A 60,948-nucleotide genomic window follows, 5' to 3' on the forward strand; every position below is an offset into this window, starting at 1 on the left:
TCACTGTGTACATACATTACATTACTTATCCTGTACTGATCCTGAGTTACATCCTGTATTATACTGCAGAGCTGCGCTCACTATTCTGCTGGTACAGTCACTGTGTACATACATTACATTACTTATCCTGTACTGATCCTGAGTTACATCCTGTATTATACTCCAGAGCTGCGCACACTATTCTGCTGGTACAGTCACTGTGTACATACATTACATTACTTATCCTGTACTGATCCTGAGTTACATCCTGTATTATACTGCAGAGCTGCGCTCACTATTCTGCTGGTACAGTCACTGTGTACATACATTACATTACTTATCCTGTACTGATCCTGAGTTACATCCTGTATTATACTCCAGAGCTGCGCACACTATTCTGCTGGTACAGTCACTGTGTACATACATTACATTACTTATCCTGTACTGATCCTGAGTTACATCCTGTATTATACTCCAGAGCTGCGCTCACTATTCTGCTGGTACAGTCACTGTGTACAGACATTACATTACTTATCCTGTACTGATCCTGAGTTACATCCTGTATTATACTCCAGAGCAGCGCTCACTATTCTGCTGGTGCAGTCACTGTGTACATACATTACATTACTTATCCTGTACTGATCCTGAGTTACATCCTGTATTATACTCCAGAGCTGCACTCACTATTCTGCTGGTGCAGTCACTGTGTACATACATTACATTACTTATCCTGTATTATACTCCAGAGCTGTGCCCAATACGTACAATTCTCTGCTCTTTGTAGACACTGAACACGCAGGGAATACTGGAAGATTTGAGCTTAGTTATAGGACTGTTTTAAAGGACTAGTCCACCCAGAGCTATAATTATATAGTTACCTTTTACCCCATATAGGTGGTATAATGGGGGCGCTGTTATATCCAGAGGCACCCAATCTTGTATAACTTTTGATTTTGACTTCCATGTCCATACAGATTTCTGTATTTTTTTTTTTAGGTAAATGTCCTGCAGATCTGTGTCCGGTGGAGAAATTTGGTTTTCCCACTATGACGTGCTGCGGATACATCCCCCAGGTGAGCACCCGGCAGACATATCAGGAGTGGGGTATATATGTGTTATTTCAGTTCCTCCCCAATTAAAACATTTCTGCTTGAGGCAGAAAACCCTCTGCACCTCACAGCTGAGGTTTTGTTACAATATATCCGCTGGAAAGCTCCTTGTTAGATGAATATCAAGAAGTTGGCCCCATAGAAGACAATAAAGTCTTCATCATACGATGATGTCACGGGTGCTATCATGATGTCATGGTTGTGTCTTCAGGACAACGAGTGGCAGGACGACTGGGTGACCTTCTTTGCATCTCAGCGCCTGCAGCCACAAATCAGGCTGATCGAGAGGGACTACGGCGACCGAACACTTTTGGGACTGTGGTCTGAGCTGCAGGTAGGAGATTATGTCAGATAGATGTATATAGCTATAATAAAGGGGGTGTCTGGATTAGAAAACATGTTATCAAGTATCTACTAGTTGGGGGCCACCACTCGGCATGTCCATGTATTACATAGACAGTCCCTTCATTTCATTGGACATCTTGTAATACGTAATTTGACCTGCAGTGGCGCTGTAGGAGAAACTAATCACGTCTTACCAGATCCTCTATGTATTATATCTGATCGCTGGAGATCTCAGCAGGGGACACCCCATGGTTGGTTTTGCCTCGAAGTTCCCAATACACGGTGCTATGAAAATGCAACTTCAAGCCTCCCGAAGGGAATACTGAATGCAGATGTGAACCGGGCCTAAGTGTTATCATAGGACCATGTAATATTTATACATTTGTCCTCCATTCTCCTCAGATGAAGGTCCAGAATGCCTTCAGAGATACTGTGATCGTTCCATCCCTCTTACATGGAGATCTATGGGAAGGCAACACTGCAGAGGACGACCATGGACCTGTTCTCTTTGACCCTGGCTCATTCTACGGCCACTCAGAGTATGAATTATCCATCGGTGACATGTTTGGAGATCATTGTGGAGAATTTTATCAGGCCTACCACAGGAAAATCCCCAAATCCTCTGGTTTTGAACTCCGACAACCCCTCTACCAGCTGTTCCACTCCTTAAATAACTGGAACCACTTTGGCGAGATGTTCAGAGGCAGCACCTTGAACCTCATGAGATACCTGCTCCAGATCCTGTGACAGATGAGGACCTGCTCAGAAGATCACACATGGATCTAGAACCTTCTTCTTTGCCTTAGGTTGTAGGACACATGAACATGAAACCATTTGTAACAAATTTCTGGATTATCGGGTGTTGGACTGAAGAAATTTTCTAATATTTCTTAGAGACACTTTAACCTATCTATGTATAGTAGTGGCCCTCAAAGTCATGGGGTCCTTTTATATTGAATAAGAGTGTGTAAGGGGTATGTGGTATTACCTGGGGAGGGGGTTATTAGGGGATATCGGTGCTCAATACATTATATTTCCATCCTGTAATCAATATGATGTGTGCCCCCTAGAGACTGTAACCAGTATGGTGTGTGCCCCCACACAGACTGTAACCAGTATGGTGTGTCCCCCACAGAGACTGTAACCAGTATGATGTGTGCCCCCTAGAGACTGTAACCAGTATGATGTGTGCCCCCTAGAGACTGTAACCAGTATGATGTGTGCCCCCTAGAGACTGTGACCAGTATGATGTGTGCCCCCTAGAGACTGTAACCAGTATGGTGTGTGCCCCCCAGAGACTGTAACCAGTATGGTGTGTGCCCCCCAGAGACTGTAACCAGTATGGTGTGTGCCCCCTAGAGACTGTAACCAGTATGGTGTGTGCCCCCTAGAGACTGTAACCAGTATGATGTGTGCCCCCCAGAGACTGTAACCAGTATGATGTGTGCCCCCCAGAGACTGTAACCAGTATGGTGTGTGCCCCCTAGAGACTGTAACCAGTATGGTGTGTGCCCCCTAGAGACTGTAACCAGTATGGTGTGTGCCCCCCAGAGACTGTAACCAGTATGGTGTGTGCCCCCTAGAGACTGTAACCAGTATGGTGTGTGCCCCCTAGAGACTGTAACCAGTATGGTGTGTGCCCCCCAGAGACTGTAACCAGTATGATGTGTGCCACCTAGAGACTGTAACCAGTATGATGTGTGCCACCTAGAGACTGTAACCAGTATGGTGTGTGCCCCCCAGAGACTGTAACCAGTATGATGCGTGCCCCCTAGAGACTGTGACCAGTATGATGTGTGCCCCCCAGAGACTGTAACCAGTATGGTGTGTGCCCCCCAGAGACTGTAACCAGTATGATGCGTGCCCCCTAGAGACTGTGACCAGTATGATGTGTGCCCCCTAGAGACTGTGACCAGTATGATGTGTGCCCCCTAGAGACTGTAACCAGTATGGTGTGTGCCCCCTAGAGACTGTAACCAGTATGGTGTGTGCCCCCTAGAGACTGTGACCAGTATGATGTGTGCCCCCTAGAGACTGTAACCAGTATGGTGTGTGCCCCCTAGAGACTGTAACCAGTATGGTGTGTGCCCCCTAGAGACTGTAACCAGTATGGTGTGTGCCCCCCAGAGACTGTAACCAGTATGGTGTGTGCCCCCTAGAGACTGTAACCAGTATGATGTGTGCCCCCCAGAGACTGTAACCAGTATGATGTGTGCCACCTAGAGACTGTAACCAGTATGGTGTGTGCCCCCTAATGACTGTAACCAGTATGATGTGTGCCCCCTAGAGACTGTAACCAGTATGGTGTGTGCCCCCTAATGACTGTAACCAGTATGATGTGTGCCCCCTAATGACTGTAACCAGTATGATGTGTGCCCCCCAGAGACTGTAACCAGTATGATGTGTGCCACCTAGAGACTGTAACCAGTATGATGTGTGCCACCTAGAGACTGTAACCAGTATGATGTGTGCCCCCCAGAGACTGTAACCAGTATGATGCGTGCCCCCTAGAGACTGTGACCAGTATGATGTGTATGACCAGTATGACCTTTGTCAGCTCCTTGCTTCAGCCACATATGTGTCAGCGAGAGAGGCGCGCAGAGAGCGGCGCGCAGAGAGCGGCGAGGGAGCAGAGGAGAAGGTAAATATAATGTGGAGGTGGAACGTGAAACTGGGGGCAGATGAAGGAGAGGACGGCATGACACTGGGGGCAGAGATGGGGGGGACATGAATCTGGGGGCAGAGATGGGGGGGACATGAATCTGGGGGCAGAGATGGAGGGGACATGAATCTGGGGCAGAGATGGAGGGGACATGAATCTGGGGGCAGAGATGGGGGGGACATGAATCTGGGGGCAGAGATGGGAGGGACATGAATCTGGGGGCAGATGAAGGGTGTATATGAAACTGGGGGAGAGATAGAGGGGGGACATATAATTTACGGGTGACTGTAGGAGGATTATACTGTGTGCGGGCACATGAAAAATTAACGAGTGGGCGGAGTCAACACAAAAGTGGGCGGGGCTAAATTTGCCGCACATTTTGTCCCTCTTTCGGTTCTTCAAAAGTTGGGAGGTATGGATAATGGCCGTGCTTGTTATTGTAGCTCATCCCATTCACTTGAATGAGACTGAGCTGCGACCAGGCCATGTGATCAATGAACAGGGAGCGCTTCAACCAGTTGATCCATGGGATTCCCGGATGTCTGTCGGACCCCCACGGATCTTAAATTAGAAAAACAATCCTATTAGATATTGTAATACAATTATCTGCACTAAGTATGTCAGCCACTAGATGGCAGAAGAGACATAATAAGAAGTAATGGCAGAAATCCCAGTTGGCTGCTTGCTGATGGCATCCCCTATACTATCAGACATGGGCACAACCTGCCAAGAAGAGGAGGATAGTCTGGTCCTATGAGTTGTATCTTATGTGGCATGCAGATTTTTGGGTCTTATTATCCCCTGAGCTACAGCGCCCACAATAAAGGGGCTGTGGGGATCCTGTGTTTGTTATGACCCCTTCATTGTTTTCATAGGCACAGCTACTGCAGCCCTTCTCGGTCACTTATGCTGGTCAGCAGGGGCCCTGAAGGGCCTTGAAGATCAGATACCCACCATTACAATGTCAAAAAGATAGGCCATCAATGCTAAAAGTCCTGGAGAATCCCTTTAAAATGGTGAACTTCAGATGCCCCATTAGCACACTAGATGCCCCCGCAGTGGTTGTCAGAGATGGCGGGTGGCGTGCAAGCAAGACCTTGAACATCCCCTATATGAAAATAATAGGTATACCATGTTCAGGACCCCTATGAATGAGATTTTCAGATATCTCAGGTTAGGGTCACATCTGTGTCTGTCTCTCCGTCATTCGGGACCGCGAATAACGGCGAGCCAAACCAATAAATAACGTTACCTGCAGACCCTATAGACTAATGGGATACACAGGTTGTCCGTTGTTTTCATACTGAAAGCGGTGAAGAGAAAAGTCGTCTGTGCAGGACTCAGCCTGACATTGCAGCAAACCCTCAGCTGTGATAAGTGGAGCTTAATTTAATAAAAGTGGCAATCTGTATATTGGTCTTAATCCATTCCCCCGCTGAATTCTGAAGAGGGTCCGGCCTCGCCCATGTGCCAGAATGGAAACCTATGCCAGTCAGCAATTTCCTATATACCACATGCCAGTTTTTTGCAGTGAGGTTTAGTAAACTTGTTGGATGTGTTAGAGAATTGGAGAAGTTTCCCTTTCAGCCTGTGGGGGCGCTGTGTCCGTGGTGGGACCCCTGGTGTACGAGATAAGATACCCGTGGATATTTCTGCACATTCCTTGTGCTATTCCAGGAGCTAATTGTAGACAATTCTGTATATAGTGACAACAACTGCGTCTCCAAATATTCCTGGGAATTATGTGCGGACTCTTCACCGGAGCCTCCAGGAATGTCACAGCTGACGGGCACCTTGTCTGAGGACCCGAGACACCGATACCCCAGGGGCCCGACACCTAAATATATGTATACCAGAAAATGCTGATATGGGCAAGTCATCATCTCTAGGGACAATGTATCTAATGATCCTGATCAGTGTATCTAAGCCCATCATAAGTGATCCAGATCAGTGTATCTAAGGCTAGGTTCACAAGCAGGACTTTTCTCTCTGTATTTTTCAGGCTGACCCCATTACCCCAATGCAGGAGTGAACCTAGCGTGTCTATCATGTGTGATCCTGATCAGTGTATCTAAGCCTGTCTGGTGAGATACTGTCTGCTAGGCTGCTGTATCTAATGCTATCATGTATGATGCTAGGTACACACTAGCGGTCAAGTCTCTGTACAAGACTCCATCCCACATTCCACTTAAAGTAGTCGGAGAGAAAAAGTCTTGCAAGGAGGATTATTCTCTCTGCCGGCAGAAACCAGGCGGACCCCATTATAGTCTGGGGGTATTTGGGGCCCACGGATTTCCGCATGTAACCGCTTTTGAAGCAGATAGGGTCCGAAGGGCAGAAACCCAAACACTAGTGTCAAAATCTGTCTACTGAGCTGTGTATCTAAGCTTACCATGTGTGATACTGTGCTGAGCAGTGTATCTAAGCTTACCATGTGTGATACTGTGCTGAGCTGTGTATCTAAGCTTACCATGTGTGATACTGTGCTGAGCTGTGTATCTAAGCTTACCATGTGTGATACTGTGCTGAGCTGTGTATCTAATCCTATCATGTGTGATACTGTCTGCTGAGGTGTGTATCTAATCCTACCATGTGTGATACTGTCTGCTGAGGTGTGTATCTAATCCTACCATGTGTGATACTGTCTGCTGAGGTGTGTATCTAAGCTTACCATGTGTGATACTGTGCTGAGGTGTGTATCTAATCCTATCATGTGTGATACTGTCTGCTGAGCTGTGTATCTAATCCTATCCTGTGTGATACTGCCTGCTGAGCTGTGTATCTAATCCTATCATGTGTGATACTGTCTGCTGAGCTGTGTATCTAATCCTTTGTGTGATACTGTCTGCTGAGCGATATATCTAATCCCATCATGTGTGATACTGTCTGCTGAGCTGTGTATCTAATCCTATCCTGTGTGATACTGTCTGCTGAGCTGTGTATCTAATCCTTTGTGTGATACTGTCTGCTGAGCGATGTATCTAATCCTATCATGTGTGATACTGTCTGCTGAGCTGTGTATCTAATCCTATCATGTGTGATACTGTCTGCTGAGCTGTGTATCTAATCCTATCATGTGTGATACTGTCTGCTGAGCTGTGTATCACTTTGTGGCGTCCTCACCCATACTATAGAGCGGTATACAGCCCACCACACACACCGCAGCGATGTCACATGTACTGAGTGGAATGAGGTCAGACTTTATGGGGGTCACTGAGGTCGCCTATAATGTTCTATCCTCAGATTGCCCATAACCTTGATCATTGTGAGTGACACGATCATGTGATGGATTTAAAGGAGCAGCGTCCTAAAATAAGCCTTGCGCTGGCACCATGAGTTTGCTCACCCACTTATATAGTAATGTGCCCCCTTCACCTGTTCTGCCAGCTGGGCCCTGAGGGCAGTGACTCCAATCTGCAAACAAAAATATTTGTCTGCCCTTGTGGATTCCAGACTGAGATTCGGCAGTATGGGGGGCTGAAAATATCTGGATGAGCAGAGGGTCTCCCGAAGCGGATCTGGATGTGACCACAGAACACACGTCTGACTCCTGAGTAATCGCCACTTCTCGTCAGGCGGCCATTTACTGAGGCCTGGAAATAATACTGACAGGTTATTTGTGGAACAATGTGGGATAATTTGGGATGAGACCCCCCCCCCCCCCCCATTCTCCCAAATATCAGTAACATCAAAAGACATCGGTAAGAAATTCCAATAATCTGACACCTGCCAGTGATCCTAGGAGATTACAGGAGATATATATAGTGCAGGGATCAAGGGTACAAGAAACCTATACAGCACAGGGATCAGAGGATAAAGGTGACATATACAGTATAGGGATCAGCGGTACAGAAGATATATATATAGCAGAAGGATATTGGAGATGTGAATATAGTGGGGGGATCAGGGGTTATAAGAGATATATATATAGTGGAGCAAATGGGCAAAAAAAAACATATATTGCTGGGATCAGTGGGTACAGGAGACATAGTGGAGGGATCAGCGGGTACAGGAGACAATAGTGGAGGGATCAGGGGGTACAGGAGACAATAGTGGAGGGATCAGGGGGTACAGGAGACATAGTGGAGGGATCAGCAGGTACAGGAGACAATAGTGGAGGGATCAGTGGGTACAGGAGATAATAGTTGAGGGATCAGCGGGTACAGGAGACATAGTGGAGGGATCAGGGGTTACAGGAGACATAGTGGAGGGATCAGTGGGTACAGGAGACATAGTGGAGGGATCAGTGGGTACAGGAGATAATAGTGGAGGGATCAGCAGGTACAGGAGACAATAGTGGAGGGATCAGCGGGTACAGGAGACAATAGTGGAGGGATCAGCAGGTACAGGAGACAATAGTGGAGGGATCAGTGGGTACAGGAGACATAGTGGAGGGATCAGGGGATACAGGAGACATAGTGGAGGGATCAGGGGGTACAGGAGATAATAGTGGAGGGATCAGCAGGTACAGGAGACAATAGTGGAGGGATCAGCGGGTACAGGAGACAATAGTGGAGGGATCAGCAGGTACAGGAGACAATAGTGGAGGGATCAGTGGGTACAGGAGACATAGTGGAGGGATCAGGGGATACAGGAGACATAGTGGAGTGATCGGGGGTACAGGAGACATAGTAGAGGGATCAGTGGGTACAGGAGACATAGTGGAGGGATCAGGGGGTACAGGAGACATAGTGGAGGGATCAGGAGGTGCAGGAGATAATAGTGCTGGGATCAGCAGGTACAGGAGACATAGTGGAGAGATCAGCAGGTACAGGAGACAGCAGTGGAGGGATCAGCGGGTACAGGAGACATAGTGGAGGGATCAGGGGGTACAGGAAACATAGTGGAGGGATCAGGGGGTACAGGAGACATAGTGGAGGGATCAGCAGGTACAGGAGACAATAGTGGAGGGATCAGGGAGTACAGGAGACATAGTAGAGGGATCAGTGGGTACAGGAGACAATAGTGGAGGGTTCAGCGGGTACAGGAGACATAGTGGAGGGATCAGGGGGTACAGGAAACATAGTGGAGGGATCAGGGGGTACAGGAGACAATAGTGGAGGGATCAGCGGGTACAGGAGACAATAGTGGAGGGATCAGGGAGTACAGGAGATATACAGTGGCTTGCAAAGTATTCACACCCCTTGAACATTTTCACATTTTGTCACCTTACAACCACAAATTTAAATGTATTTTATTGAGATTTTAGTGTTAACAACACAAATTAGTGGATAATTGTGAAGTGAAATGAAAATGATTCCTGGTTTTCAACATTTTAATTAAATAAAAATTTGACAAGTGTGATATGTAAAAAGTCTTCAGCCCCCTGTACTCTGATACCCCTAAATAAACTACAGTGCACACAATTGTCTTCAGAAGTCACTTAATGAGTTAATAGTATGTATGTTATGTTGTCTCAGTATAAATCCACCTGTTCTGTGAAGGCCTCAGTGGTTTGTTAGAGAACGTTAGTGAACAAACAGCATCATGAAAACCAAGGAAGTTGTGCAAATCTGGTAGAAACAGAGCGAAAAAGGTGTCTGTACAAAGTATTGATATAGGGAGGCTGAAGACTTTTGCACATCACACCTTTCAGATTTTTATTTCATTACAATTTTGGAAAACATATCATTTTCCTTCCATAATTATTAGTTACATACTTAAGTTATATACTTAACAAAAAAGTGTGAAACAACTGAAAATCTGTTTTATATTCTCGGTTCTTCACAGTAGCCACCTTTTGCTTTGATTCCTGCTTTGCACACTCCTGGCATTCTCTTGATGAGCTTCATGAGGTAGTCACCGGAAATGGTTTTCACTTCACAGGTGTGCCCTGTCAGGTTTAATAAGTGGGATTTCTTGCCTTATAAATGGGGTTGGGACCATCAGTTGTGTTGTGCAGAAGTCAGGTGGATACACAGCTGATAGTCCTACTGAACAGACTGTTAGAATTTGTATTATGGCAAGAAAAAAGCAGCTAAGTAAAGAAAAACGAGTGGCCATCATTACTTTAAGAACTGAAGGTCAGTCAGTCTGAAAAATTGGGAAAACTTTGAAAGTGTCCCAAGTGCAGTTGCAAAACCATCAAGTGCTACAAAGAAACTGGTTCACATGAGGAAGGAAGACCAAGAGTCACCTCTGCTGCAGAAGTTCATCCGAGTCACCAGCCTCAGAAATCGCAGGGTAACAGCAGCTCAGATTAGAGCCCAGGTCAATGCCATACAGAGTTCTAGCAGCAGACACATCTCCACAACAACTGCTAAGAGGAGACTTTGTGCAGCCGCCGGCCTTCATGGTAAAATAGCTGCTAGAAAACCACTGCTAAGGACAGGCAACAAGCAGAAGAGACTTGTTTGGGCTAAAGAACACAAGGAATGGACATTAGACCAGTGGAAATCTCTGCTTTGGTTGGACGAGTCCAAATTTGAGATCTTTGGTTCCAACCACCGTGTCTTTGTGTGACACAGAAAAGGTGAACGGATGGGCTCTACATGCCTGGTTCCCACCGTGAAGCATGGAGGAGGAGGTGTGATGGTGTGTGTGTGTGTGGGGGGGGGGAGCTTTGCTGGTGACACTGTTGGGGATTTATTCAAAATTGAAGGCATACTGAACCAGCATGGCTACCACAGCATCTTGCAGCGGCATGCTATTCCATCCGATTTGCGTTTAGTTGGACCATCACTTATTTTTCAACAGGCCAATGACTCCAAACACCTCCAGGCTGTGTAAGGTCTATTTGACCAAGAAGGAGAGTGATGGGGGGCTACGCCAGATGGCCTGGCCTCCATAGTCACCAGACCTGAACCCAATCCAGATGGTTTGGGGTGAGTGAAGACAAAAGGGCCAACAAGTGCTAAGCATCTCTGGGAACTCCTTCAAGACTGTTGGAAGACCATTTCAGGTGACTACCTCTTGAAGCTCATCAAGAGAATGCCAAGAGTGTGCAAAGTAGGAATCAAAGCAAAAAGTGGCTACTTTGAAGAACCGAGAATATAAGACAGATTTTCAGTTGCTTCACACTTTTTTGTTAAGTATATATTTCCACATGTGTTACTTCATAGTTTTGATGCCTTCAGTGTGAATCTACAATTGTCATAGTCATGAAAATACAGAAAACTCTTTGAATGAGAAGGTGTGTCCAAACTTTTGGTCTGTACTGTATATATATATATATATATATATATATATACATATATATGGTGGAGGGGTCAGAGGGTACAGGAAACATATAGTGTAAAGGATCATGGGGTACAGGTGATGTATATGGCGGAGGGATTGGAGTACAGGTGATGTACACTGCTCGAAAAAATAAAGAGAACACTCAAATAACACCTCCTAGATCTGAATGAATGACATCTTCTCATTGAATACTTTGTTCTGTAGAAAGTTGAATGTGATGACAACAAAATCATCAATGGAAATCAAATGTATTAACCAATGGAAGCCTGGATTTGGAGTCACCCCCAAAATTAAAGTGGAAAACCACATTACAGGCTGATCCAACTTTGATGTAATGTCCTTAAAACCTGTCAGTATGAGGCTCAGTAGTGTGTGTGACCTCCACGTGCCTGTATGACCTCCCTACAACGCCTGGGCATGCTCCTGATGAGGTTGTGGATAGTCTCCTGAGGGATCTCCTCCCAGACCTGGACTAAAGTATCTGCCAGCTCCTGGACAGTCTGTGGTGCAACGTGACGTTGGTGGATGGAGCGAGACATGATGTCCCAGATGTCCTCAGTCGGATTCAGGTCTGGGGAACGGGCGGGCCAGTCCATAGCTTCAATGCCTTCATCTTGCAGGAACTTCTGACACACTCCAGCCACATGAGGTCTGGCATTGTCCTGCATTAGGAGGAACCTAGGGCCAACCGCGCCAGTATATGGTCTCACAAGGGATCTGAGGATCTCATTTCGGTACCTAATGGCAGTCAGGCTACCTCTGGCGAGCACATGGAGGGCTGTGCAGTCCTCCAAAGAAATGCCGCCCACACCATTACTGACCCACTGCAAAACCGGTCATGCTGAAGGATGTTGCAGGCAGCAGATCGCTCTCCACTCTGTCATGTCTGTCACATGTGCTCAGTGTGAACCTGCTTTCATCTGTGAAGAGCACAGGGCGCCAGTGGCCAAGCTGCCAATCCTGGTGTTCTGTGGCAAATGCCAAGCGTCCTGTACGGTGTTGAACTGTGAGCACAACCCCCATCTGTGGACATCAGGCCCTCATACCATCCTCATGGAGTCGGTTTCTAACCGTTTGTACAGACACATGTACATTTGTGGCCTGCTGGAGGTCATTTTGCAGGGCTCTGGCAGTGCTCCTCCTGTTCCTCCTTGCACATAGGCAGAGGTAGCGGTCCTGCTGCTGGATTGTTGCCCTCCTATGGCCCCCTCCACGTCTCCTAGTGTACTGGCCTGTCTCCTGGTACTAACGCTGACAGACACAGCAAACCTTCTTGCCACAGCTCGCATTGATGTGGCATCCTGGATGAGCTGCACTACCTGAGCCACTTGTGTTGGTTGTAGAGTCCGTCTCCTGCTACCACGAGTGTGAAAGCACAACCAATCGGAGTACAAGTGTTGTATATAGAGGAGGGATCGGATTACAGGTGATGTATATAGCAGAGGGATGGTCCTACAGAGCTATATAGTGGTCAAAGCAGGAGTGTAACAAGCCGCTCGTTCGGGGCCTCCCTCCTATAATGTATGGTTTATAGCCCTAGTCTCCTCCTATAGCATACCTCCCAACCGTCCTGATTTCCGCGGGACATTCACGATTACGGTGACGTGTCCCGCGGTCCTGGTTGGAGGGAGGTTGGTCCCGATTTCAACTCCGATCTGCATCCAGAGGACGCAGATCTGAGTTGAACACATACGCGGCTATAGCAAGGAGCTGTCACAGGTCAGCTCCTTGCTTCGCCGCTGAACGCTACTTGCTGTGTAGACGTGATGTGATGACGTCACATCGCGTCTACAACTATGTGCGAGAGAGAGAGGCACGGAGAGAGCGGCGAGGGAGCGAGAAGAAGGTAAGTGTAATGTGTACACTGAGGTGGAACGTGAAACTGGAGGCAGATGAAGAAGAGGACAGCATGACACTGGGGGCAGAGATGTGGGGACATGAATCTGGGGGCAGAGATGGAGAGACATGAATCTGGGGGCAGAGATGGAGAGGACATGAATCTGGGGGCAGAGATGGGGGACATGAATCTGGGGGCAGAGATGGAGGGGACATGAATCTGGGGGCAGAGATGGGGGGGGACATGAATCTGGGGGCAGAGATGGGGGGACATGAATCTGGGGGCAGAGATGGAGGGACATGAATCTGGGGGCAGAGATGGGGGGACATGAATCTGGGGACAGAGATGGAGGGGACATGAATCTGGGGGCAGAGATGGGGGACATGAATCTGGGGGCAGAGATGGGGGGACATGAATCTGGGGGCAGAGATGGAGGGACATGAATCTGGGGGCAGAGATGGGGGGACATGAATCTGGGGGCAGAGATGGAGGGGACATGAATCTGGGGGCAGAGATGGAGGGGACATGTATCTGGGGGCAGAGATGGAGGGGACATGAAACTGGGGGCAGAGATGGAGGGGACATGAATCTGGGGGCAGAGATGGGGGACATGAATCTGGGGGCAGAGATGGAGGGACATGAATCTGGGGGCAGAGATGGAGGGACATGAATCTGGGGGCAGAGATGGGGGGACATGAATCTGGGGGCAGAGATGGAGGGACATGAATCTGGGGGCAGAGATGGAGGGACATGAATCTGGGGGCAGAGATGGAGGGACATGAATCTGGGGGCAGAGATGGGGGACATGAATCTGGGGGCAGAGATGGAGGGACATGAATCTGGGGGCAGAGATGGAGGGGACATGAATCTGGGGGCAGAGATGGAGGGGACATGTATCTGGGGGCAGAGATGGAGGGGACATGAAACTGGGGGCAGAGATGGAGGGGACATGAATCTGGGGGCAGAGATGGGGGACATGAATCTGGGGGCAGAGATGGAGGGACATGAATCTGGGGGCAGAGATGGAGGGACATGAATCTGGGGGCAGAGATGGGGGGACATGAATCTGGGGGCAGAGATGGAGGGACATGAATCTGGGGGCAGAGATGGAGGGACATGAATCTGGGGGCAGAGATGGAGGGACATGAATCTGGGGGCAGAGATGGGGGACATGAATCTGGGGGCAGAGATGGAGGGACATGAATCTGGGGGCAGAGATGGAGGGACATGAATCTGGGGGCAGAGATGTGGGGACATGAATCTGGGGCAGATGAAGGGTGTAAATGAAATTGGGGGAGAGATAGAGGGGGGACATATAATTTACGGGTGACTGTAGGAGGATTATACTGTGTGCGGGCACATGAAAAATTAATGAGAATGGGCGGAGTCAACACAAAAATGGGCGGGGCTAAATTTACATTTTGTCCCTCTTTTGGTTCTTCAAAAGAGGGTATGCTATAGGGACACATAACCCTGTAGGGCCCCCAGGCTCCAGCTGTGACCGCACTCCCTCACACTCCTGGCCAGGGCTGTAGGCGGCAGATTTACAAAACTGTCTAAAGGAAGACCCCACTTTGTTGCCCATGGTGACCAATCACAGCCCATCTATCATTTTTCTGTAGCACTGTATGAGATATAAGCAGCTCTGTAATTGGTTGCTATGGACAACAGCTTTCTTGTATAACCCTTTCCGGTACTATTCCGTTATCGGGCCAGCAGCAGCGCAGTTCAGCAGCAGCTTTCGGGACAGCAGTTCAGCAGCGGGAATTACAATGACATCCGAGGACTGCTGGCCCGATGCTTGTGCCCAGTAACCAGTACATCGATGACCCCCCTCCCCCATCCTTCTCCTCCTGCCAGTGCTGCCCCCCAGCTCTCCTTACATCTTCCCCGTACCCTCTCCCCGCCACACGACTAGGCCTCACCTCAGCGCTAGTACCGAGACCGAAAGGAAAGACACCGGGGCTCAATCCAGGCCCTGACAAGAAACACGCCGACTATAGGAACGGTGAGCTACAGCGAGCCGGAGGGACAAACTTTCTGCAGCGTCCGGCGGCTATCTAGTAGCATTCATTGCTCAAGATTTACGGTGAGGCCTATTACAGGGAGAGGGTACGGGGCAGATGTAAGAAGAGCTGGGGGGCAGCACTGGAAGGAAGAGGAGGATGAGGGCATCGATCGATGTACTGCCTACTACACACAAGCACGGCCTCTATCATCGGGCCAGCATCGGCTTAGTCATGTGGCGGGGAGAGGGTACGGGGTAGATGTAAGGAGAGCTGGGGGGCAGCACTGGAAGGAGGAGGAGATGGAGGGGGGGTCATTGATGTACTGGCTACTGGGCACAAGCATCGGGCCAGCAGTCCTCGGATGTCATTGTAATTCCCGCTGCTGAACTGAACTGCTGTCCCGAAAGCTGGTGCTGAAATGCGCTGCTGCTGGCCCGATAACGGAATAGTACCCCCTTTCCTCCCTAGTGTCTTGTGTGTTCAGTCTGTACTTATAGCATTACTGACACACAGTATAACACCGAGCACCGCCTCACATTCCGGTACAATGTACCAGTGACCGCTTATCACTACTCCCGTCCACTGCGCATGAGCCCAGAGTTCAACGCGCGTTTGTAAACAACGGAAGCCCCTCCCATGCCCCGCCCCTCATTTTCCCTGATCACGCCTACTTTTTCCCTTACCTGGAGGCGAAATGAAGAACAGGAAAGGGCTCCGCCCACACAGTGATGGATGGCGGAATTAGCCAATAGGGACAGACTGATCCCATAGCAACTGTCTTCCTGGCCAATCAGAGCCGTGAGTGGGCGGTGCGCGAGCTGTCAGGCTGAGAGGACTTCTCCACGTCTGGCAGAACGGCTTGTGCTGGAGACAGGGGAGGTGAGGGCGGCATGGTGTGTACTGTGTGCGAGGTATAGGAAGGTGCGTTATACGCGGTGTGCGCTGTATGTGCGGGGGGGGGTCTTATATACGGGGTGTTATATATAGGTGTATTGTATGGGTGTATTATATACGGTGTGTTACATACGGTGTCTTAAATACTGTGTATTATATATGGTCTATTATATAGGTGTATTATATACGGTGTTCTCTGTATATTCGGAGGTGTATTATTTGGATGTGTTATATATGGGTGTATTATATGGGTGAGTGAACTATCTACCTGTCTGTCTATCGGTATATGGAGATGTGTTATATACAGTGGGTGTTCTATAGGTGTATGGAGGTATGTAATATACAGTGTGCTCTATGGAGGTGTGTTATATATGGTGTATTCTATAGGTGCATGGAGGTTTGATCTATATGGTGTGTGTAATAGATATAAGGAGGTGTGTTATACAGTGGGTGCTCTATAGAGATATGGAAGGTAGGTTACATACGGTGTGTAATATACAATGTGTTTTATGTGTGTATGGGGGTGTGTGCTCTATAGGTATATGCGGTGTGTTATACAGTGGGTGCTGTATAGGTATGTGGCAGTATGTTTTATATATGGTGTGTACTCTGTGTGTATATATATATATGTGTGTGTATATGATACAGTGGTGTTCTATAGATATATGTAGGTTTGTTTTACAGTGGGGTTCTATAGGTATATGGAGGTGTGTTACGTACAGTATGTGTGCTCTATCGATGTATGGAGGTGCGTTATGTATGGCGTGTGCTCTATAGGTATATAGAGGTGCGTTATGTACTATATATATATATATATGCGTTATATACTGTGTGTGTTCTATAGGTGTATGTACTTATAGATTGTAGAGCCCTCTCATAGACTGTAAGCCCTCGCGGGCAGGGCCCTCTACTCCACTGTGCCAGTCGGTCATTGTTAGTATTATATCTACCTGTATATTCTGTGTATTGTATGTAACCCCCAAATGTAAAGCACCGTGGAATTAATATAATAATGTACAGCACCATGGGATTAATATAATAATGTACAGCAGCATGGGATTAATATAATAATGTACAGCACCATGGGATTAATGGTGCTATATAAATAAACAATAATAATAATAATACTTATTCACACAACTGGGTTAGATGGCTGCGTGCTGGCAGTCTTTTGCGCGGCCTTATATAATATAATGGATCTTTATATGACCATTCCTTATAGCCGTGTCCATGTGACTGATCCGTTAATCAATAGACTATTTCTCCGGATAGGATTATAGATCCCGCTATAGACTCCTGCCAGGCATGTGTGATAACAGGTGACCCCTCGGGTGCAGACTTGGCCCTAAATGAAGGACATTGTCATAACCCAGTGCATGGAATGATCTAGTGAATATACAGTGTGCACGCTATAGGTTCATGGACCTGCATTATATATAGATGTATGGAGGTGTGTTATATACAGTGTGCTATATATGTGAGGTGTTATATATAGTAGTGGGGTAGTATATGTTATATACGCTGTTCTTATGCTTCTTGTATTCTTTTCCCATATGTTCAGGTTTCCATTTCTTGTCATTTCTCTGGATTCTGGGTATGTTTCCCGTGACAGCTGCACCTCTGTGACCCTATATCTCCCGTACCTCATGATGGGCTGAGGGCGCCCCAATCCTCTAGAGCCTCTAGGGAAGGAGAATGACCCACAGAGCAAGCCCGGTCAAAGCCTATGACTTTCTGCTGAAGTTTCTACTTGTTGGGGACAGCGATGTTGGGAAAGGGGAGATCCTGGCGAGCCTACAGGATGGCGCCACCGAGTCACCATATGGCTATAACATGGGTAAGTCTCATACATCACACCATTAGCCTTCTATATAGGATTAGCCCCAGTACACAGCAGGAAGTATTATCTTAGTTATATTCTTGTACATAGGAGTAGTATTATAGTAGTTATATTCTTGTACATAGGGGCAGTATTATAGTAGTGATATTCTTGTACATAGGAGCAGTATTATAGTAGTTATAGTCTTGTACATAGGAGCAGTATTATAGTAGTTATATTCTTATACATAGGAGCAGTATTATAGTAGTTATATTCTTGTACATAGGGGGTAGTATTATAGTAGTTATATTATTATACATAGGAGGTAGTATTATAGTAGTTATATTCTTGTACATAGGAGCAGTATTATAGTAGTTATATTCTTGTACATAGGAGTGGTATTATAGTAGGTATATTCTTGTACATAGGAGCAGTATTATAGTAGTTATATTCTTGTACATAGGAGCAGTATTATAGTAGTTATATTCTTGTATATAGGAGCAGTATTATAGTAGTTATATTCTTGTATATAGGAGCAGTATTATAGTAGTTATATTCTTGTACATAGGAGCAGTATTATAGTAGTTATATTCTTGTACATAGGAGCAGTATTATAGTAGTTATATTCTTGTACATAGGAGCAGTATTATAGTAGTTATATTCTTGTACATAGGAGCAGTATTATAGTAGTTATATTCTTGTACATAGGAGCAGTATTATAGTAGTTATATTCTTGTACATAGGAGCAGTATTATAGTAGTTATATTCTTGTACATAGGAGCAGTATTATAGTAGTTCTATTCTTGTATATAGGGCAGTATTATAGTAGTTATATCCTTGTACATAGGTGCAGTATTATAGTAGTTATATTCTTGTACATAGGAGCAGTATTATAGTAGTTATATTCTTGTACATAGGAGCAGTATTATAGTAGTTATATTCTTGTATATAGGAGCAGTATTATAGTAGTTATATTCTTGCACATAGGGGCAGTATTATAGTAGTTTTGTGAACTCTGGTTGGTAACAAGATCCGTCTCTTGTTATGATCAGTCAGGAAGATGTTTGGTCACATTCACATTCTTACTGACCTTGTCTTCTCACTGGTGACATTACTCAGCAGATGGGTGGAAGGAATCTTATGACATCATCAGGTTACTCCAGGCCTGCGGGAGTTTTGTCTGGATTGTACTTTTACTAGAGTTGAGGTTTTGTGATGGATGAGTTTGACTCCTCCCAGTTTTGTGGTTTTGGGGGATCATTGCTATCTCTCCAGGCTGTGTAGAGTTAATTTGATACCTTGCGTTAATCCTCATTACCTCTAATACCGCAATAATCCAGGCTTTGTTATAGATACAAATACCTATTACTGTCTGCAGATTCCTCAGTTTATATTCTCAGCTGAGAGCTAATACTTTGAGCTGTTGGAAAACTACAAATTCCAGATTATAGAGCATGCTGGGAGTTGTAGTGCTGCAACAGCTGGGGGGCTGTAAGTTGCAGATCACTGACTTTACAGATGTCATCGATCCTATTGTGTCCCAGTCCTGCTCACATAGCTGCGACGATTCTTCTAATAGTCGGTTTATTCTGGGATTTCCTAGACTGATACAAGGTAACAATCCCCCTGCTGTGTGCCAGGACAAGTTTTATATGTCCATTCACTGACCGCAATCATTATACAGTGTATATACCTGCGTTGCGTGCGTCCCTCGTGCTGCACCTGCTACGAGCCTCACATCGGTGACTCCCACGAGTTCTTGGCTGCGATAACATTCCCACAAGTGATCCCTTCGAGGGCGACTCCCTGAGCAGTCAGCGTACAAGGCGTGGTGCGGCACAGGTTAACCCAATTCCTGCACAGTCATGTGACATTCCCACACATATCAGCCAGACTACACCCGCAATGTGACCGACATTTCGTCACCCTGTTATGTGCATTACATAATATACCCCGTCCTACAAAATAGCCATCTGCTTTATACACTCGATTGGTGGATACAATTGCACCCCCTAGTTTACTGTCCATAGACCTCTATGGAGGGCAAGTGCCCCTTAAAGGGATCCTATCATTGGATACCGTTTTTTCTCGATAATGCGTAGGAATAGCCTTAAGAAAGGCTATTCTTCTCCTACCTTTAGATGTCTTCTCCACGCCGTCGTTCGGTAGAAATCCGAGTTTTCTTTGCTATACAAATGAGTTCTCTTGCAGCACTGGGGGCGGTCCTCAGCGCTCAAACAGCACTCTGGGTGTCCCCAATGCTGTGAGAGAAATTTCCGCCTCCATCTTGTTCAGGAACGGCCTCTCCCTGTGTCTTCTTGCGTCCTGGGTTTCAATCTTCTAGGCCGGCTGCACATGCCCGGGCCGCAAGAAAATGGCGCTTACACAGCCATTTTCTTGTGGCTGCGTACACATTAAGCTGGTGTACGCAGTTGGCCATTTTTCTTGTGACCCAGGCATGCGCTGTCAGCTCTGCCTGAGGCCCGAAGCCTAAGAGATGGAAACCCAGGTCGGAAGACACAGGGAGAGGCCGTTCCTGAAGAAGATGGAGGCATTGCTGGAGATTTCTCTCGCAGCATTGGGGACACCCCCTGTGCTGTTGGAGTACTAGGGCCCGCCCCCAGTGCTGCGAGAGAACTCATTTGCATACCAAAGTAAACCGGGATTTCTACCAATCGGCGGCGCGGAGAAGACATCTAAAGGAAGGAGAAGAATAGACTTTCTTAAGGCTATTACTACGTGGTATCGAGAAAAAAAGGGTATTTAATGATATGATCCCTTTAAGTCTAGATTTTAGTCTGTATGTTGGCAAAGCTCTGGCGACCGATGCCAAGGTGGTCGCCCCCTGGTGCTTGGATGAATCCTAGTTCTGTCCATCGGCCCCTGTGGTGTATCCCAGAAGGAAGAAACAATGGAGACCTCAGACCACCCACAGGTCTCCTACTAAAGCTGGGAATTGGCCCTAAGTGTTGCATAGGCGATATGGCGGAATCTTTTATGTCAGTGATGGGGGAAGGAGCGGCGTCCAGTATCGTGACCACCAAGAACCAGGTCCAGCTAGTGAGTGACGTCCCTGTCCTATGCCCCTATAGCGAGCTAGCCTGAGACCTACAGAGAGGGGAGAGCACAGTATGGCGGCATACACCACTTCATGCAGCTTTCCCCCAGAGATATACTTTGAGGGTTCTCATGATGTATGTTTGATCACAAAACATGATGGCATCAGGGTCTTAGTACCATGGTTGGGTTGTTACTGTTTTTTAGTTTTTTGCACTCATGTTCTATACAGCTTCCGATAATCCGTCACCCAAGACAGTATTTTACACCTTCGGATTCTCCACGACTGTATCTGAAGATTACAATGAAATCCTTGACTCTTCGTCCTCGCCACAATGTCGGATTACCAGATGATAGGACCTTACTGACATGAGATGTGTTCCCGTGTCTGCCGCCATCCTGGTAGTGTAATCCTATAAGACGACGAGGGGGGGGGTTTCTCCGTCATCATCATCCTTCAAGACTTTCTAACACCTCAGGATTAAGGATATCCCTACTTGGGGTCAGGTGCGTTCTGCGTCTTTCCGCCTGGTGACCTAGTTGTGCACGGTCCGTGCTCAGGACGCCGTGTACCCTCGTATATATCTGTCTGATCCCGGGCCCCTGATCACCCACCGCCTGCGCCGCACAGAGGAAGGAACCTAATCTTGATTTGTGGCCACGAGACGCTGCTCGATGCTCTAAAGTCATCTGATTGTTCTGATCTGGAACTTTCTGCAAGGTCTGATTTGGGTGGGGGGCTGCACCCCGATTTATCACTGGGGTGATTATGGTCAGACGTATCTCTGCATCGTCGTATAGGGCGAATTTTCTCGAAATAAACAGAGCTGTGGTCTGCTATCAGAGCTGATACATCTTGTATAACACATCAGACCTAATATAACCAACATACACCCACCACATCACACACGTGTTCTGTCAGTCATCATGTATCACACATCACATCACATGTATGATGTAACAAATCATTATACACAGTCCAGTCATATTAATGTGACCGCCGCCTACTTTTGACGTCAACGTTAAATAACCAATCGCAGAAGGCGCGTGTCATCAGCCATCAACTCATCATTGTGGAAGGCACGATGGATCAGCATCAGTATGTATCTATCCTTGCGGACCATGTTCACCCCTACATGCCAATTGTTTTTCCTCAGGATGATGGCGCCTACCAAAGGGGCTTTGGAAACCTTCTGTATTACACAATTTGGGGGGGATTGTACCTTTATGATTTTGGATTTCAGGATGATGGGGGTTATCAGTGCAGGATCAGTCCTTGCTGCTGTTCACACATCGCTCTCTATAGAACCTGCTATACCGGTTGCATGACGTCTCCTGACTCCATGATATCACTCTCCGTCTCCTCTCGGCAGACTTTTACTTGCTGTGACATGCAGCCATCACATCCGTGGGAATAAACAGGACCGTGCGGATGTCGTGAAATCTCCTCTATAAATCGTGGCCACCTGTCACAATTAAAGGGGTCCTCCATGTTTGTGTAATCAGGGGTAACACGCTGAGAATGTCTAGTGCTGCCCCCTATAGATAGGCTAGTCTTGTCTGCTCCCTACAGGATCCATTAGCCATGCCTGCCCATTGTAAAACCGATCCCCACTAATTCTAAAATGGCTGACATATACGCAACATGCAGTATTGATTAGCTACGACTGATGTCTTAGTGGACACATAAAAGGCTCATAATGACACTCCTTGTGGGATTGATTGGTCATGCCTGCTCCCTACTTGACTGTAAGTATAATGTACAGTGCTCATATTGACACGCTATGCAGGATCGATTGGTTATGGCTTTTCTCCTATTGACTGTATATGTTCAGGGGTGATATTGACATTATATGTCGGATAGATTAGCAATGTCTGATTTCTGTTAGTGGATAAAAGGTTCACAATAACGCCCTTTTCAGGATTGATTGGTCTTGCCTGCTCACTTTTGCGTGTATATACCGGGTTCATGTTGACATGTTGTGCAGGATTGATTGGTTATGACTACTTTCCATTGTATATATGTACAGGGCACATACCAATACGCCATACAGGTTTGATTGGCCATGTCTGTTCTCTAATATGGGCACTTCCTGCTGGATTGATTACTCAGGTCTGCTTTCAATCCACATTTTATATACCCGCTCTTCAGAATTGATTGCTCGTGTCTGCTTATGTGGCTCCTCCTGACATGCTGTGCAGGTTTGATTAGCCATGTCTGCTTCCTATAAGTAAATATAGAGACCAATGATACAAGACCCATTGGTTGTGCCTACTCCTTTTTGTTTGGGCCTCGTAGCCGCCCTATATGTATCCCACTCATATAGCGCAGACTTGCCCTTCATGGCAGCTGCGGTCCTGTAGTCACCCGACAATAAATCTAGTCATGTAACCCTATTGGCTCATGTGTATATCAGATTCAGGTCTAGTTATTGACTTATGGAGACCCCCTTTAAATTCATTTTGGCTATCCTGTATCATTATATAGACTAGCTGGAGATCAGATATGGAAGAAACTAAGGACAACTTTGTGACGATCACCCCTACACCCTGCTATCCCCTTTGTCTTCTCTATATAACCTCCAGTCCTTTAGCTCCCATGATCCTTCAGGCTCTGTGTACCGTAGGCTCGCGTCGGTCCTGACCATGTGACGCCATTCCCTGATTCATCCAGCTTTCTGCACCAGTTCGGTTTATGACTCTGCGATCCTCTAGCTGTGTCTGTCCCGCTAATATTTCCATCATAAATCTTCCTTAGATTGTGTGATAGTTGCGCATCTACACCACCGGACGCTACAACCAATGTCACAATGTCGCCCATAAAGCCACGGTCCCTGAAATCTGCAGCTCGTTGTGACGGCCTAGTAGTTATTGAACTACAAGTACCAGCAAAGCCGCTCACTGACTACTTAAAGAGCAACGTAACTGCTTATTGCCCACTGGAGTTGTCACACAAGCTTAAACTGTGTAGTCCGATTTGTCATTCAGGAGTCTAGAGAAGCTGGGTGATTGCTTCCCGGTTGGGAGAAGGATGTGTGCTATGTCGTCTGCGTCCATGTGGGGACTGTCAGCGGCCATATCTGTCTTACTCATGTAGTTTATGGTCCTATAGCTGACAGCAGGAACGTGGAAATAGGAAACGGAAGGAGAGAGAATCCTTGGATAAACAGGAGGCAGGAAATGTGAAACTAATGAGGAGGAAACGGGAAGATCTAAGTGATACGGGGGGGGGGGGATAAATAATATAGTCAGCCATTTAAGTCCTGGATTATTGCATTCCTTGAAATGCGTCCCCTTAAGTGTATTTACCATATGGTGAATTCTACCTGCCCCTCCCCCCTCTCCAACACCGTACCGGTAGTGCCTAAATCCATCCAGGTACTCATCAGTATTGGTTGTAGGATGTCAGGAGGTCGCAGGTTTTTAAAGGAATAGGAGAACATGGAGGCTTTCTTTCAAAGTCCATGGGTTGTATCTGGTATTACAGCTCAGACCTATTAAAGTGAATGGGACTAAGCTGCAATACCGCACACAACCTGCTTAGAGGTATGGCACTGTTTTGGAAGCAAGTGGTCACGATTTTGTAAGCTAGGTAGCCTTTGTGTCTAGAGATGTGGTGTTGGTGTCTGAATTTTTGGGTTGTTTCTGTTGATTCCTATGGAAGTTCATAGTCCTAAAGTCTCTCCAGCAAGGCGTCCAACCCAGACCATAGGGATCGGGTGGCAACCTCAGGCATTTTTTGGTGGGATCTTCTAGGCCGATAGAGTTACCTTAGAAGAGAGAGTTTTGACCTACGATGTCCCTGTCTTCCTGGGAAGCCCTAACATTATTCTGTAACCTTGGTCAGTAAAGACCGCTCGAGACTGATAAGAAACTATCTGGAGAACCACAAATCCCAGGCCTTCCCGGATAACCAATGCTAGACCTGTAGTTAAAGAGCGTACCCAAATTTTTAGCGCAATCGCTCCTCATTTCGTGGTTCAGGGTGTGACCCTCTATCGTCTCGGCTGGAATTCCTTTGGTCTGTGGCTGAAGGATTTTCTCTTCATCCTTCCACCGGTTTTAGTCTGAGACTGATCTTGTGTACGCAGGGCGGGTTGACTCTACACTTTTTCTTTCTTCTGTGGTTGTAGCGCTCACTCTATGGGGTTGGCGAATATTTGTGGTCTTTCTTTCTGTTTGTTTCGTAAATTAAAACCAATTCCTTTCATACGCGTCTTAGCAATTTCTGAGATGTCAGATTACTGAGCGATCTGGATCACTGGACCTTCTTCGGAGTGGTTACATGGTGAGCCTGTTACTGTCGACTTGTGTTTGTTCAGGTCATGGAAGTCCATGAGGTCATGATCAAACCACGGGAGTTGTTTACATGCCCAAGCCCAAGGAAGTTTATGTGCCACCATTTGGACCAAAGATGGCGTTGATGTGCTCAGGTTCTTTAAGACCTTGACATGCCCATGCTGAAGCCATATAAGATGTTGATGAGCCTACACTCAAGCCCATGAGTAGTGTAGTTGTGCCGTGGATAGTGCCGATGATTCTTTGCCCAAGCCCATGGACAATGATGATGTAACATCACTTTGTTCATGGACTATGTTGATATGGTCAACCTATGACATGACCACTTGAAGATATTGATGTTAATCTGGCCTCGCTCAAGCCCATGGACAAAGTTGATGTGCCACCATCTGGTCCACGTTCATTTGCTCAGCCCCTGGACAGTGTTGACTCTTCTGCAATCAATATCAAGGACTATAGCTTGAGAGCATGCCTATTCTCTATGGACAATGTTGACTGTTCTGTACTCAAACCCATGGACTATGTTTCTGGGACATCATCATAGTCCATGAGCTTGAGTGAAGTCAGATCCATATTGGTATCTTCTATGGCTTGAGCATGGGCACGTCAGGATTGTCCCAGAGATAACCCAATCAATGTTGTCTATGCTGCAATGTCAATAATGTCTATTGGAAAATCTTGACGTGCCAATGCTCAAGCCATTGACGACACCATTGTTGACGCGTCCCCACTTAGCCCATGGACAATGTTGACGCGCCCCCACTTAGCCCGTGGATTATGGTGACGTACCCCTACTTAGCCCATGGACAATGTTGACGCGCCCCTACTTAGCCCTCGGACTATGGTGACGCGTCCCTACTTAGCCCTCGGACTATGGTGACGCGTCCCTACTTAGCCCTCGGACTATGGTGACGCGTCCCTACTTAGCCCTCGGACTATGGTGACGAGCTCCTACTTAGCCCATGGACTATGGTGATGTGCCCCCACTTAGCCCACAGACTATGGTGACATTCCCATGTTCAAGCCATGGATAATACCAATGTCATTGCCACCTTCCTCAAGCCCATGGACTTTGTTGACGTCCTATAATTTATTTACTACATGTCCTATAAAAAGGGGGATGAAATGGTGACGAGATTCAAGCTCAGAACGCTCAGTGCAGCTCTGGATGTGACTGTAGTATAAGATCTGATATTACTTACGATGAGTACATGACGTGTAAAGTGATGCACCTACGCGTTCCAGCAGTCCTAGAGATGGTGAGATATGTGTTTCTGCAGCTTGGGGTGATCTGTTGTATCTGGCGGTTCTTGGCAGGGGCTGCCGAGCACACACTACACCCTCCCACGTGCTGAGCCCTTGGCACGGGCAGATGACTTTGGACGGTGGAGTTTAGATAATCCAGATCTTGACTAGCGGCTGGCTGTTTACACTTCACTTTCGTACAGGCGCACGCTTCACCGTCCTCATCGTCTACCCTGGTGCAAGATATCCAGAATTACCCGGTGTCTGCAGTATAGCATGCTGGGGGTTGTAGTCCCATCCAGGAGATCCGACTACTTTGTGTCCTCTACTGTTGTATTCACTCACTGTTTATTAAGGTGACTGGCCAGAGCAGACACCCCCGCCCCTCCACCCCCTCTGATACCTGTCACCCCGCAAGCTCACAGCCTGCGCCTCGTCAACATTTTGGAACGGTTTCCCTTTAAGCTGCATCAGCTGCCAAGAAAGTAATTTCTGAAATTGCACGTTCCGTGCCGCTCGCCCACCTACCTCTGTTCCTTCCACATTGGCACAAAGAGAGATTTCTGAAGAGCGGGAGCTCACACGGAATAATTAGATGGTCTTCACCACTCCGGAGCTGTCACTCGGCTTTCATCACCCACCGCCAAGGAATATTCCCCTGTCTTATTAATGCAATTATATTGGGGGGGGACTAATGGGGCGTCTTACATTGCCTTACGATGGGTTAAAAATACTCCCGTTGGTGGGCTTCTCTGTAGGGCGCAACATTGTGTACCCTCCCATTGTTCATGTGTTCTCCCCAACACCTGTATAAGAGGAAGGGGCTTGTCAGGGTAACAAAGGACATTATCAGAGGGGGGCGCTATAGGCTCTGTATTTGGAGAGGTTCGGATGACTACAAACAGTTTACACTCACCCTTGGGTATGGATAACACACAAGCGGGGCTGCAAACTACTATTATGGGTACGTGAAGACTCTGATAATCTGGAATATTTGGGGCCACATTATGGGATATTTGGACTCTGCAGGTTTTCAGCTTCCGGATATTCTTATTTACTAACAGCAAGCGGAGATTGCTCCGGTATTAATCTAACAATACGCCGTCCCTTTAAGTGAAGTCCGTGGCCCCGCCATCCCAGGGTGCACTGCTGCGGTGTTATTTACATGGAAATAGTTCCCTAAGATAGAACTTGGTCCATCGCCAGGACGGATAAAGCAAATTCCAGCCGGAGCAGAGGAAGCGCAAGCAGCGTAGTCCTGTGTCCAGTGCTGAATATAGGGGGGCTCACTGACCTGAGAGAATGGGGTTTTAGGCGGAGGGGCTATCATGTGCACCCCAATATCTCTATCCTCTATAGGCCTGTACTGGTATCAGGGAGTCTCCACATATTTATGTGAAGAGCCAGAGAACCCCCAAACTTGAGCACCTTAAGGGTCTGAAATTTGGAGCCCCCCCAAGTTGTTGGCACCCTGGAAACAGTGTAGACCCAAGCAAACTGCAGCCATGCTGAAACCGCTACCAGCCGGTAGACATGTTGGAACCAGTTGCCCCCATCTATAGGCACCCTGGTAGTAATTGTCCTCCATCGTTTAGGCCCCCTTCCTCCTACCTCTAGTCAGTAGCCTTCATTCCTAGTGCCCCCCCATGTATGCTGCAGCTGCCCCTTGTAGCTTTGCTGGCATTATTACCGCACAGCGCCCCCTGTGGGATATCACTGGTGGCCCTCCATCATTTAGGGGTCCTGTAGGAAGAGGATGATTAACTCTTCACCGTCTGATTCTCGTTTTGCCTTCGCTTATTAGACTTTTGCTCCATTTTGATGGATTTTCTTCAATCTCCGCCTGATCCCTGGAAAAATGTGAAATGGCGCAACAATACAGATCTGTGAGGAGGCGGCAGCTAAACTCTGCAGCAGCGCACAGGGCCTGCGAGGAGTAGTGGGCGGTCTAGAGTAGAACACGACATGGTAAGATCCATCCGATCGCCTCATGTTAGGCCAATAACATGTATAGTATGGTTTACTCTAGTCACATCTAAGTCTGCACTGCAGAATCTGAACACCACAAGCCGCATGATCCCGTAATGCACTGAGCTTATCCTCCTCTGACATTGAGCTCCCTTAATGCAGCTTTGGATGTGACTGGAGTAAAGGCATCTTGCAAAAACCACCATATAAAAGTCTAATGCCTGGGCTTTGGAGGCCTGAGCAAGGTGCGAGGCACGTTCTCTCCATCGAGACCCTTCTGTGTATTATTTTTCCGCCTTCCTTATTTTGTTTGCATGTGGCTGCAGTAATAGTTTGCAGCTGCTTCGGATATTCCACGCTTTCTGGGACAATTATCCACTTTGCACTTGGACGGGGGTTCGATCCCTGGAGGAGGCGCTCAGATCACGTTGTGCAGATGGCGGAAAACGGTTTTTAGGCTCTCGTGTTAAAGATCTGATGGGATCAGTCCGGGAAATGTCGAATATTCTGCAAGATTTCCCATGATATTCAACGAAGATTGTTCGCTGCATGAAATCAGTGCCCCCTGGTGGTCACATTATTGGGAAGATTTGGCCCTTACCTCATGGTAGTTGCTGGGACTGCCCTTGGCTCTCTGTCATGTACCTCTTTCCTGGACATCCTGCTGTTAGAGGCCACTGCCTTTAGGGGGCAGCACTGTACAATATTTAGGTAGGTGGTACGTATAACAATAACGTCCACGTATTGCTGGAACCCATATCTTACAGCAGAGGCTTCCTAATGCCTCCCATAGCGCCCCCTGGTTTCTTCCTTGGGTAAGTATTGCACGTGACCCAAATGCCCACATGGTGTTAACACGTGGTCCGGTTATGATCCTCATGTACCCACTGTATACAACATGGGGGCTCTGACCAGTCTGTGACTACACCCCTCCAATGTGCAGTGATCTTTGATGCCCGGTGTGTACTGATACCTTTCAGTCATAGTCAGCAATGGACAGAAATCAGCATGGGGTTCTGATGGGGTGTCTGACTACGACTACACCCCGATATACAGCTAGCTGTAGTGTCCTGTGTGCCTTGATACCTTTCAGTCATAGTCAGCATGGGGCTCTGACTACGACTACACCCCGATATACAGCTATCTGTAGTGTCCTGTGTGCCTTGATACCTTTCAGTCATAGTCAGCATGGGGCTCTGACTACGACTACACCCCGATATACAGCTATCTGTAGTGTCCTGTGTGCCTTGATACCTTTCAGTCATAGTCAGCATGGGGCTCTGACTACGACTACACCCCGATATACAGCTAGCTGTAGTGTCCTGTTCAGCCCTAGTCAGCATGGGGCTCTGACTACGACTACACTACGACTACACCCCTCGTCGCCGCCGATGAGACCCTCACGCTTGCCCATGTTTCTCGCCTCTGACACATCAAGACCTGGCTAGTTACCTGCAGTCTCCTATATTCCCCCTGAGAGGCGCCATTGTGAACAGATAAACACCTAAATGGCTGCACGATTTTGCCATTAATAGCACAGAGCCGCTGTCACCCCCGGCCCCTCCTCATCTCTCCATCTCGTCTTCTCCAATCCCCCCACCCCACCTACAGATCTTATATAACATCACGATGAACTCCTCTCACCCGACAGCCATCAAGTGTCTTCATCTTATTTCCCTGTGACTCACGTGTACTGAGGTAACGTCTCGCATAGCTATAGACATGGCCCTGTGCGGATCCGTTCCGGCAGACCCTGTATGTCACCCGCAGGAATGGTAATGGGGGGGGGGGCTGTCACCTCGTTGGCTGTAAATGTGGTGGTGGGTGGCAGGGTTATTATGTATTCACAGCAGCCTTCTGGAGATGGTGGTACCGCGGGCACACCGCCCCCCAGCCTGAGCTTGTCTAATTACACCCTGACAGTCACTACGGATCTCCTAATTATATCGATAAGCCCATTTATTAACCCTCGAGATGACAGATGGGAAGCCTCTAGTATTTCCCTTAGCCCGTAGGTTGTTTTTGAAGGGTCCCCATATCACACACATCGTATCACATACGAATTCATGGGGCGCCATTCTACCTCACCCCCTTAGATTTAGCCACTGACCGCCCATGTCAAACCCCTTCCCGTTCCTGCCAACTAGGGGAGATCTGGAACAAATGCGACTAAATACATAACCATGATAGTAAAAAAAAACAACTTAAAAGAAATGGAGGCTTCCCAACAGAGTGTGCGCGCGTTTTATCGGTTGGCAGATGGCGGTACGGTAATTACTTTTGACAGGAGCGGAGGCAGCGATCACGATGGTGGTGGTTATTCTAAGAATAGGGGGGTCTTCATTGCCGCCTGCGCGTTGTGTTTACCCACTTCTGCTAAAAACTGCACCTGGCCAAAATTGTACGGACAGCCATCCCCCCAACCTGCAGGTCATAGGTCAACTGGAGGTGACGTTGTAAGGGTATGTTCACATGGAGGAAAAGGTCACGGAAACCTTTTTCCGTTGTGTGAACATTCCACGCCGCGACAGCGCTGATCAGCGCCGCACCTCCCATGAGGCGACCTGAAGCGACCGCTTCAGGCGGCGCTAAGCCAGGGCCTCGGGAGGGGCGGCTTTCTGACGTCCGCTTCAGGCGGCAGAAAGCCCAGGTTCACCCCTGGCGCTGATGCAACATCGGCATTCCGTTGCGACATCCCGCACCTTTGTAGGGAATCGATGAGCCTACACTGGAGCGTATCTCGAGCGCAGAATCCGCGGCAAGATAGGGCATGTCGCTTCTTTTTTTTCTGCTACTAGCTAGCGAAAAAAAGAAACGAGCGGCTCCCATTGAAGTCAATGGGAGTGGATTTTGAGGCGGATTCCGCGTCAAAATCCGCCTCCGAAAAACTCTGTGTGAACAGACCCTCAAGATGTTTTCATGATTCTGCATTTGGACCCTGAAGAAACCAGGCCATTGGATGCCACGTTGCCAGATTTTTCTAGACTAGTAGTTCTCAACCTCCACGGGTAGCATGGTGGCCCCCTGTGTGCCCCAGCGGGTAGTGTAATGGCCCCCTGGGTGCCCCCGCATGTCCTTTGCCATATGACTGGGCCTCAGTGGTCCCTGATATCACTCGGGAGACCAAAGAGGGTGGTGGCCCATGGCGGAGGCTCAGGCGCGGTGCATAACACTGTTTATATTTTCTCATTTCCTCCACTACCTGTATCCCCAGGGGTATGTACCACAGATTACAGATAACCTTTCATAGCCTCACGAATATGCGGTTTCATATACCGCCAGAAAGCGGGCAGTGCGCTGAATTCACGATTCACTAAATGGCGGCACAGGAGACCCTTTAAGGGACCCAATATAATAAGCGAATGGCCCGTCCTCCATGTGCAGGAATGTTTGGAGACGGCGGTGTGTTTTTCTTATGCCGGGGCTGGAATGACAACTATCCGAAAAGTGTTTTCATTACTGGGGAGGAATGTGCGCGGCCGGCGATCACCTGTAACCGCAAGCGGGCCGCACGCTACAGCCGAGGCGCTCTCCAGGATTCCCTAAAAAAATCAAAAATGTCTCCCTCATTTGTGTACTAGGGAAAACTGGGTGACAAACCAGTATGGCTGCCATTGTAAGTCACCCAGCTTTACCAGAGCGCAGAAGTGTCAGCATACCGTTCAGGATTCCAGGAAAGCTAGGTGACAACCAATATGGCTGCCATTACAGCTCCCACTGGGATCATCGGCGGAATATCCCTTTAAGAAGTGATTAACAAAGATTTGTTGCGTTTTGTAAATCCCTACGTAAGAAAATGGAGGCGCCAATGTCTCGGCCGCGCGGATAACCGTGATTTCATGCTTCCAATGAGCCCTGGCGATGGCAGCCGCTGAGACACGGACATGTGTGAGCGCAGTTTTTCGTGTTAAATAATAGATAAGTGAATGAGGCAGGCGGTGAATATTTCATGAGCGATCCTGCCAAGCCCTCGAGCTGCGGGAGAGCGACGCCTGTCCTCGCCGAGGGAACCCATGTGACTGCGCCGATTCACCTGGCCCTCTAGAGCAATTCAATAAAGGTTGTCACCCAGCTTTCCGCAACCCCTGACTGTATCAAGCTGCAGTACTATTCAGAGATGGATTGCCTCTTCCACCCGCCTGTCGGTCTCCACTGCAGTTTTGGCATTCTATTCGTGCATTCGGTAGAACAGGGCTATGTATCCTGTTCGGCCGGTGCTGGAGGGGTTTGTAGGCTCTTCGCCCCCCTCCATGTCTGTGACCTCTATCCCTGACTAAGCTGTCGCAGCCTTGGTCAGTCTAGTCACAAATCTCACAGCTCAGACATGAAGTGCCCCCTTTTATTCTGAATCGTAAGCGGATCTGTTCCCTTTCTGGCTATTATGGAAGGGTGTGTAGACTTTTGCAACCGTGTTGCATCTGAATTAAAAATTGGCTTTGCAAATAGTCTTGTTTTAAAGGGATGGTCTCTGGTGTGGCCCCTTAAGGCGAGATGATAACAAGGCGAGGTGGGGAGCGCAGGATCAGACTACACATAGTTGGCTTGTAGTCTAACCATGGAGACTCTATAGGGGGTAATACACTAAACCGTAGGGAGCAAAGCATGAAAAAAGTAGAAATTTTGCACAAAAGTTGTAACTTTTTGATGATGTGACTTGCACGCCTCTTTCCTTAAAGGGGGGGACAAGGCGCTGGGGGAAATTTCTCTTTAGGTGCATAGACCCCGCCTGATATGAGGTGTGCAAACTACAATGGGGAGGAATTATCATGGCAGACGTAGAAAACTACTGTCCAGATAAACCGTCCGCCGTTGTTTAAAGGGATCCTATCATTTAAACTCAATTTTTTTCTGCCTATCACGTAGGAATAGCCTTAAGAAAGTCTATTTGTCTCCTACCTTTAGATGTCTTCAGTATATAATCCGGTTTTCGGCAGTATGCACATGAACTCTCTCGGAGCACTGGGGGCGGGCCCCAGCGCTCAAACAGCACTGGGGGCGTCCCCAATGCTGCGAGAGAACTATACAGCGCTACCTCCATCTTCTTCAGGAATGGGTCTTCTTTGTATCTTCTTCCAGGGGTTGGCTTCAAACTTCTAGGCTTAGGGCAAAGCCGACTCCGCATGCCTGCGGCCGCAAGAAAATGGCCGCTTACAATACTGTGCAAGCAGCCATTTTCTTGTGGCCTGTGGGCTTGCACAGTCGGTTATGTCCTAGGCCTAGGAGTTTGAAGCCAACCCCCGGAAGAAGACCAATTCCTGAAGAAGATGGAGGTGGCGCTGGAGAGTTCTCTCGCAGCATTGGGGACGCCCCCAGTGCTGTGAAAGAACTCATTTGCATACAGGCAAAAACCTGGATTTCTACGGAACGGTAGCGCAGAGAAGACCTCTAAAGGTAGGAGAAAAATAGCCTTTCTTAAGACTATTCCTACGTGATAGGCAGAAAAAATTTAGTTTAAATGATAGGATCCCTTTAAGGCCCCAAAAACTGCAGCGGATGGGATTGACTAAAATCTCATCCACTTTGCAGGGAGTATATAACTTGGCATGGGGTCCTCGCCTAAAGGTTTTTTTAAGGGGTTGTCCCTAGATCAACACTTGTCGCCTATCTTCATGACGGGGGATGGTTTCTGATCACCAGTGATCCCTCTGGTTATGAGAACGGGATCCTATGTCCCATGTGTGAATGGGGTGCGTATTGCCGATCCTCAATGTATGGGACTGGAGAGACGGCATGGAGTGCCAGTGTGGACTTTCAGCTACGTCTCCATTCAGATATGGTGAGGGGCCCCAGCTATCAAACACTTAGGCCCGGTTCACATCGGGTTCCGTTCGGGGAGTCCGAACTTTTCTCTCTGCATTATTCGTGCGAAAATCACACGGAGTCCATTATAGTCTATGGGGTCCATGGGTTTCCTTAGGTAACTGCTCTTATTACAGCAGGTAGTAATCCGATAAATTATCTGATGGGCGCCAGTCGTCACATTGATCTGTGGATTCGTATCTGATATTTCTACCGCCAAATTTGGGGCATAACATGAAGCTGTGCCAAGTATCGGCAATATTATTCACACCCGCTGGCAATATTATGGTTTCCCGCCATTGCCTAGTCGTGGGTCACATGGTTGGCCATACTTTTAAAGCGCCGGCATCGTGAAAACACTGCGCTGTTTGTACGGCGAGATCCCAGCGCTGAATTATTCTGGTCATGTCCGGCTTCTTACATGTCGCTTGTTGAATAACGTGGCCCCTGGGAAACAACAACAACAATACTGACACCGACCTGAGGGGAATGCTAAATGTGCAGCCACAGAGACCGCACAGCTGAGCCGAGAGAGCTTCCCAGGCACCGACACGGCCCCTTAAAGGGATGGTATACCCACAACGCAATTACAGTCTCTGCTTGTCCGCTGTCCCGTCATGGGAAAAGCTGGGTCAGAACAGTAGGGCAGCCAATGTGGGGCATTACCCAGCTTTCCCAGGGCCCTGAAACACAAATCTGATAAGCTGTAGTGACTGCCATAATGGTTATCACCCAGCTTTACCGGAAACAGATGCAATGACGACTCAAGATCATGCTTTCCAGCGTCTCAGGGGTTAAGTGTGGCCATGGCTCCCCGGATACTTGGGCCCGGGAAGCTGGGACGCCGCGGTCAGAGCAGATCGCTGTCCCTTAAGAAAGGAGGATGGTTCTCACGCAGCGGAGGGGCCTTTAGTTTCCCATGGTCTGCGAGAGATCTGCCAAAGCCGCTGCCCGGCAATGATTATGTTACCAGAAGTAATTAGCCGCCGTTTTACCCAGCATGCCCTTTGGGGTCCTCTCACCAAAAATTGGTTTTGTACTCCAGTCACATCTCAAGCTGCATTCAAGCCCCTCTCACAGTTAGAAAACATTCCTGCTACATCGCTTTATTTCAAGATGTCCGCTCCATTCACATCCAGAGCTGCAATCAAGCTTCTGAAAATCTCTCTAGCGCCCCCTGCTGGTTCAGTGCCTGTAGAGGACAAGCTCTGCAGTGTTGCATTCTCGGAAATGGTGAAGATGCCAAAGAAAATAAGGGTTCAGTGTTGTCGAGAGGAAAACCACGGAGCGGTTTGGTGCTTGAGTTGTGTTTCGGACTGGGCGATGAATGGCGCGGCCTAGTTACCGTGTAATACAATATAAGCAGGACGGGGAAGGAATGTTCCGGATTCAATGAGCATTCTTCTGGGCTCTCTTGTACAAACTCGGCGTCTACGGTCACATCGCAACGTTCTGCCGCATGGGTAGAGCTTGTGGACGCAGTGTTGCAGGATTTAAAGGGACAGACTTGATGTTTCCATTTCCTGTTATGGACACGTCACCGACAAGTGGTAGGAAATGGTACTGCAAGTAACAAAAGTTATCATATATGGGGTGGTGGTTAAACGTGACATCCCACGTTTTTTTTTTTCAATCTGTGGCCCTGTCCTGGATGCTACTGCAGCACCTCTTAGTGTATGCCAGTGCAGCGCCCCCACCTGGAGGACGTCATGGCACTCCCATTGTTTTTCCGTCTTCCATGTTTTGCAGGAAGTTTCCATAAAGTCATGCTGTGACTATTGTCTCTGGAGAGGAATCAGCAGTGATGTTTCTGGGGAGTCTTCAGAACGTCGCCCCCCGGGGGCCGTTATAAATAGCTGCTGTTTTCACCTTCTACCCGCTAATGAAAGCAATGAATCACATCGCTATGACAGAACATCTGCAGGTTTATCATCCCAGTCACAATTCTTAACCGGCTGTGTGCTGGCGGGGTCCCCCTGATAATAGGGCCCCCTAAGCCGTGGCTCGCTCGAGATCTTGTGTGTACAGTGACACTCTCTAGATCTTGTATACAGTGGAGCTCTCTATAAGGCGACACTGTCTCTAGATCTTGTATATTGATCGGGACACTATATTGTGGCACCCTCTAGATCTTTTATATGGGGGGAGGGGACACTCTTTCTAGATTTTGGAAATCTCTCTCAATATTGGGGTTCTCTCTAGATCTTGTATATGGGGTTGCTCTCTCTATATTGGGGCACTCTAGATATTTTATATGGGGGTGCTCTCTATATTGGGGCACTATCTAGATCTTGTATTTGGGAGCGCTCTCTAGATCTATCCTCTCTCTCTCTCTCTCTCTCTCTCTCTCTCTCTCTCTCTCTCTCTCTCTCTCTCTCTCTCATCTCTCTCTCCTATCTCTCTCTCTCTCTCTCTCTCTCTCTCTCTCTCTCTCTCTCTCTCTCTCTCTCTCTCTCTCTCTCTCTCTCTCTCTCTCTCTCTCTCTCTCTCTCTCTCTCTCTCTCTATCTCTCGTCAGAAATCATGGAGGGATGTGATGTGTGTGCCCCACCAGGAGGGGGCCCTCTTTGCAGCACACACATGATCCCCTCTGTCCTGCGCTCTCCTCCGTCCTCCCTGGCATCATCTGTCACATATCGGAGGATGAAGTGGGGCGCACAGTGTATACAGGGCGCAGACAGGGATGTCTCTTCTACCTTTCTGCACAGTTTAAATTTAGCAGTGAGCGGGGAGCCGTCGGTGTACAGAGTGTTCCTGAGCGGTGACACACACACCTCCGCTACTCCCACCAGCCACAGCGACAAACACATCTCCTTGACACACCGCAGTCACCGTACGAATGTGCAGCCCCGGCTGTGTGCTGATACTACAACTCCCAGCATATCAGCCAGGATATGTGTGTGTGTTATTCAGGGGTGCGGCCTGTCAGCGCCTCATTTTTTTGGATTGTTTTGTGTTATAATCTTTGATAATAGATGTGTATTATTCCCCAGGTTGTTGCGTATACACTGTACAGATCTGTATTAACGGACGTTGTCTTTTGCAGGCATCGACTATAAGACCACCACCATATTGCTGGACGGACGCCGCATAAAACTACAGCTCTGGTGAGTCTTCTTAATCTTTATTTTCTCGTCTTTACAGGGTGCGAGCCGCCATATTGTAACCCAGATCTAGGTTTGTATCCTATAGTGGTGGAAAGCAGTCTACAGATAAGATTCTGGCTGCGTGGAGTCACCAGTAGGGGGAGCTCACTGCCACGCACCCATTGAATATAGTTATAAACCAGTATACAGACCTCGATGACCCAGCATGTCCACACATTATATAGGAACCCCATTGATCTCAGTGCACGTTGTGTAATACTTCATTCCACCTGTGGTGGCGCTGCAGGGAAATTGAATACTTCGTGCCAGATTCCTCCACGGATTACAATATCTATCCAGTGGTTTAGAATATAATCCAGCACTTTGGCATTGATGACTGGACCTAGTCACCAGATTTGCCAGACTATAATCATTTTTGTGTCGCTGCCCCTTTAAGATTTTATTTTTTTTAAATGACCACACTCGTGTATATAAGGAGCGTCCCGGCCTCGCGGTATAACATAGGCATGTATTGATTAAGACTGAGTATACTTGGCTCGCAGCATCCTGCTCCTGCGTCCTCCGCCGCGAGGGAGGCTGGACGGCGTTCACACGATGATGTGTCTATAAATAAGGAGGTGAAGGCCAGGCGGCGCTTGTCTCATCCAAAAAATACATCATCTTAAGCAGCGAGGTGAAGGCAGGCCATGGAGCAGAGCGTCAGCTACACACTAAGCCAAGATTGTACGTTTTACCTGCCCTGACACATTGTGACGGAAATCGGGACAGGAGAGATTTGTCTGTAGTCTGGATACACTGTAACAAAGCCTCAGCTGTGAGAAGCTCTGGACAATGGAGATGGATCGAAACACACAGTCTGTGAGAAGCTGCAGATATTACGTAAGGCGACATTTACATAAAGGCGATTTTTCTTCCATCGTGTCGCAATCTTATATCTTCTCATGTAGTAGGAAGGGATCGCCCTCCATGTGCCAAGGCCCTGGCATCGGAGACGCCCCACACCCATAGCTGGGATGTAGACGGTGCCACATATTACCCACAATTCCATTCAGTATCAAACACTCTGTAGTCTGTACATCCTGATCTCCCTGGTTCACGATATCTGAAAGGTAGGGTTCAGCGACCGGAAAAGATCAGATTCCGATCGAGCAAATTTCACAATCAGGATCGGCTGGAAAATAATCGGATTTTAAAATCGATCCTGAAATCTCAAGATCGGGTCAGCCCTAGTGAAAGGACCTGATGCCTCTCTGCTTTCTGCAGGTCCAGAATGTTCTTATACAGGGCGGTGTTAGATGGAGGGTCACCAGCAGGGGGGGATCTTTCTGGGTACATTTTGATTCTCGATACAGAGGAATAAACCCTCTATTGAACTAAGACTCTGCGCTCGCAACACGGAACGCTCGCTGCGCCCTGTAATTATACGGTGAAGAGCGTTATTACCGAGGATGTAACAGTTAGTGCTCGCAGTATACAGGAGGGAGGGGGAGCGGAAATAATAAAAATATCGCCAGAATCTAAATATATATATATATATATATATGATTATTTTTTTTCTCCCTGGGATATGTGATATATGCTCTGCTAAAAAAAAAAGAAAAAAAATCGTATATTTAAAAAAAAAAAAAAAGAGAAATAAAATAAGGAATCAAATAAAATAATTGAAAATTAATAAAAAATTATCCAAAATTTATTATTTTATTAGTGATAAATATATAATAAAATGTCTCCATAGGACGTTGTCGCAACTAAAAAAACAAAAAATGTTTCCCCTCTGTCCCCGTTCCTGCCGGCCTGTCACCGCCCAGGAAATGACTGTTCAGCCAATCCCGGGTCACGGTGGAGACTAGAATGGAGGTCTATATATCTGGTGTGTTGTGGATCCAGTAGGTGGCGCTGCCTCCAGGAGTGTGGTCTGGCAGGTGAGGTTACTGGAGGCAGCGCCACCTACTGGATTCACTTCACACTAGCCTCTATCATGTGGTCAGCATGGTGAGCAGTGATTGGCTGAGCAGGAAGTGGAGACCAGCAGGGATCAGGAAGTATCGGAAGGGGAGCAGCCAGGGATCAGTGAGGGGACTGTGACTACTGTTAATTATGCCTTTATGACCCTTTTAATGTGGACAACCCCTTTAAGAAAAAAAAAATGGCGTTCTGGGGGAGTAACGTGAGGGTGATGGCGCTCCGCTCTGCTCCGTGTCTGCCTACATATAATCCTGAGATCACGGACTTGGAATGAGGATTTTGGAGCCGTCCCAAGGCCTGGAAGTCCTGGCAGCAGCGCGGACTCTTGTAATCCTGAGAAGCCTTCCATGTGCCTTCCTATAGTGCAGTATAAAGCGCTGGATTTGCTGGGGGTTGTAGTCCTACCGCAGCTATCTAGGCTGTAAACACGACTCTGTGCTACATATCTCTGTCCTAATCCCTTCGTACGGAGCTGGAGAAGATTCTGTGACCGCAGCGACTGGCAGGACGAGCTTGACAACCAGGATCTGCCCGGAAGCGGAGCGCTGCCAGTAGCTGATCAGGAAGAGCCATTACCGCTGATGGATAGAACATATGTCAGAGAGTGTGCCAAGGAAAGGCTCCAGCAGGTCACTGCGCTCTGCAAAACACACAGGAATAGAATAGGAATAGAATGCCAGCACTGCAGTGAGGACTGACACAAGCACACAGGAATGTAATGCTATGTAGATTGTTGGGTATATGGCTCTCGGTCTGCTGATAATCCTTATCTCCTTCTTCTCTTGCAGGGACACTTCAGGACAAGGAAGATTTTGCACTATTTTTCGTTCATATTCCAGAGGAGCTCAGGTGAGGTCACATGACGGACAAGGGGGAGGGGCGGGGCTGTGACAACTTCTTTCCCTAAGTACCCTGGCTTCATAGCCACTCTGGATGTCTGAGGTTTCCGTTCACTGACAGCCGAGCACATGACACTGAGCGGAGCATCGCCCCCTGTCTGTGGGGAGGGTTGTCACAGCCTGCACTGAGCTGATAAGCTGCAGACGGTGATTTATGGGTCTTGGCCGCTCCGTTTCCTTTCTCCGTTCCACCTCAGTGCAGGAATTTGGCAAAGAGAACCGAACCGGCCGCACTGACTCACCGCGACATGGAAAGGGCCGGAGCAGGAGCCCATAAGACAATAACCAGATAATACGAACAACTCCAAGTCCTGTCTGCACATAACGCATGACTTATCACAAGCTATAGGGGGCGCTGTGGAGACTGTTGTTCTTCTGCAGGAGGAGACTTCGGTTGTGTAGATCCATGTACAAATAGTTTTACCTCCATTTACTGGGAATGATGGGTTGTCACAGCTCCGCCCTCATTACTGATCCTATACTTAGAATTAAAGGGGTTGTAGCTCAAGGTCACTAAGGGGAATGTAATACCAGACAATACATGGGCAGAGGTAGGGCTGTTTCTGGGAGGTCGGAGTGTGCAACTGCTGCAGGTCGGGGTAATGATACAGGTCATGGTGTCACTGCTGCTGCAGACAGAGGGCTGATATAGGTCATAGTGTGACTACTGCTACATGTCAGGGTGCTGATACAGATCATGGTGTCACTGCTGCTGCAGGTCTGGAGGCTGATACAGGTCCTGGTGTCACTGCTGCTGCAGGTTGGGGTGCTCTTACAGGTCATAGTGTCACTGCTGCTGCAGGTCGGGGTGCTCTTACAGGTCATAGTGTGACTACTGCTACATGTCAGGGTGCTGATACAGATCATGGTGTCACTGCTGCTGCAGGTCTGGAGGCTGATACAGGTCCTGGTGTCACTGCTGCTGCAGGTTGGGGTGCTCTTACAGGTCATAGTGTCACTGCTGCTGCAGGTCGGGGTGCTCTTACAGGTCATGGTGTCACTGCTGCTGCAGGTCGGGAGGCTGATATAGGTCATGGTGTCACTGCTGCTGCAGGTCGGGGTGCTCTTACAGGTCATAGTGTGACTACTGCTACATGTCAGGGTGCTGATACAGATCATGGTGTCACTGCTGCTGCAGGTCTGGAGGCTGATACAGGTCCTGGTGTCACTGCTGCTGCAGGTTGGGGTGCTCTTACAGGTCATAGTGTCACTGCTGCTGCAGGTCGGGGTGCTCTTACAGGTCATGGTGTCACTGCTGCTGCAGGTCGGGAGGCTGATATAGGTCATGGTGTCACTGCAGCTGCAGGTCGGGAGGCTGATATAGGTCATGGTGTCGCTGCTGCTGCAGGTCGGGAGGCTGATATAGGTCATAGTGTCACTGCTGCTGCAGGTCTGGGGGCTGATACAGGTCCTGGGGTCACTGCTGCTGCAGGTTGGGGTGCTGATATAGGTCATAGTGTCACTGCTGCTACATGTCGGGGTGCTCATTCAGGTCATAGGTCACTGCTGCAGGTCAGGGCGCATACACAGCCATGATACTGGGGCTTCACTCCTGTGCGGTTCCCCTTTACCATCGTTTCTGTTTGTGTGTGCGTTACAATGTGTCAGGACACTCCCTGTAGTGTAAATCATTTGTTTACCCCAATGCCAGGAACACGACCATCTCTGCAGGTCAGCACAAACATATCTGCGTTCCTCGGTCTCCCAACACGAGACGTTCCACATTCCTGACATTGGTTTATGGCAGGCTGCGAGCTCTCCGGCCAACCGCACGTTCCGCGCAGTCATGTGATCCGTTTGTGGATTGCGAAACCCTGGGCTATAATTGCTAACATGTTTAGTGTAGCAGAGCTGGACGTGCTCCCGAGCTGTCACCGAGATCTTATTACAGTCTCTAGGTCTCATGTCATGAGCCACGTTCCTGATACAGTACTTAAAGGGACACTCCGCTCACCACTGACATTCACATGTATGATGCAGGGCACTCTCCTAGGTCACATGATCAACACCTTTCCACAAATACACTTACCATTTTGCGGTAATTTTCCTCCCATCATGCCTCAGGAGGGAGCACCGATCCTATAATCTGCCAGTAGTGGGCGGAGCTATGTTTTTGATGTCACATGTGTTCTCTCTACAGGGTGTTATACTGGTCTATGACATCACAAACCGCTGGTCATTTGACGGCATTGACCGCTGGATCAAGGAGATTGATGAGGTGAGAACAGCGCCCCCCCGTGGTCACAAAGTATAATTGGATATTTCTGTGCAAAGTTGGGTGATAACTAATATGACTGTAAATTCAGCTGCCACCCAGCTTTTCCAGACTCCTGAACAGGGATTTGGGGGATTTACACAAGGCAACAACATACTTGATGTTCAGGGGTTTGGTAAAGTTGGGTGACAATCAGTGTGAGTACAATCTCCACATGACTGGCCACTCAGCTTTCCCAGAATCCTGAATGGCCACAGATCTATCTAGATAAGGGAATGGGGGACATACATAATGTCACAATATAGTTGATGTTCAGGAGTTTGGTAACGTTTTGTGACGGCCAATATGGCTACAAGTACGACTTCCATAAGAGTAGTCACCCAGCCTTCCCAGACTCCTGAACGGCAAGAAATTGGAGGATATACACAATACATTTAATGTCCAGGAAAGTTGGGTGGCTGCCAGTAGAGCTTCTAAAGTTATGGTCACTAAGCTTTTCTAGAGTCCTGAAAAGCAAATTTGAAGTATGTAGGTGGAAAAGTACAAGAGTCTGGAAGAGCTGAGTGACCACCAACATGGTGGTCACAAAGCTTTTCTAGAGTCCTGAACAGCAAATCTACCTAGATATAGGAATGTACATAGTGACACATTTGATGTTCAGGAACCTGGGAAAGCTGGGTTTCAACCAACTTTGCTGCCAGTACAGCATCCACATGGGTGGCCACCCAGCTTTTCTAGAATCCTGAACAGTAAAGCTGGCCAGATGAACAAACAGTACACCAGATCTGTAAAACTCATTCTTATCTCTATGTGAGAAAGCTGGGTAATGACTATTATAGCTGCTATATAGAGCTGTCACTCAGCTTTCCCATGATTTGCACATGTGCAGTGAAATGAAATGTTTAGGGCCTTGGAAAGCTGGGTGACAGTTATTGTAACCGTAGTGGTTGTCACCCAGCTTTTCCGGAAACAGACGTACCTAAGTCACAGATGTTTTCTTTTTTGTTTCTCAGCATGCCCCAGGGGTGCCCAAGATTCTGGTGGGGAACCGTCTCCACTTGGCGTTCAAGCGTCAGGTGTCCACGGAGCAGGCGCAGTGCTACGCCGAGCGCCTCGGAATGACCTTCTTCGAGGTCAGCCCCCTCTGCAACTTCAACATCACCGAGTCGTTCACCGAGCTGGCGAGGATCGTGCTGATGCGGCACGGCATGGATCGTCTATGGAGGCCCAACAAGGGTACGTGACCCAAAACTAGACTCACACAGCTTTCCTAGGTTCAGATAAACTTCAACTAGAATTCCAAACTAGTGTTCTTTGACTGTCATCCAGCTTTCCCGGATTCAGATGAAGGTATAAATACCACCTAAAATAACAAGCCAGTGTCTCCTAGAGTGTCATCCAGCTTTCTTAGGTTCAGATAAACAGATAGGAGCCAGTATTCTCCAGAAACGGCTAAAAGCACCGAGGGGTAACAACAATGGGCTCAAAGAGCAGGAAATCTGTAACATTCAGGTTCCTGGGAAAGCTGGGTTACAACTAATACAACAGTTGTTTGTTTCTGCAGTGGTTATCACCCAGATTTTCCAGAACCCTGAACAGCATTTCCACACATTAGCTACTCTAGTATCTAGCCATGCCTGTGGACAGCCAACATAACCCCCTAGGGGTTGTCACCCAGCTTTCCCAGGGTCAGATCTATCTACATTTTACAGTTTAAATCTTTTTACACCTTGCTTTCCAATCACAATTGTGATTCTGGGAAAGCTGGGTAGTGGCCATTGTACAAGCAATTAGAATTACTACTGTAGTGACCCAGCTTTCCTAGCCCTGAAGGGTAAGCAGTACTGGTTTGGACAATCACATTGCCTGTAATTGGTGCCCTGGTAATATGGCCGCCGCTGCCATGAACCGGTCATGTGACCTAACGAGATACTAATTCCTCCACCTTGAAGGTTTCTTGTTCCTTCACCTGAGACGTTGATGATTTACTGCAGTGAAGTTGTGACGAATCGGATAAGACGTCGCGGTTCTCTACTGCCACCCACAGCTCACTGCATGTAACTGCAGCACTGAGTACATAGTGAGATGTAAACAGCTCAGATCCAAGGGTCATGTGGCTTTATGAAGGACAAAGGGTCACATGATCCTCTGTAGTCATAAACATATACCCCTTGTGGACACTATATAGAACTGCAGCTACAGGAACACAGTGTTGTAGCTATAGGAGGAGCAGCTGTGGCATATACTGCTGGGCCCTTATATATCAAGGAGTCCACATTGCTTGAGATCAGGGTATTATACAGATATTACATCAGGGCCTACGTCTTTAATTATATTGTAATAAATGGATTTTTTATTAGTTTGGACGCCATCTTTAACTTGCTCCTCCTTCTACTGTTTCCCCGCAGTATTGAGTCTACAAGACCTCTGCTGTCGCGCCATTGTATCCTGCACCCCCGTCCACCTGGTAGACAAGCTCCCCCTCCCGGTTGCCTTACGAAGCCATCTGAAGTCTTTCTCCATGGCGAATGGACTGAACGCCAGGATGATGCACGGCCGATCGTACTCGCTCACCGCCAACAACTTAAACAAGAGGCACAGCCTGAAAAAAGCCAAGATCATCCGTCCACCACAGAGTCCCCCCAAGAACTGCACAAGGAACAGCTGCAAGATATCCTAAGCAAGAGCCATGGAGGGTTCCGCGGGGGCGGAGCATCTATACTCCTCCCCTGAGGAAGCTGGAAAGCGACAGGACGTTATTATGCTCCTTTTTTGTTTTTGTCAGGAAGTTTAGGTCTCCCGAGACGATGCTGCTTTCTATTTTATTTTTAATTCCCAGACATCACATGACGTCGCTGTGTTCTATATGCATGGCCCCGTTTTCTTCTTATTACACCCTTCTGTTTGTTCATGGCTTCAGTCGCTCCCCCCCCCCCTCGTTTTACCCCCTGCCCCATTTTCCCTTTTCCATCACCACGACTGAGCTAATGCGGTTTTTACTGTGTGAATTTGTGCTCTTTTAATGGAAAGTATTGGACCCTCCCAATAGAGCGCCCCCTATCTTTCAAAGTGCGCAGCACCATAAGGTATTCATCTACAGTATCCACACCGCAGCCATCCCCACCTCCCCGCTACAACAAAGGCTGCTCCATAGGTGTATTTCAGATGCACCGGCGACATGTCAGGTTTGTGTGAGGAAAGTTTGAGAACTTTTTTTTTTGGGGGGTTTGTTTTTTTTTTAAATGTTATTTAATACTTTTTTGGGATTTCTCTGTGATGATGATGATGATGATGACAAATGACTATATGTATATATAAATATGCTTATATTTCTGTAAAACTAAATATTTTGTACCAGATGTAAGAAGAGTCGCCGAGTTTAAAAAGAAAACAAAAAGATAAAAAAAAATTGCCCAAATGCCAAAGAAGTGTTTGGATTGTGAATACGTTTTATCTGCATTTGTGACTTTCCATGTGATTTGAAGAAATGTTTTATAAAGAGGAAGAGACGCTATTTAAGGAGAAAAAAAAAAATAAATGTCTTAAACTGTTGTGAGGTCTGAGCATTGTGGGTGGACGGGATTGTGGCCTAAAGGGGGTCTCTGGGGCCTATTCCTAGATCACATCAACTCTTCTGTGCAAAGGAGGTGAGCTGTAATACCAAGTATGACCACTATTAAAGGGGTGGCGCTGTGCCTGGTAAGCGAACAGCTCAGCTAGGCAGGAGTGTAGGGAGTCTCTCCATACACATAAGTTAGTGGGACTGGCAACAAGTCTGTGATGTGGGAGAGAAGGATGAGACATGTTGGACATGCCCGATCATTTGTTCTCACAGAGGGAATAGGCCCCTGTTTTAAAGGAGTCTGGCTGCGGCTTATTCCCCTCTTCTCCTCACTGTTATGCCTAGTACAGGTCCTCAGGGGCGGAGCTTGGCACAAATTACCAATATGCTCCACCCCCGAGGGCCTGGATGTAACAGTAACTGGACTGTTCCTGTACTTAACAGCATGTCAGCATTAACATCGGTCGATCCTGGATTATGAAATGTTCTGGATTTTCAAGGCCAGGTTCAAGGAATTTTCTGGAAGAATCTAGAACGTTTCTGACCATAGAAGGTGACCTATAGTGAAGCCACCATTGACATGCTGGGAGTTGTAGTCCCGCCACAGGTGCGCTGACGGCAGGAAATAGCCGGACCCCTCCCAATATGTGACAATAAAGGGTTTACAGAGTTTGTTTCCCACTCACACAGGAATGTGATGGAAAGTGCCGGCACCGGGGAAGTATCCATGGAAACAGGAAAAATGGACACAATGATGTCGTGTTTTCTTCTTTCTGGCTGCAGATAAGTGACAGACTAATAACAAAGGTGAGTGTGAACGGAGACGTAATCCAGAAAAACAAGGGACGGGGCAGAAGTCTGATAATAATGTGACAAATACCTCCCTGTATCGTAAAGAAACCCCACAAAGACCGCAGGATAATGGAGAAGATGCTGGATAGACTGAAGTAGATAAATAGTTGTATACTGACTTATACCCCAGAGCTGCGCTCACTATTCTGCTGGTACAGTCACTGTGTACATACATTACATTACTTATCCTGTACTGATCCTGAGTTACATCCTGTATTATACTCCAGAGCTGCGCTCCCTATTCTGCTGGTGCAGTCACTGTGTACATACATTACATTACTTATCCTGTATTATACTCCAGAGCTGCACTCACTATTCTGCTGGTACAGTCACTGTGTACATACATTACATTACTTATCCTGTACTGATCCTGAGTTACATCCTGTATTATACTCCAGAGCTGCACTCACTATTCTGCTGGTACAGTCACTGTGTACATACATTACATTACTTATCCTGTACTGATCCTGAGTTACATCCTGTATTATACTCCAGAGCTGCGCTCACTATTCTGCTGGTACAGTCACTGTGTACATACATTACATTACTTATCCTGTATTATACTCCAGAGCTGCACTCACTATTCTGCTGGTACAGTCACTGTGTACATACATTACATTACTTATCCTGTATTATACTCCAGAGCTGCGCTCACTATTCTGCTGGTACAGTCACTGTGTACATACATTACATTACTGATCCTGAGTTACATCCTGTATTATACTCCAGAGCTGCGCTCACTATTCTGCTGGTACAGTCACTGTGTACATACATTACATTACTTATCCTGTATTATACTCCAGAGCTGCGCTCACTATTCTGCTGGTACAGTCACTGTGTACATACATTACATTACTTATCCTGTATTATACTCCAGAGCTGCGCTCACTATTCTGCTGGTACAGTCACTGTGTACATACATTACATTACTTATCCTGTACTGATCCTGAGTTATATCCTGTATTATACTCCAGAGCTATTCCTGGTGCTATACTATAGTTACAGGGTGGACAGCGGCCTGAGAATCACCAACACAAAGGAACTGGAATACCCCTTTAGACTGGGGCCCCACATGGTGTGAAAGCCACAGTTTTTAGAGTCCCTGTAAAGTGGATGAGATTCTAGTAAATCCCATCTGTACATTGCAGAAAAATACACAAAGCAGAAATACTGTGTTTTCCAAAACTAATAAAACATACTCCCCTCTCCTGATGCTCCGGGGCCCCCTGTGACCACTGTTTGATCCCGTCATCTCCTGGGGCTTTTCCAGTGGAAGCCACCACCGCAGAGCCCAGTCGGTGGCCTAAGGAAAATAGACAGGGTGTCACTCACAAGCAAGACCATCTTTATTGCCCATAGTAACCAGTCACAGCGCAGCTTTTATTTTGTATGAAACCTCTTGAAAGTGAAAGCTGTCATGTGATTGGCTGCAGCGACAGTTTTGCGTTTAGACATTTTTCATACATTGACCCAAATTTGTTAACGCTCCTGGTCCCAAAATAGGGGGTGACCTCCTGAAGTCCCAGAAGAGTTCACAAATCTCCCAGGCCTGGTGGACACTCCTGTAGCCGATGGCCGCTCGCTCATTGTATACCTGATGTGGATGGGTTACAGGGGTGTAACTACCAGGGTAGCAGCGGTAGTGGCTGCCACAGGGCCCAGGACATTAGGGGGCCCGATGGGTAACTCCATCAGGTAACAGGCCCTATTTGCTTCCCAATCTTTTCTCCTGCCCATGGCCGCGGGCGTTTACCCTTCGGAGGAGGCGGCTGTGATCAGGAGCCGGGATCGGTAAGTAAGTCTGCCTGCCCACGAACCCCACAAACACTGCTATCATTATACTCAGGGGTCTTTTCAGAGGGGGTGGGGGGGCCCATGTCAAATGTTCGCCTTGGGACCCCGTCATTCCTAGTTACGCCACTGATAGGTTATGTGCCGGCGACATTACAAAAGGGGGTACAGCTGGCACCTACTTGTACCTGGGTCCCATACAGACCCTAAAAGGGGCGTTTTCTAGGTGACAAAAGAGTGTGTGGTCTTGCCATAAGTTTTCTCAACATACTTACACTAGGCTCACACCAGCATTCGCGTCTCCGTCTTTCTGGGTCTGCATGGGGACCCGAAAGACAGAGACCCTGTCCGCTAAAAAGAAGTCACCCGCACACGCCATAGACTATAATGGGCTCCGCCGGTTTTATACAAAAAATGACGGAGTGAAGAGTCTTCCTTTCAGGACTTTTTCTCTCTATAGATTTTAGGTGCAGTGGAGTCTCCTAGATGTGAATCCTCCCTGAGTGCGACATTTCTCCTGTAGCCCACCACCCAATATTCACAAGAATGCGTAAACATGTAACTGATTTCTATGGCCGTCCCCGGTCATAAGACGTAAATCATCCATGACGGATATCACATGACAGAATCTCCATACAGAGAGACCCCTGCGTGCGAAGGTCGCAGCCTGTCACAGCATGCTGGGAGTTGTAGTGTCATAGCAGTTGGAGACTCAGAGTTTACATAACACTGTACACAGGGGCCCCGAGTGGCCCCGCAGCCATCTGAAAATCAAATAACGTGAAGTGACACGGATAAACGGCGCCCCCTATGTGGCCACTACGATTCTCCAGCATGTAATAGGATTACGCACAGTTGGGGTGCAAATGGGTACGTCACCCTACAACCGGTCCACCACAGTCCCTAATAGAAATTAGTGCAGAGGGGCAACATGGTGGCTCAGTGCTCGCTCACATCTGCGCCCAGTCTCCGTTCTGCAGGTTTCCGTTTCCTGCGCAGGAGACGGAAACCTGCCGGCATCTTTCATTTGAATGGGTTTGAAAAGTGTCCGGCCGCGAGCACCGGTGAGCGTTTTATGCTCTCCGCGGCGAAACCGTTTTTTTTAAACCGGACACAGAGTCGGACATGCAGTACTCTGTGTCCGGATTAAAAAAAACGGTTTCGCCGTAGAGAGCCCAAAACGCTCACCGATGCCCACGGCTGGACTCGGCATGACAGGTTTCCGTCTTTTGCATGTAAAAGACAGAAACCTGAGAATGGAGTCCAGGCGCTAGTGTGAACCCAGTGTCAGTGGTTAGCACTACAGCCTTGCAGCGCTGGGGTCCTGAGTTCGAATCCCGCCAGGAACAACATCTGCAAGGAGCTTTTATGTTCTCCCCGTGTTTGCGTGGATTTCCTCCCATTCTACAAAGATATACTGATAGGAGGAAAAAAAAATATACATTGTGATCTCTATAAGAAAGAAATTAGTGCAGAAATTCTTATACATTTGGCTTCTGACAACCTACATGTTGCATTACTGCCAATGCTGGGGCTTGTAGTTCCATAGAGATACACACAGATGAGATCCAGTCTATATTCTCTTTATTACATTTCTATTATTTCAGATCATTTCTTATTTTTTGTCTTTTTTGCCTCATTTTCTCCAGGAATTGCCAATCGATCGCTCGGCGCTCCGCCTGCTCCATCACATGACTGGGCGCGTCGCTTGCTCGGCGCTCTGCTAGGCGTCCTGCGAAAGCCGGAAGCGGCCGCGGAGTGTCAGAGAGAACGTCAGTGGCTCCCGGCGATGATGTAACCGGCTCAGCCGGGGCCCTGACACCGAGACCGGCACCGGGACTGCAACCATGAACCTGCTGCCCTCCAACCCACACGGGAACGGCCTGCTATACGCCGGCTTCAACCAGGACCATGGTGAGAGGAGACGGGGGTGTGGTGTGGGGGAGGGTCGTGCACCGGGGCCGGTCATATGTCAGGGTAGAAAAGTACCGGGAGGGGCGATAGAAGGGGGTGTCATGTACAGGGAGGGGGTAATACATGTGGGGTGTCATATAGGAAGGGGAGATTAGATGGGGCGTGTATTGATAGGAGGTATTGGGGTGTCATGTATGGGGAGGGGGGATTAGAGGCGGGGGGTCATATAGGAGAGATATTAGGTGGGGGAGGGGTGTATGGGGAGGGGGTGTTAGGTGGGGGGATGTTCTGTTTAAGGAGGGGGTATTGTGGGGGAGGGGTGTTGTGTTAAAGGAGGGATATTAGGTTGGGGGTGTCGTGTATAAGAAGGGGTATTAGATGTGGGGGTGTTTATGTAGAGATGTCTTATATTACCATTATTTATTTATATAGCACCATTAATCCCATGGTGCTGTACATTATTATATTAATTCCATGGTGCTGTACATTATTATATTAATCCCATGGTGCTGTACATTATTATATTAATTCCATGGTGCTGTACATTATTATATTAATTCCATGGTGCTGTACATTATTATATTAATCCCATGGTGCTTTACATTTGGGGATTACATACAATACACAGAATATACAGGTAGATATAATACTAACAGTGACCGACTGGCACAGTGGGGTAGAGGGCCCTGCCCACGAGGGCTTACAATCTATGGGGGGCATTAGGTGACAGATTTGGTTTCATAAGTAATCAATTTGTATTGATTGAAATGTAGATCCCACTGAGGAGAACATGGAGGAATATGGGGAGGGGGCAGGGGCGGTTTCTAGCACGAGGCAGGAGGTTGCCTGTTATTTGATGTGTTGTTTTACCTTGATTTTGCTTTGGATGCAATTGTAACTGTTATCAGGAGGAACAGACACCAGGGGGAGACACTGAGGGGGATCCCCGCCAATAGAGATTGTAGATGAAGCTGAGCCTTGGTTTTCCTCAATATGCCAGACACACATTTATATCCTATCTATCTATCTATCTATCTATCTATCTATCTATCTATCTATCTATCTATCTATCTATCTATCTATCTCCTATCTGTATATCTCTCTCAATGTGACTGTGATGATGATCTGTGGAGGTGATGACGATATTACAGCCAAAGGAGAAGGTTATTGGAGGCAACTGTATCAATGGGGAGGAGGCTCTAGGACCCAGTTGGCCACCTCGAGCCTGGATACAAGATGAGATACGGTTGGGTATGGAGGTATACTGGCTCTGTCTGGTATTTGTGGCACATTTGCCCTCAGATTTAGCTCCTGGGCCTGTAGATCCTACATAGAGATGAGCGAGTACTATTCGAAACTCCCGTTTCGAATAGCACACACCCATAGGAATGAATGAACGGAGCCAGCACGCAGGGGGTTAAGCGGCCGGCCCCTTCCATTCATTCCTATGGTGTGTGCTATTTGAAATGGGAGATTCGAATAGTACTCACTCGTCTCTAATGCTGCACACGTCTAGGTTACTTAATTTTTTTATTTTTTTTTTGTACCAAATACCAAAAAAAGTATGAAGATTTGACTGTTTTTCCTGAAGTTTTCTCAGTGTGACTGTGATGATGATATGGAGGTGATGACACTATTACAGCCAAAGGAGAAAGTTGTAGCGTGAGAATGAGAACTAGGAGTCTAAAGATGGCTGCTGAGGGTGTAGTGGGAGGGGGCTAGCTAGGGAAGGGGGCAGTGCGTGTGCTCTAAATGCTGCCCAAGGAATCATGGGAGTTGTAGGAACAGGAAGATGCCAATGTAAACAAATGCAGAGGGTGCCAGGAGCTCCCAGAAATCACTCCGAACACTTGTAAGGGAATCGGGGTGCCCGTCTTACCCTATTAATAGCACTAACAGACCTTTCGTGAAAACAAATTTTTTGCTGGGAAAATCCCTTTAAGTCGGCATCCCAGCTGGTCTTATAATACACGGTCTGCCAATAAGTATTGGGACAACCATGTAAATGAAGATCTCTGCGCTCGTGATGTACGGTGCGCCTTCCACCGTTAAATAGGAAACAGCATTGCCATTAGTCACATGCAAGATGCTACGAAGTGCCGAGTTGTCCAATTTCAAGAAAGGGGTCATTGTGGGATATCACAGAAATGGTCGATCCTTAAGGGACCTAACAAGCAAACTGAATTACCCAAAATCGACAGTGGCCTATGTGATTACCAAGTGGATGGTGATTGTCGGAATGTGCCCCGAGTCAGCAGACCCCCGAAACTGGGAGATAGAGACCGGCGAGTGGTGGCCAGAGAAACCGCACCCAACCGATGGCTCACATACACCGGGAGTCTCACCAGGCATCTGGGAGTATTGTGTCCATCAATCCCCTCCGTAAGGAAGCATCTGCTGGGGTCTACCAACTATTGGATAGGAAGAAATGGTGTTTTTATTCTACCGCAGGGGTCCAGATACTTATTGGTAGACAGTGTAGCTCTATTGGTGATAAATCTGGTGATGGGACAGACCAAGTTAGTGTTGTGATCTGGTGGAGACATTCCTGGGAAACCCTTGTGTGTGGGCGAGCATTATCCTGCTGAAATCTATCACTTGTCTGCCCCGGCACGAGAGACAACACCTATGGCCGCAGCATGTCCTGTACATGAGCAGTTAGTGTCCCTCCTGTCACTGTTGTTATATGCAATAGCTCACAGACCACCACACCAGCAGGGGGCAGTGTCAATGACAGGACCGGGTGTCTGGAAATGGTCCCGGCAGTGACGGGTGTGTAATGAGGGCGCCCCCTGTGTCTGCGTGGTGGACAAGGAGACTGTGGGAGCTGCTTGAGCTTATTGGTGGATTACATGATCCTCTGTACGGGGGGTCTGTCTGGGCCATCTGCGGCCTGTGTGTGCCCCCCGACACCTCCTAACAGGTCAGTGCAGCAAAAATGGCGGCAATTCATTTAAACAACCATCCGGCCTCTCTCACTACAATGATAAACCCGCAATGAGTGTATTGTAGAGACCTGTCTAGCCGTCAGCAATCTCTCACCAAGAGGTACACTACCCAAAAGCAGCCACTGAGAGCCTTTCTATAAGGTAGTGGGGGAAGCTGCGTCCTTGGCGGTCAGCCCCACCCATCTCAGGCCAATGACCTTTCATAAGGACGGGCCTTCAGCTTTATTAATGCGGCTCAGCCCTTTGATATTAATGACTGACGTTCAGGGTGTGTGGAAAGCTGGATGATGATTCCTGATCATGTTCCTGTGCTGTAGGGGGCAGCGCTGTGTCTCATTGACCTGTTGTGTTTTGCAGGATGCTTCGCCTGTGGGATGGAGAACGGTTTCCGGGTTTATAACACAGACCCACTGAAGGAGAAGGAGAAGCAAGGTAACGGGGGTGTCCTGTGTAAAGTATGTGCCCCCCACCCCCCTAAATCTCTTACCTATCAGCTTATGACTCGGGTAACCTGACACGAGACCCCCGTGGTCACTGGCTGCTCGGCCCCTTGGTCTTGGAGCTGGGTATAGAAGATGGAGGGGGCGGCCATGGCTTCACCTATAACTTACCTACAGTATGGTGGAGTATATAGACCCAAGCCTGTAGATGAGAGCGCCATCTAGTGTCCACACTGTCATATAGTCCTCTCATGTAGGAAAGATTCATTAGAACTGGTTCTTCCCTTTGCCAGGCTAGTCTGACTCTATGTACTTGTCATGGTCAGAGGGGGGCGCTACACATAGAGCAATGAAGGGGAATCTATAGAGGACAGAGTGACATTGACTGTTGTCTGCCACAACCAGTCATTACCAACCCTTGTATTCTGACCCTCCATATCCAGCACGGTCAGAGGGGGGCGCTACAGGCACCTTCTTATTACTACACTACGGATAAGGTAACATTGACCATCAGTTTCATGGCCAGGCATTAACCCTTTATTTTTTGGTTTTTGGCAGAGTTCATGGAAGGCGGCATCGGATACGTAGAGATGTTATTCCGATGTAATTACCTCGCTCTTGTCGGGGGAGGGAAGAAACCCAAATATCCGCCCAATAAAGGTGAGCCCCGCGCAGGCCTCTTGGTCTTTATAGTCCGGGGCAATGGTCTGTGATCTCTGGTGATGTTATACAAGAATATCCCCAATCTCCTGAGATACGTCAGGCCCATAGTGCATGGGGGAGGGGGAGGTTATACCTGCACGTGGATAATATAGACCCCCATATTGATGTCCTTCACTCACTATGAGGGGGGGATATTGGTTTGGGGGCTACACTACAGGCCTGTGTCCAGGGCAGGGGTAGTATCCTGCCTGTAAACCCTGTGGACATATGGCATCCCCACTTCCTTACACATGAGTGGGGGTCCAGGGTCCATTCTCTTTGATCTTATCTCCTATTCCAGTCATGATCTGGGACGACCTGAAGAAGAAAACTGTGATTGAGATTGAGTTCTCCACGGAGGTGAAGGCGGTGAAGCTGCGCAGGGACAGGTACTGATGGCGGGGGGCGGCAGGGGGTCCGCGGGGGGCTGGTAATCCTCAGTGGTGACTGACACCCTCTGTGTTGTAGGATCGTGGTGGTGCTGGACTCCATGATAAAAGTCTTCACCTTTACCCACAACCCCCATCAGCTGCACGTCTTCGAGACCTGCTACAATCCTAAAGGTGAGGACCGGGGGGCCGAGGAGGAACTGCAGCCCCCAATAGAAGGAGCCAGATGTAGGGGGGTGCAGCCAGATCCCCCAGCCTAGAGGGAAGCCCTGTGTAGTGGACGACAACTCTCATCATCCAGACACGTGTCCTTTTTCCCTTTCAGGTTTGTGCGTTTTGTGTCCAAACAGCAATAATTCATTCCTGGCCTTCCCGGGGGCTCACACCGGCCACGTGCAGATTGTAGACCTGGCCAGCACTGAGAAGCCCCCTGTGGACATCCCAGCGCACGAGGGGGTCCTGAGCTGCATCGCTTTAAATCTACAAGGGACCAGAATCGCCACCGCGTCCGAGAAGGTGAATGGTGGGGGATCTCCCTGCAGGATTGATTATTACTGTCTGCTTAGATACAGATTCCTCCTCCCATACAGCTTATCTGTACCGGGCAGACATGACTAATCGATTCCCCCTCGCTAAATGATGGTTTTTGCCTTGAGATGGGGGGGGTTAACGTTTCCCAATGTGTCCATATAGGGAACCCTCATCCGGATATTTGACACGACGTCCGGACATTTGATCCAGGAGCTGCGCAGAGGATCGCAGGCCGCAAACATTTACTGGTGAGAACGTCACAGGGGATGCGGTCAGCGCCGGATCATTGGATGGTTGGGTAGAGGCTGGCTGCTGGTGAATGCGCCGTCACCAGATCACTGTGATTGGTCGCTGACTGCTCCTTCCATCTTGCCTTCTAGCATAAACTTCAACGAGGACGCCTCTCTGATCTGCGTCTCCAGCGATCACGGCACTGTGCACATTTTTGCAGCCGAGGATCCCAAGCGAAATAAACAGTCCAGGTAAGTGATGACGGCTGAGGATCTTTGCGGGTAGGTGGGAAATGTTTTCTGCTCCAGTCCCATCCAGAGCTGCAGCGATGGTCGCTCCCACTTCTTACTTTCATTATTCTCGTCTATTTGTGAGTCTAAGTGAATTGTTAATGCAGCTCTAGATGTGACTAGAGTGATGTAATACAAAATTACGAAGATTGTATGTGGTGAGATGTTGGTGCTCCGTCTCCTGTGCTGTGATAAGTTACAGCCACCACCAGGGGGCGCCCACAGTAGGGGGGGATTGATGCTGCTTTCATTGAAGGTTTACATGGGCAATTTTCCCACCAGGGGAGACAAAAGCTCCTATTGTAGTTCCTGCTGCTGCTCGGACAGACTCCTTATAGGCGTGCGGCCTGTATACACATATAGATAATACAACTCTGTTATTGCGATTCTGGGCAGCAGTGTGAATGGTAACCTGTCTCTTGTCTCGTTTCAGTTTGGCCTCTGCCAGTTTCCTCCCCAAGTACTTCAGCTCGAAGTGGAGCTTCTCCAAATTTCAGGTTCCCTCTGGATCGCCTTGTGTTTGTGCCTTTGGAACAGAACCAAATTCTGTTATAGGTGAGATGGGTTCAGGGCTGGCGGGGTGGGGCGGGCGCCACGTCTACACCTCAGATAACTTCCCCCATTCCAAGAGTAGTAACAGTTATCAGATCGGATTCCCATGGCCCACTGACAAGGGGAGTGGGTTACCCTGAAAGAAGCTATACCCCCACCCCCCTCTAGCTGTCGTAGCCACCACCTCCTTCCCTTTGCTAGCCATGATCTTCTGCCTGACAAGGGTGAATGTCACCGGCCTGCATGTAATCTGGGCAACAGAGATTTATTACCCATTGATAGCAACTAGAGATGAGCGAACACTGTTCGGATCAGCCGTTCCAAACAGCACGCTCCCATAGAAATGAATGGAAGCACCTGGTACGTACACTTTGCCGGTGGCCGGTCGCCGTGCCAGGTGCTTCCATTCATTTCTATGGGAGCGTGCTGTTTGGAACGGCTGATCCGAAGTGTTCGCTCATCTCTAATAGCAGCCAATCAGATCGCATGTCTGAGGCCCTTTACAAATAAAGAGCTGCAATGGGGCAACACGGTGGCTCAGTGGTTAGCACTGCAGCCTGCAGCACAGGAGTCCTGGGTTCGAATCCAGCCAGGAACAACATCTGCAAGGAGTTTGTATGTTCTCCCCGTGTTTGCGTGGATTTTCTCCCATTCTACAAAGGATAGGAAAAAAAAATACATTGTGATCCCTATATGGGGCTCACAATCTACATTTAAAAAAAATAAATTAATGAGCTGCAATCTGATTGGTTGTTCCAGTTAACGCCTTCTTTCTTACTATGACCAACCATGTAATGTAGTAGAGGGGATTACAATCACTGTTCACGCCCAGCAGGCACAGATGGCACCTTCTCTAGCTGCCTATTTTTGATCCTACACTACCCTCTGCAGTAGCCCCCTACTCTCACCTAGAGGGTATTTGTAACTGTCCCCATATTCTTTAATGATTACTCTGTTGTGTCATGACACTAGTCGCATCCAAAGCAGCATTTAAAGTGCTGACTTCCTGTTAACCCTTCCCGCTTCCCTTTGCTAATTTAGTGTTATGAGAACACGCAACCCAGTGCGTTCTAATAGGTGGGTTTGTGAAGTCTAAGTGGGTTGGCACTAGAGTACAACTTTTTTGAAGGCGCCCGCTCTTCCTCTCTTGCAGCTATCTGCGCGGATGGCAGCTACTACAAATTTCAGTTCAACCAGAAGGGCGAGTGCACGAGGGACGTCTACGCGCAGTTTTTAGAAATGACGGACGACAAGCTCTGAGCCTCTCTGAGGAGGGACGGACTCCATGTAACGCGGGGGACGGGGAGGTTCAGTTTTCGGCTTCACCCCAAGATCTGACTGAGATTCTCCGTTATGTTGTTATTTTTTTAACAATCACTTCGGTCTCGTTACGTTTTATCAATGAAATCTCTCGCTTTACTCCCTCCCCCACCCCTCCTCATGGTGAGGGCGTCATCGCGTTTTTATTTTCTGCCACAGACTACAATGATTAAACGGAGATTAACACTCGTAGATGAAGAAGATTCCGCGTGTTCTAGAAGGTTCTGGGTAATACGCACATGACAGTATTAATGGCGGCAGCAATGTAACATATAGCGGTATAACAGAACCTGTAATAGTATATAGATTGTATACATCACCTCATTCAGGAACATCCAGAACATTGCACTGCACACACAGCTGACAGTTTGCTACAGTGTATCAGTGTGCAGGCGCTACATTGTACCATAAACCGTGATTTAAAGGGGCTCTCCACCTTTAGACCTGAAACTAGGTTTCTAGGGATATACTGCTTGACCTCTAGAACCGGACTGTCAGACCAGACTCAAAGCTGACATCATTCACTCCACGCCTGGCGCCGTCTGCAGTATTAATCAGATTTGTCTCATAGATTTGGTGGGCGACTAAGTACACGCCTTGGAAGGAAGACTCGCGATTGGTTCCGATTTGGGTTTTTGCTAAATGTAATCTGTTCCGTCATTGATCGATTCAGCTAATCAATACTGGTGCGCAGATAAGGAGGCTGCAAATTAACACATCTATGGCGTCAGAGGGTCAAAGGATTTCCCCCCACAAGCACAGCGCCACTTCTTTGTGGTGGACATGTCTGGTATTGCAACTCAGCTCCGATACCAGATAGTGGAGTGGTGCTGTTTCTGGGAGGGACCATATCACACTAAACTAACCACTAATAATGGTCCAGCCCATCTGATGAGACAGAATATACAAGTGCATTATACCGCAGCAGCGGGGGAGGGGCTCTGACGCCTCCAACCATAGGGTGCCGGCGGTCCTGTACCTGACATTAGTACTAAACTTTTTACGTAGATTTTGGGAGTGTTTGTTTCTGCATGTGGCTTAGTGCAATTAATCATGGATTATTTTTTTTTTCTTGTTTTGCACAAACTTGTTTGTAAAATATGTTAATGCTTTTTAATAAAAAAAACAAACAACCAAATTACACGATCGCACAGGATGTTATAGATGACACTGGATGGTTCTTTGTCTGTCTGCAGCTCCTCCTCCCCTATCACAGCATTTCGTAGACACAAGAGCAGATGCTGCAGCTGCATCCCCCTCGTCTGGATGGCAATGACATTACATACTGCAGCAGAGAGCAGTCTTTTTAGTGTGATGTTAGGGCTGAGCTGCTTCTCCCCTCTCACAGGATACAGCCTCATAGACACTGTAAAGATACTGCAGCTGCACCCCCGCTCTGAATTACAGCCGTCAACAGTGTCGTCTTAGTGTTCTGTTATGGCTGTGCTGTCTGTAGTTCCTCCTCCCAATATCACAGCATTTCATAGACACAGAAGATAAGATGCTGCATCCCCCTCCTCTGGAGGGTGACGACATTACACATTGCAGCAGAGGAGCTATTAGGGCTGAGCTGCTTCTCCCCTCTCACAGGATACAGCCTCATAGACTGTGAAGATACTGCAGCTGCATCCCCCTCTGAATTACAGCCATCAGCAGTGTCTTCCTAGTGTTATGTTAGGGCTGTCTGTAGCTCCTCCTCCCAATATCACTTCATTTCATAGACACAGAAGATAAGATGCTGCAGCTGCATCCCCCTCCTCTGGATGGTGATGACATTACAGCAAAGGAGCTATTAGGGCTGAGATGCTTCTTCTCACCTCTCACAGCCTCATAGACACTGCAGCTGCATCCCCCCCCCCTCTGTATTACAGCCATCAGCAGGGTTTTATGTCTACAGTTCCTCCTCCCACTATCACAGCATTTCAAAGGACACAGTGGAACAGATGCTGAAGCTGCATCCCCCCCTCCTGTCCTCTGGCTGTTATAGATGGTGATTACATTACACCCTGCAGCAGTGAACAGGATCTTGCTAGTGTTAAGTTACTGATGTGCTGTGTCTGCAGCTCCTCCTTCCCCTCTCACAGCATACTACCTCAAACACAGTAAAGATGAACTTATCCCCCAAACAGCTGACCTGTGCAGGACAATCCTATATTGGAAAGCTCCATGGTTTGGTTCTGTAAGGTAGATCACTTCATGTAGAAGAGTCAACCCATTGTTCTGCAGTGGGATAAGTTGCCATATGATGGGACATGATAGAAGACAACAAAAACACCATGGGGATTACTCCTATCTGCGCAAACTGTCCATCAGACTAATACACACAGTAGTTATGCTTCTCATATACAACAGCGCCACCTGCTGTGAGCCCAGGTGCAATCACAGCCCCCAAAAGGGACTCAATAAGGGAACCTTCAATAAGCAGAGCAAGCAAGGAAAGGTAAGTCAGTTAGTTAGGTATTTATTTGTCACCTTCCCCCACCTCATTGCCAAAACTGGTATATCCTGGACAACCCCCTTTAAGTTGGTTACACTGTATCTATTAGCTGTGGGGTAAATACATCAAGATGATGGATCAGATTATTTCAGGGAAATGACTGGATACACTGCAGCAGCATCTCAGCTGTGAGAGGAACAAGGACTGTATGAACGTTCCCATTCACTGACAGTAAGCAGAGATCCGAAAATGGCGAGGAACAGAGAAAGCAAAACAAAATTTAATTTAAAAAAAACTAGTGAGTATTACGTAGGGAATATTCCTCAGCAAACCCACCCATACAACGTCTGCTGCGGAGATCTTCCTGCTCCCATTCACTTCAATGGAAACTTCAGGCATCCAAAATTCCACTGTGTAAACCTAGAACTTCCCCATCTGTATACAGTATCCATTAGAAATCTACCGTTAAGTGTATACAGCTCCTATGCAGACCTAGGCGTCTGTGGTCAGATTACAAACCAACCCTTATGCAGTCTGATCACGTTTCAGAAGACTATTAGACGACTACAGTGGACTTGTTTGTAGTCTGTCACCATTGAGATG

At 47.9% G+C, this 60,948-nt stretch overlaps 3 protein-coding genes across 5 annotated transcripts in view; all 3 read left to right on the forward strand.

The window, feature by feature from the left end:
- LOC142210371 (ketosamine-3-kinase-like) overlaps positions 1-2,327 on the forward strand; it is a 6,204-nt gene extending 3,877 nt beyond the window's left edge. Inside the window, exons 4-6 of the mRNA XM_075279476.1 lie at positions 976-1,052; positions 1,300-1,422; positions 1,836-2,327. Coding sequence (XP_075135577.1) covers positions 976-1,052; positions 1,300-1,422; positions 1,836-2,180 — 545 coding nt within the window. The 3' untranslated portion in view covers positions 2,181-2,327. The remainder of the gene's footprint in view (positions 1-975; positions 1,053-1,299; positions 1,423-1,835) is intronic.
- Positions 2,328-15,637: 13,310 nt separating this feature from the next.
- On the forward strand, positions 15,638-45,938 carry RAB40B (RAB40B, member RAS oncogene family). Of its 2 annotated transcripts, none has more exons than XM_075279480.1 (7): positions 15,638-15,999; positions 17,576-17,851; positions 37,247-37,307; positions 40,061-40,121; positions 42,312-42,389; positions 43,400-43,622; positions 44,795-45,938. In XM_075279480.1, exons 2-7 carry the CDS (start codon positions 17,710-17,712, stop codon positions 45,064-45,066), a joined length of 837 nt encoding a protein of 278 aa, XP_075135581.1. In that variant the 5' UTR covers positions 15,638-15,999; positions 17,576-17,709; the 3' UTR covers positions 45,067-45,938. The 2 variants fall into 2 exon arrangements, with proteins under 2 accessions (XP_075135581.1, XP_075135579.1); XM_075279478.1 differs by having other exon boundaries at positions 15,993-16,041.
- Positions 45,939-50,325: 4,387 nt separating this feature from the next.
- Positions 50,326-59,028, forward strand: WDR45B (WD repeat domain 45B). 2 transcript variants are annotated; one of them, XM_075279474.1, is made up of 10 exons: positions 50,326-50,505; positions 53,811-53,885; positions 54,452-54,553; positions 54,897-54,984; positions 55,064-55,158; positions 55,310-55,500; positions 55,678-55,763; positions 55,896-55,997; positions 56,470-56,591; positions 57,742-59,028. In XM_075279474.1, exons 1-10 carry the CDS (start codon positions 50,439-50,441, stop codon positions 57,846-57,848), a joined length of 1,035 nt encoding a protein of 344 aa, XP_075135575.1. In that variant the 5' UTR covers positions 50,326-50,438; the 3' UTR covers positions 57,849-59,028. The 2 variants fall into 2 exon arrangements, with proteins under 2 accessions (XP_075135575.1, XP_075135576.1); XM_075279475.1 differs by lacking the exon at positions 54,452-54,553.
- Positions 59,029-60,948: the final 1,920 nt, after the last annotated feature.

Source organism: Leptodactylus fuscus, chromosome 6, assembly GCF_031893055.1.
Source record: "Leptodactylus fuscus isolate aLepFus1 chromosome 6, aLepFus1.hap2, whole genome shotgun sequence".
Taxonomy (NCBI): Eukaryota; Metazoa; Chordata; class Amphibia; order Anura; family Leptodactylidae; genus Leptodactylus; species Leptodactylus fuscus.

Bases quoted from the DNA above. Each gene is read 5' to 3' on its own strand.
- RAB40B (XM_075279480.1), top strand. From the start codon at position 17,710: ATGACCCACAGAGCAAGCCCGGTCAAAGCCTATGACTTTCTGCTGAAG. The intron at 40,122-42,311 runs GTGAGGTCACAT...TTCTCTCTACAG, and splicing joins CATATTCCAGAGGAGCTCAG to GGTGTTATACTGGTCTATGA. The intron at 42,390-43,399 runs GTGAGAACAGCG...TTTGTTTCTCAG, and splicing joins GGATCAAGGAGATTGATGAG to CATGCCCCAGGGGTGCCCAA.
- WDR45B (XM_075279474.1), top strand. From the start codon at position 50,439: ATGAACCTGCTGCCCTCCAACCCACACGGGAACGGCCTGCTATACGCC. The intron at 55,501-55,677 runs GTGAATGGTGGG...GTGTCCATATAG, and splicing joins TCGCCACCGCGTCCGAGAAG to GGAACCCTCATCCGGATATT. The intron at 55,998-56,469 runs GTAAGTGATGAC...GTCTCGTTTCAG, and splicing joins AAGCGAAATAAACAGTCCAG to TTTGGCCTCTGCCAGTTTCC.